The 72089-nt window shown below is 35.2% G+C and overlaps 1 non-coding gene and 1 pseudogene across 1 annotated transcript; both read right to left on the bottom strand.

Annotated features, from left to right (window-relative positions):
- Positions 1-1055: 1055 nt before the first annotated feature.
- LOC114089533 (U6 spliceosomal RNA) lies at positions 1056-1162 on the bottom strand. The gene has a single exon (XR_003582184.2). It is a non-coding gene; the product is annotated as a U6 spliceosomal RNA (small nuclear RNA).
- Positions 1163-16930: 15768 nt separating this feature from the next.
- Positions 16931-17405, bottom strand: LOC117794707 (AP-1 complex subunit sigma-2 pseudogene; annotated as a pseudogene).
- Positions 17406-72089: the final 54684 nt, after the last annotated feature.

Below are 72089 nucleotides of genomic sequence, written 5' to 3'. Positions count from 1 at the left end.
TTTCATTTAGTATGATGGTCTCCAGTTTCATGTATTTACCAGAAAATGTTATAATTTGATTCTTCCTTATGGCTAAAACCCCACGAGCATATATACCACATTCTATTTATCTGTTTGTCTGTTGAAGGGCATCTGGGCTGGTTTCATAACTGAACTATTGAACTGCCACAAAGATTGATGTGATTATATCACTATAGTATGCTAATGATAGTTTTTTTGGTTAAATACCAAGGAATGGGATAGCTGGGTCATTCCTAGCTATTGGAATGATGGTTCCATTCCTACTTTTTGAGGAATCCTGATACTGTTTTCCAAAGTGGCTGTACTGATTTGTAGTCCTGCCAAAAATGTCTTTGCCAGCCTATATCATTAATTGTGTTCTTGATAATTGCAATTCTGAGTAGAATGAGATGAAATCTTAGTGTAGTTTTGGTTAGCCTTTCTCAAAAAGTTGAATTTTTTTCTTCTATTTGTTGGCCATTTATATTTCTTTTTTAATTGATTTTTTAATACATGACAGTGGAATGCATTAGAATTCATATTAAACATATAGAGCATATTTTTTTCATATCTCTGGTTGTATATAAAGTATATTCACACCAATTAGTGTCTTCATACATGTACTTTGGATAATAATGTCCATCATATTCCACCATCATTTCTAACCCCCTGCCCCCTCCCTTCCCCTCCCACTCCTCTGCCCTATCTAGAGTTCATCTAATCCTCCCATGCTCCCCCTTTCTACTCTACTATGAATCAGCCTCCTTATATCAGAGAAAACATTCAGCATTTGTTTTTGGGGGATTGGCTAACTTCATTTAGCATTGTCTTCTCTAACTCCATCTATTTACCTGCAAATGCCATGATTTTATTCTCATTTATTGCTGAGTAATATTTCATTGTGTGTGTGTGTGTGTATATATATGCCACATTTTTTTACCCATTCATCTACTGAAGGGCATCTAGGTTGGTTCCACAGTTTAGCTATTGTGAATTGTGCTGCTATAAACATTGATGTGGCTGTGTCCCTGTAGTATACTATTTTTAAGTCCTTTAAAAATATGGAACACTTCATGAATTTGTGTGTCATCCTTGCACAGGGACCATGCTAATCTTCTCTGTATTATTCCAATTTTAGTGTATGTGCTGCTGAAGCAAGCACCGGCCATTTGTATTTTTTATTTTGAGAAGTGTCTGTTTAGTTCCTTTGCCTTTTTATGAATCAGGATTTTTTTTTCTTGGTTGGGGGTACATATTTCGGAGCTTTATATATACTTGATATTAATCCTGTGACTGGGGGTCAGGTGGGAAAGAACTTCCATTCTGGTTCTCTCTTTATGCTCTTAATTTTTTTCTTTGCTGTGGAGAAGTGCTGTAATTTGATGCTATCCCACTTATTGATTATTGGTTTTATTTCTTATGCTTTAGGAGTCTTGTTAAGGAAGTTGGCGCTTGTGCCAGTATATTGGAGTCTTGACCCTGGTTTTTTTTTTCCCAGGATTCACAAAGTTCCTAGTCTAATTCCTAAGTCTTTTATCAAACATGAGAGATGAGAAATAGGGATCTGGTTTCATTCTTCTACATATTGATATCCTGCTTTTTCAGCACCATATGTTAAAAAGGTTATTTTTCTCTAACATATGTTTTTGACACCTCTATTGAGTGTCAGATAGCTATATTTATATGGGTTTGTCTGTGTGTCTTCTGTTCTGTTCCATTGGTCTTCATGTCTCTTTTGCTGTCAATACCATACTGATTTTGTCACTATAGCTAAGTAGTATGATTTGAAGTCTGGTATTGTGATGCCTCCTGCATTGCTCTTCTTTTTCAAGATTGCTTTCTTCTTGTTCTGTAGTTCTCATTGTAGTGGTCTTTCATTTCCTTGGTTAGATTTATTCACAAGTATTTTTTTTTTTTTTTTAGTTTATTGTAAATGGGGGGATAGATTTCCTGATTTCTTTCTCAGCAGATTCATTATTGGAGTATAGGAAAGCAACTGATTTATGTATGCTGCTTTTGTGTCCTGCTACTTTTCTAAATACTTTTTTATAAGCTCTAGATGTATTCTGGTGGGGTTTTTTTTTTGGGGGGGAGGGGCGTCTTCTAAAGATAGAATCATGTCATCAGCAAACAGAAAAAATTTGACTTCTTTTCCTATTTGAACCTCTTTAATTTTCTCCTCTTATGTAGCTCTGGCTAGAGTTTAAAGGACTATGTTAAATAGCAGTGGTGAGAGTGGTCATCCTTGTTTATTTAGTGTTTAGAGGAAATGCTTTCAGTTTTCTCCATTCAATATTATGTTGGCCTTAGGTGTGTTATATATAGCCTTTACAATTTTGAGATTAGTTCCTTCTATCCCCAATTTCTCCAGCATTTTAAACATAAATAAATGGGTGCTGGCCTATGTCAAATGCTTTTTTTTTTTTTGCATCTATTGAGATAATCACATGATTTTTATTTTCAACTCTATGTGTGTGGTGAATTACATTTATTGATTTGTGTATGTTGAATCAAACTTGCATTCCTGGAATAAAACCACTTAATCATGGTGTATCTTCTTAATATGTTTTACAATGCAATTATCCAATATTTTGGAAGGATTTTTGCATCTATGTTCATCAGGAATATTGGGCTGTGGATTTCTTTCCTTAATGTGCCTCTGTCTGGTTTTGGTATCAGGGTGATACTGGCTTTATAGATTGAATTTGGGAGTGTTCCCTCCATTTCTATGTCATAGAATAATTTGAGGAAGAATGGAGTTACTAATGCTTTAAAGGTCTGGTATATTTCAACAGAGAATCCATATGGTCCTGATCTTTTCTTTTTTGGAAGACTTTAAAATGCTTCTTCAATCTCATTGCTTGATATTGGTCTGTTTATGTTTTCTATATCTTTTAGAAAATTGCCAATATTTCTTAGATTTTCTAGTTCATTAGAGTAAAAATTTTCAAAATAACTTATAATGATCCTCTGGATTTCAGAAATGTGTGTGGAGCCAGGTACAGTGACACATGCCTATAATCCCAGTGACTCAGGAGGCTGAGACAGAAAGACAGTACATTCAAAGCCAGGTTCAGTAACTTAGTGAGGTTCTAAGAAACTTAGCAAGATCCTGTCCCTTCCCCCAAAAAACACAAAAAATAAAAAGAATTGTGTGTGGATATATCTCCTTTTCATCTATAATTTTGTTAATTTCAGTCTTTGCTTTCTTTTTGTGGTTATTTTGACTAAGGGTTTATCAATCTCGTTTATCTTTTCAGAGAACCAATTCTTTGTTTCCCCAATCCTTTGCATTTCTTTTTTATTCTCAATTTCATTATTTTCTGTTCTGATCTTAGTTATTTTCTGTCTTCTACTGATTTTGAAATTAGTTCTTCTTTTTCTAGGAACATGAAGTATAATATTAGATTATTTACTTGGGATGTTTCTTTTTTTAAGCTGTAAACTCAGTGCTATAAACTTTTCTCTTAGAAGTAGTTTCTTACTGTTTCAGAGATTTTGATATGTTGTATTACTTGTCTCATTTGTTTTTATTTTTTTTATTTATCTCCCGATTTCCTCTATGATCTACTCCTCATTCAAAAGTGTATTATTTAACCTCCAAGTTTTAAAATATTTTCTATTTCTCCTCTTGTTGTTGATTTCTAATTTTATTTCATTATTATATGATAACATACAAATAATTAAATCTATTTTTTGTATATCCTAGGACTTGCTTTATGTGCTAAAATATTTTAGAGAACATTCCATGTGATGATGAGAAAAAAAGTGAATTCAGCTGACGGTGAAAAACATATTCTTATATATGTCAAATGTCTGTTAGTTTCACTCAACTGATTGTATTTTGTTTTTACTTTTGAAGATTCTTTACTTAGTTTATATCTGCTGAGCTATCTAATGGTGAGATTGTATTGAAATCACCCAGTGTGATTATATTGTGGTCTATTTAATTCTTTATATTGAGAAGGCTTATTTTATGTATATAGGTGCAGCAATGTTTGAGGTATAAATATTTACAATTATTATATTTTGTTCCTGTAACAAATCTGAAATTTCTCTCTTTGTCTCTTCTGATTAACTTTGTCTTGAAGTTTAATTTGTCTGATATGAGAATAGCTATCCCTGCTTGCTTTTAATTTCAATTTGCATGGTATGCTTTTTGCATCCTTTCATCTCCAGACTCACCTCTAAGGTGAGTCTCCTGTAAACAGCACATTATTGAGTCTTGTTTTTTAATCCAGTTTGCTAATCTGTATTATTTGATTAGAGAGTTTAGACCTTCTATATTCACTATTATTATAGAAAGATGATTTTTATTTCCTGTCATTTTTCTAATGCTTGATTCTTCTTTGACTATTATTCTACTGCAGTTTATTCTTATGCTGATTTTCATTTTTATTTTTTATTTCTTCTGCATGAAGTATTTCAGTGAGTATGATTTGTAGTTCAGGCTTAGTGGTTCTGAAATGTTTTATTTTCTACTTATTATGGAAGGTTTTTATTTCATCTAATGTCTGAAGGATAGTTTTGCTGGATATAGTAATCATGATTGGCACAAGTTTCCTTTCAGAGATTAGTATATGTTATTCCAAGCCTTACGATTTTAGTGTCTGGTTTGAGAAATTAGATGAAATATAGATTGGCTTACCTCTAAGTGTGACCTGCCATTTTTCTCATGCAGCTTTTAAATTTCTATATTTATTCTGTATGTTAGGCATTTTCATTACAACATGTTTTAGTAAGGATCTTTTATGATATTTCTTGTGTGAAGTTCTAATGGTCTCTATTTGAATTTCTATCTCATTCTTAAGGTTTTGAAAATTTGTTGACATTATTTTATTGAGTAGGTTGTGCATTCCTTTAGTTTTCATTTTGGAGCCTTTTGTTTATACCAATAATTCTTGTGTTTGGTCTCCTAACATTACCATATATTTCTTGAATATTCTGGTCATGGTTTCTTTTTTTAGTCAAGACTCTACTTTCTCTTCAAGTTCTGAGAATCTATCTTCATTGGTGATGCTTTCCAAACATTTTTAATTTGAGCTATGGAATCTTTCATTTTAAGGATTTCTCTTTTGTTCTTTTTCAGAATCTCTCTCTTTTTATTGAAATGATGTTTCACTTCCTATATTATTTAAATGAATTACTTTCATCTTGTTTTAGCTCACTGAACATTTTAACTATGAACTTTCTAAATTGTTCCCATAACATTTTTTTCCACTGAGGTTTTGATGGGACTAGTTGTTAAAGTGTTGTCAACTGTTTGGGGTGGTTTATTCCCTTGCTTTTTCATACTGCTTGTTTGTGCACCCATCTTCTGCAATAATTATCACTTCCATTTTCATGCAGGGGACTATTTAGTGAACTTATTTCTCTTAAGAGCCCCAGGCAGCATGAATATCCACCTATTGATATTTTCACTCAGTGTGTGTCCTTTGCTATTTCCAGGTTCAGCACCATTTTGAGAGAAGACATAAATCTTATTTAGTAAAATCACTGCAGAGCAAATCCATGTGCTAATTAACCTTAGGAAAAACAAAAACATGTTTAAAATATAGTTCCTTTAATCCAGGTAATGTTCTGCAATATGTTGAAAAATTAGTTATTAAAGATAGCAAAATTATGGCTACATTATCTAGGGACAGAAAATGGAAGGAAATAAAAATTGGGTAAAAGAAAAGATAGAAAATAATAATACAATTCAAGATAAAAAGAAGAAAAAGATGAATGGAGGAATCTGAAGCAGCAGCAGGAAATGTAAAAGGAAGAAGAGGGGGTTAGAATAGCAAGAGTAAATCTCAGCAGGGGGAAAAATGAATTATTCCAGTTAATACTTTAAAACTTAGAAGAAATGCAATTGAATGTGTTCAAGTCACATGAATTGTGAGTATCCGCTCCACTCCACCGTGATCTCTTTGGGGCAGCACTTCCAAGTTCCTTGTGCTCATCTGCAGCTATGAGTCCTGCAGACGCAGGCTCTCTGTGGGTCATCTGTGGCACAGAAGCTAATTTCCTGGCTGGAGTATTTCACAGGGTTTTATCTATCACCATGGTAGGAGTAGGTTGTCAGTTTTCCTGTCTTTGGCTGGGCTCCTGCAGAGTCTATGTTGAGTGCTGGGTCAGGCCAAGGTTTCTCCAGAAGTTATTAGCTCTTGGGTTTTCTCTACCCCACTCCTTTTTCCTAAAGTGAGGGGGAGGGTGTTTCAGTAACTTTCAATCAGCCAGTATCCCTCTATAAGTTTCTTCTAGATGGACAACCCATTTCAGAGTTATTGTCTTTGGTTTTATCTGTTGCAATTTGAAGGTGGGAAAACTGTGTTGATTTAATTTCTTCTAGGGCAATTGGCTAGCTGTGAATTTACAAATGGTTGCCATACTCTGTATTGCTTTCAATCCACAATTTGGATTAAGCTGACTGAGCTCCTCCATGGTCTTTGCTGTTCCTGTTGCATTTTGACTTAGTCTGCTATTCTTTCCAACTGTTGTTAAGGAAGAAAGTTTTTGTGGTTTTCCTCTCCCTCTTTCTCCCTCTGTTAACACTTTTCCTGATCCCACCCTGCTTAGTGTTAAGGGTCAAGGAATTCTGTCCTTATTTTCTGCTCTGGCAACCAAACTCCATGTCCCTTTAAGTCTCAAATTGTCCAATATTGAGTTTTAAGTGTTTCTTTTGTCACCCACATCTCTGGTTAGTTGCTTCCTTTTTGGTCTATGGAAGGATTGGGAGTTGCTGCCTAGATCTGCTTTACTATCTTCTTTTTGAGAATACGTCTCTTATAGTATATTTTAGACAAAGAAGTAGAGACTATTACATTGCCCATTTTTCTGTATTGAATAAACATAGTTTTGAAGAGCAATTTGAAGTCTTTCTCCAAGGTCACTTGGTAAATAGATAGCCCAGCTGGGATCCAATCCAAGACCCAATTTAAAAAATAAATAAATCTAGGCTCTTAACCCTCCCCACAAATAAATCATATTTCTCACACATTTTTTTTACTCTCATTTTTGAAATGCATAAATTTTATGATTAATTAAATGTCAGTGCGGTTAAAGAGATTAATAACTTGAAAGAAACTTTACTTTCACTCTATTTTTTCTTACAAAAGTAAAAATACCCTTCTGTGTAAGATGGCACCACAAATTATTTTATATTTAAAAGTGATCCTTTGTCTTAGTTTATTTTCTGCTTCTATAACTGACTGCCACAGACTGGGTAATTTATAAATAAAAGAGTTCAGCTCATGGTTTTGGAAGTCTTTAGAGTATGGTGTTGGCATCTGCTTCTCATCTGGTGAAAGCTTTCTGACTGGGTCATTACCTAGTGAGCATCCCGTAGTGAAAGAACAAATAAACCAGAGACAGCTTACTTTTATTAAAAAAGCCACTCCTGTGATAATCTATTAATCCAAAAATGCATCAATCCATGAACATATTCATCCACTCAAAGGCATAAACCTCATCTCCTAATGGTCTCATCTGATCTTATCTCTTTATACCTTTCAATAAGGATTTTGGTGGGGACATTCAACCCATAGCACCTTTATACTAAAAAGCTAAAAGTGCCTTTATACTAAAAAATATGTGCTGTGAACTACTCGACTCTCCTCTGAGCTTCTTGAGGGCAAGGGAAATGATTTTATTCAACCTTGAATTCCCACTTCCAGGGCTTATCTGTGTCTGTCAGTTAAAAGAAAGGCAGTAAATGTTAAGTGCTTAAGTGAATAGATCAATGAATTCCATTGCTAATAAAGTAGAACAGTGGCTCAATTAGCTACAATAAAATGGGAGTTAGTTATAATTTCAGGTATTTTTAGAATAAGTATCAGAATAGAGATTAAGAGATGCCTATGCAGTTGCTAGCCCGCTAGCGAATACAAAGGGATAGACTGGTGTGTATACTGAATATGATGCCAAGGACAGTAGAGGAGGAAGTCCCTTGACATCTGGCTCCTGTAGTGGAAAGACTGATTCAGTACCACTGAGTCCTTTTGTGGAAACCTCTGCATTCATTTCTGTAATGCAAATATGTGCAGACAGTCTAATTGTTATGTTTGGAAATGCAATGTGTGAAAGCTTGAGCTGACATGAATAATTGAATAACAAAGTATTAGTAATCCCCCCAAATGTGGGAGAGAGATACCAGAACCAAATAAAAAGACCAGAACAGTTAAAAAGGGAAAATGAATTTTCACATATTCTTCCCATTTTGTTCACTTAAAATTGATGCCAAGAGGACTCAGCTTGAGAGAAGAAAATGATTCAATCCATTTTTTTGAAATTTAACTGCCTGTTTGACACTGGTGTGTATTTTGTTTCCCTGAATCCCATTAAGTAGATAGTTATTTAAATTTCACACATGCAACCTGAAAAAGAAAGAAAAAACAGTAACTTCTATATTATATCTGGAGAAAGCACATTGAGTGTTGAGATCCCCAAAGAATTAATTAATTGTTTTCTACCTTGTAATTATATGAAGACTAATGAGGGGTTCGGGATATTTTGAAGATATGGCATTCTTATGTTTCTTTGTTTTTATTTTTCTCTTTGTAATTTTTCTAATGATTTTAATGAAACAGTCCTCTGTTTATGAGAAACTAGAGGAAACTTAATATCCCCAAATTAGGGAAAACAAACAAAATAGAGGAAAACATTTAGCATTTAGCAAAATTTGTTCCTTGAATTGTACTTTGCAATATGATTTGAGATTTCTTTTTTATTAAGGCTGATTTGGAATAGAAAAAGTGTACCCCAGGAGAGTGCTCTAAGCTTCTATAGCTCTTGTCTAAAGTGAATGGTGTTTCATTAATTTCATGTGAAATCTTCTAATGTGACAGTATAATTATAATATTATACAGTTTAGCAAGATGGCTTTAAATGATCTGCCAGTACAACCCCAGAAATGAAGGGTCATGCAGGGTACAAGAAGTCTTCAAGATTCCATTTCGAAAACTAAGTACTCTTGGCAAGGGAAAAAGTGCTAATGTGTTTCTATATTTGAGGTGACTCCCATTACTCACAAGGTACCTTACAACTTAGTGTGATGAGTCTAATTCTTTGAATCACCTCAGTTTACAATTCTTTTTACTTTGGAAAAAATGTACTGATCAAGAAGGTAGTCAGATCAGAAAGATAAAGCACTTCTTGCATTGGTATGATGTGGGAGAAATATAATTCTGGATATTACAAATTCACTCAGAATAAAGTAGGGGACTTTGGGGGGGATTGATGGGCAAAACTTTTGTTCTTTATAAAACAGCTTCCTATAGTTCATCACTGAGAGCACATTGACATTCAGAACATTCCATGAGAGTTTAATTGGCTATTTCAATATTGCTCATTCAAATTTGTCCACATCTATCAATTTTCTAGCATATTGGACCTCCTATTGCTTTTAATGGAGGTTGGAGGTAAAAGAGAACTATAGTATCAGATGTAATCTCAGCTTAGTGAGAAATTACATTTTCTTACTCTCTGGTGTGTTTAGGTCTCTACTCTGTAACACAGAGTTCAATTTTCACCACCTCAGTACAGCATGGGGAAAGGAAAATTCAATCAAGAAACTAGGAAAGGGAAATAAGAGCTGGACTTCACTATTTCCATCTTGGTACTTTTATCCCCTCTAGGGTGCTAAAACAACCAGAAAGTTGAGTTGAGGGAAAAAAATTCAAATCAATTATATAGCATAATGGAGAACTAATACATATAATGCTTTGTTTTATTTTTTCAGTTAATGATATTAGGGAAATAGTCACAGGGTCCCAATGGTACATTGTAGTGAAAATAACTAGGGATTTATGTGTTGTGGGGCTGTGAATAATTGCTTTGGAGTCTTTGGACATACATTTATTCATTTATAAAATGCAGCTAGACTCTATGGTTATATAAAGTAACTCTTAAGTCCTGAAATGTGTTGACTCCCAATTTTACATATCTACTACCTTGTAACTAGTGTCCTGTGCTAAGACCAATATATTGGGGTTCCATTTATAAATGTAAAAAAAAATAGCAGTTACATTTTGTATTCATTCTAAAGAAAGCGTAAAGTTTAAGAGCTATCAAAAAAGCTTAATCTTTTGCATTGACATATTAAAAATTAATGAACTGTTTAACCATCACATGTTACTATGAATTGCAAATATTTGATAGAAAAAATATCCTTACACAGTTTTTAATCCTGGAGGATCTAAATGTTTTAGAAATGCAATTTTGAAATAGTATTTATGCATTGAAACACAATCAGACACATTCTGGTACATTTTTACAGATTATCAATCTTAAATATGAAGTTCTTTCACAAACAATTTACCTTGTATTCTCTGGATTGGTAAGGGGCAAATTCTAGCATAGTGCCAACATTAGTGCTTTCCAAAGCTAATACATTTTATATGCACAAAACTCAAGCCTAAAAATCAGTACTGTTAAGTAATACAAATTTCACATTATTTCTTAACCTTTAGGAGAAAGTAATATATCTTTTGCATCATTTTTTTTCTAATTCATCATAGCTAAATAGGAGTAGCATTTAAAGAATTGTATGAGCATAGATAAAGAATACATTTGAATTTAAAGGAAATACACATTCACTGCACTCTAAGAACATTCTTAACCAAAAACTGCAATAAATAATTAAATAAGCAAGAAGGCAGACAAGCAGGCAAGAAAACTAGTCAATGATGAACAATAAATATTGTCTTCCTTTTTTTCCTCTTTTGTCATAAAAAAGGAATGAATTTTCTGTTAACAGTCATAATAGAAAGTGATTGGTGTGTATGCTTGTGAAAAAAGTATTAGTAAGAGAGAAAAATTTATTCAATTCTAAGAGTAGTATTCTGATGAATAAAAACATGACCTACTTGATGAATTATTCAGTTATTGAAATGATAATTCTGTACCTAAAATATGTATCTATCATATAGGTTGTATATAACTGACTGAATTCTATATAACTGACTGAAATTCTTAAATATTTTGAGTGTCATCCATAAGTGTAATATAAAAACAATACTTGGGATATAAGGTAATTTGAATAAAGCTTAGTACAAAATTTAACATAAAGTTTGATTCACTTGTTTTGAAAGTCTCATTCATATTTAAAAATGAGGTACTTAAAAATAGAGTAAACCCTTCTGACATTATTAATACAGGTATATGACCAGTTAATGGAAAATTGGTTAAAGTAGCAAATTACAAAATGGATGCATAAAGAGATTATTTTTTTTTACATTTAAAGCACACAAATGTATCTTCATTCACTAATCTTTGATGATAAGGCAAGAACTTTCTATAAATTTTCGTCTTAAAATTGAAGACTCAATTTTTTTTCTTATAGGCCATATATAAATAACTAATGCATTATCTATTATTTTCCTTCAGCCATTTACCTGTTAGTATGTTAGAAATAATTTGGTTAATTTTAGCCTTTTTTATGGTATTGGGGATCACACTCAGGGTTTTGTACCTGCTAGTCAAGCCCTTTACATCTGAGCATTACCTCCAGGCCCTGTTTTCCTTTTAAGAGGAGTAAGAACACTAACCAAGATAGCTGACTGAAGAATCCTTCTGTTTTTATCATTTTTTCCCCTAAATCATTTGAAGACATCTCACCATATTTAATCTAACAGCAGTTTTCAGTGACTTATTTATTCTTTCTCAATGACTCAGCTTGATTTTCATAGAAATAATCTTTTCTATTCATATTTTATGTTTTGATAACAGTTTATTACATTACTATGTAATTAAATTCCTTCCTTTATTGATTTACCTTATTATGTTTTATAAAGACAATCACAAGTATCATCAATGAGGACATGATTAAATAAGTTTTGAGTGTACCCTCAAACATCACTAAGTAAATAAAATAGTCAATTTATCCAAATTCTATTAATTGCTCTATTAACAGTCTAAAATTCTGAAAGTCAAGAAATTGTGCACTAGCTGGAAACCATTGAAAAATTACTTTAATCTTTTTTTTTTTGTATGCATCCAGGGAATCCCATTGCAATAGTTACAAAACAATTGAATGGTGTTTTACAAAGCATTAAGCAACTGTATCAGATTTGGCTTCTTGGAAGTCAGCACTTCTGAGCCATCAGGAACAGGAAGTTCTCTAAGATCTGATAACAAAGAGTCAGAGATTAAAGGGGCAATTAATGTTCTATGGTAGAATAAGCATTTTCTCACCCTCAGGATTTAAAATAATAACAAAAGCATTCTAGAAGCAGTGTTAACCAATGTAGATAATAAGCAGACATTCATGGTTTTTAGGATACTTAAGGCAGATCCCATTGCCAAAGTCTTAATGACTTTCTCTTCACATGGGAGTCAGAAAATGTTTTCTGCCATAAAGGAAAGTTTTTAATATGCTTGCATCAATTCCAACTCAACAATGTATGCATGTTCACCATCAGGACACAGGGATGGAATTGGAGAGGAAGAGATTATTGTCTCTGAAAAATAAAGCAGAAATGTCCCCAAACAAAACAAAGTAGAGCAACCCAAAACAAAACAACCAACAAACAAATTAACTAACAAACATTATCACAGTGAATTGAGCATCAAACCAAACCTCTTGACTTCACATTCTAATCCAAGCCTGATCTCATTTTTTTTAATGCTCTTTTTCAGTAAAGTATCTAGAAACTAGAGTTGTCAATACTTGCCACCCAATGCCTTTTCTCCTATTTCCTGTTGTCTAAACCAACTTTCTCTTCTAATAGTCTGCTAAACTGTTCTTGTCAATGTCAATATTGACCTCTATGTTGATAAATCCAATGATGAATTCAGTCTGCACCTTATATGACCTATTGCAGCATTTGACCCAGTTACCATACCCTGCTTTTATACATATGTTTTCACATGGTTCCTGAAGCCCTTACAACTCCTAGTTTAACTTCTATTTCATTAGCCACCCTAAGTCTACTTTCTTTTTTGAAAAAGATATTTATTTATTTATTCTAATTAAGTGTATATGACAGCAGAATGCATTTTGATTCATTGTATACAATTACGACACAACTTTACATTGCTATGGTTGTACACATGTAGCATACATGTACCTAGGTTAATGATCTCCCTCTCATTCTACCATCTTTCCTGCCCCCATGCCCCCTTCCCTTCCCTCCCTCCCCTTTGTCCAATCAAAGTTCCTCCATTTTTCCCATGCCCCCACTCCCTGCCCCCATTATGGATCAGTGTCCACTTATCAGAGAGAACATTCGGCTTTTATGTTTTGGAATTGGCTTATTTTGCTTAGCATGATATTTTCCAACTCCATCCATTTACCTGCAACTGCCAAAATTTTGTTCTTTTAGTGCTGATTAATATTCAGTTGTGTGTACATACCACAGTTTCTTTATCAATTCACCTATTGAAGGGCATCTACGTTCCTTCCACAGTTTAGCTATTGTGAATTGAGCTGCTATAAACATTGATGGGCATGCTGATTTTAAGTTCTTTGGGCATAGACTAAGGAGTATGATAGCTGGGTTAAATGGTGGTTCCATTCCAAATTTCCTAAGAAATCTCCATACTGCTTTCTAGATTGGTTGCACAAATTTGCAGTCCTGCCAACAATGTATGAGTGTGCCTTTCCCCCCACATCCTCGCCAACACTTATTGTTGTTTGTATTCTTGATAACTGTCATTCTGTCTGTAGTGAGATAAAATTTTAGAGTAGTTTTGATTTGCATTTCTCCAATTACTAGAGATGTTTAACATTTTTTCATATATTTGTTGATCCGTTGTCTATCTTCTTCTGAGAAGTATTTGTTCAGCTTCTTAGCCCATTTATTGATTGGGTTTTTTTTTTTTTTTCTGGTGTTAAGTGTTTTGAGTTCTTTATATATTCTGGTGATTAGTGCTATATCTGAAATGCATGTGGCAGAACTTTGCTCCCAAAATGTATGCTCTCTTTTCTCCTCATAGACTGTTTCTTTTGCTGAAAAGAAGCTTTTTAGTTTGAATCCATTCGATTTATTGATTCTTGATTTTATTTCTTGTGTTTTAGGAATCTTCGTAAGGAAGTTGAGGCCTAATCCAACATGATGAGGATTTGTACCTACTTTTTTCTCTATTAGGCACAGCGTCTCTGGTTTAATTCCAAGGTCCTTGATCCACTTTGAGTTGAGTTTGGTGCATGGTGAGAGATAGGGGTTTAGTTTCATTTTGCTGCATTTGGCTTTCCGTTTTTCCAAGCACTATTTGTTGAAGAGGCTATCTTTTCTCCAATGTATGTTTTTGGCACCTTTGTTATTATAGCTTTGTAGTATTGTTTAAGGTCTGATATTGTAATGCTTTTTGCTTCACTCTTCTTGCTAAGGATTGCTTTGGCTATTCTGGGTCTCTTGGTTTTCCAAATGAATTTCATGATTGCTTTTTCTGTTTCTATAAGGAATGATGTTGGTATTTTAATTGTAATCACATTGAATCTGTAGAACACTTTGGGTAGTATGGTCATTTTGGCAATATTAATTTTGCCTATTCAAGAGTATGGGAGACCTTGCCATCTTCTAAGGCCTTCTTCAATTTCTTTCTTTAGTGTTCTGTAGTTTTCATTGTAGAGGTCTTTCACCTCTTTTGTTAAGTTGTTTTTTTTTTTTTTTTTTTTGAGCCTATTGTGAATGGGGTAGTTTTCCTAGTTTATCTTTCAGGGGATTCATCAGTGATGTATAGAAATGCATTTGATTTATGGGTATTGATTTTATATCCTGGTAGTTTTCTGAATTCATTAATTAATTCTAGAAGTGTTCTGGTGGAGTTTTTTGGATCCTGTAAGTATAGAATCATGTCATCAGCAAATAATGATACTTTGAGTTCTTCTTTTCCTATTTTATCCCTTTAATTTCTTTTGTCTATCTAATTGCTCTGGCTAGAGTTTCAAGGACTATGTTGAATAGAAATGGTGAAAGAGGGCATCCCTGTCTTTTTCAGTTTTTAGAGGAAAAGCTTCCAATTTTTCTCCATTTACAATTATGTTGGCCTTGGGTTTAGAATAGATAGCTTTTATAATGTTGAGGTATATTCCTACTATCCCTAATTTTTTAGTGTGTTGAACATGAAAAGGTGCTATATTTTGTCAAATGCTTTCTCTGCATCAATTGATATAATCATATGATCCTCATCTTTAAGTCTATTGATATTGTGAATTATATTTATTGATTTCCATATGTTGAAAAAAACTTGCATCCCTGGAATGAATCCCACTTGGTCATGGAACATTCTTTTCTTTTTTTAATTTAATTAATTTATTTTTTGAGAGAGGAGAGAGAGAGAGAGAATTTTTTAATATTTATTTTTTAGTTTTCGGTGGACACAACATCTTTTATTTTTATGTGGTGTTGAGGATTGAACCCAGTGCCCTGTGCATGCCAGGCAAGCACGTTACCACTTGAGCCACATCTCCAGCCCTGGAACATTCTTTTCTTAATATGTTTTTGTAGGCAATTTGCCAAAATTTTATTGAGAAATTTTGCATCTATGTTCATCAGGGATATTGGTCTGAAATTTTCTTTCCTTGATGTGTCTCTGCCTGGTTTAGTATTAGGATATTACTATCTTCATAGAATGAATTTGGAAGGGTTCCCTTGTTTTATATTTCATGAAGTACTTTGAGGAGTAATTCTCCTTTATAGGTTTTGTAGAGCTTAGCTGTGAATCTGTCTGCTCCCAGGCTTTCCTTGGTCTGTAGACTTTTGCTGGCATCTTCTATTTCACTGCCTGAAATTGACTTGTTTAAATTGTGTATATCCTCTTGATTCAGTTTGGATTGATCATATGCCCCTAGAAATTTGTTAGTGTCTTTGAGGTTTTCTATTTTACTGGAGTGTAAATTTTCAAAATAGTTTCTAATTTCCTTCTGTATTTCAATAGTGTCTGTCATGATACTTCCTTTTTCATCCTGAATATTAGTAATTTAAGATTTCTCTCTCATTCTTTTTGGTAGGGTAGCTAAGGGTTTGTCACTTTTATTTACCTTTTCAAAGAACTAGCTTTTGGTTTTGTCAATATTTCGAATTATTTCTTTTGTTTCAATTTCGTTGATTTCCACCCTGATTTAATTATTTCCTGTCTTCTACTGCTTTTGGTATTGGTTTGTTCTTCTTTTTCTAAGGCTTTGAGATGTAATATCAGGTCATTTATTTGTTGACATTTTATTCTTTTAATGAAGGAGTTTGATGCAATGAGCTTTCTTCTTAGCACTGCCTTCATTGTGCCCCAGGGATTTTGATATGTTGTATCAGAGTTTTCATTTACCTCTAAGAATTCTTTTTTTTTTTTTTAATCTCCTCACTGATGTCTTCTTCTGTTATCCACGAGTCATTCAATAGCATATTGTTTAGTCTCCAGGTATTGAAGTAGCTTATTTTCATTTCATTTCCTCCTCATGAAATATTTTGCTGAGGATTTGGAGTAGTGCAGAGTTTCTCGCTGTCAATTCTTTTAACTTTTGTTTATCATGAAAGATTTTTATTTTGTCACGAAATCTGAAGCTCAATTTTGCTGGTTATAAGATTCTTGGTTGTCATTCATTTTCTTTTAGAGCTTGGTATATGTTGTTTGAGGATCTCCTGGCTTTGAGGGACTAGCTTGAAAAATGTGCTGAGATTTAAATTGGTCTCCCCCCTATATATGATCTGATTCCTCTCTCTTTTGGACTTTAGGATCATAACTTTAATCTGCATGCTAGGCATTTTAATTATAATGTGCCTTGGTATAGATCTGTGGTAATTTTGTACATTTGGTGTCATATGTAGAATAAAATAATATAGGAAAGAGGAATACAAACAGGAAAAACAATACAATTGTAATGGTACTGGTTCTGAAATGTCCTATTATTATTTTACAAGATAGTCACCAAGCTGAGGATATTTTCTTTCATGAGTATATAAGCTCTCTACTTCTTCTGTGAAATTCTGCATACTTGATGAATAGTCATTTAGTACACAGGTACATTAAAATATTCATGACGTGGCTTCTGTGTAGTAAAGCAGCCTGCTCAATCACTTTAAGGATGTTTTTTCTTGAACGTTCCCTGAACTTTACCTCCCAAAAGAAACTCATCCAAAATAAAATAAGCCTTCTCAAAATTAAAGATAATATCAAGTTCACACACACTGCCAAAATACTTGTCAAGTAATTCCACATAATGATGAATTATTTCTGGGTCAATTAGTTCATTGTCCTGATCCTCTATAGCACAGCAAATATACAGACTAGCATATGTTTTGTGAACAATCTTCAGATCTAGCCACTCAAGAAAGCTCCACATTTTAGGTTTCTGTGCTAAAATGGTTTGAACAAGTTCTCTTGTGATCTTTTTCTTCTCTTTGTCTGACAGTGGGATGTACCATTTCTTCAGTCAAAACTTTCTTCAGTGGAAACTGATGACTAAAATGCAACATAAACTTCATGGTGACCACTGGCTGTGAACATGTTAAAGCTCAACCAGAGTGGGTGGTGGTGGCTGAGGGGAGGTCCCTGCTGCCTTGCTGAGGAAAAGAAGCCCTACATCTACTTTCTTGATTCCCCTTCTCTTAGAACTTTGGGGTATCCAAGTGAACAATCCTTCTTGTATCAATAACTTCTTAGTAGGTCTTACCTCTTTTCAAGGTTTTTAATATCATATATTTGCTATTGATAGCTGTGCTAGTCAACTTTCATTGCTGGAAAAAAAAATACCTGAGAAAATCATATTAAAAGGAAAAAAGTTTTACTTTGGCTCACAGATTCAGAAGTTTTAGTCCATGATTATTTGTTTCCATTCTTTTTGGGTCTGTGGTGAGGCTGAACATCATGGTGGAGAGCATGTTGTGGAATGAAGCTGTTTGTATCATAGAAGCTAGAAAGCATACAGAGAGAAAGAGGCCAGAGTCCCCAAATCCTAACTTTCTTCAAACATCTCCACCAAAGGTTCTACCATCTTCCTATAGTGTCACAAGCTGTCGACCAAGCCTTTGGCATTTGGGAGACATTTAAGATCCAAATCACAACAGTAGCTTATGCTTTCCCTTAAAAGACAGACCAAAATACTATTTTCATATTAGATACTTTTATGTCTAACAGAAATATCAAAATAAAAATGCTACTAACTGAACTCTTTATCTTCCCTTCAAACATCTCATCATCCCTCATTGCCTGAGTTAATACATCTCCTTTCCTGGTGCTCAAATAAAATTTTGACTTACCATGACTATGGTGTATTCCACATCCTATCTGTTCACAAGTCCCATCTTCTCTGTCTTCAAAATATTTCCAGAATACAAATACTTGCTTTCAAGACTTCCCTTGTAGAACCATCTGACTTTGGCTCAATTTTTGCCAATGATCCCCTAACATGGTCTCTCTGTTCCTCTCTTTCCCTTTAACTGTCTGTTTCAACAGAAAGCAATAGTGGTACTTTTAAACATCATATTCAATCAAGTGGCTCTTCTGTATGAAACCTCTGGTGGCTCCCCAACTTCTGTGAAGGAGATCCAGCTTGGAGACAGGGCTCAGACTGCCAGTTGGCTCCAACCATGCTGTTCTTCTCACTCTCCTCTGACCAGAGTAAAAACATTTGGTTTTGAGTCTTCAGTGCTGCCTGTTCAACCTGGAATACTTTCCTTCATTTTAAGCTTTTTCACTTTTGTTCAGGTCTTGCTCAAATGAATGCTGACACCGAGGTCTTCACTGACTGCTTATTTAACTAGTAATCTCTCTATTCCCAACAGTATCTATTGCCTTCTCTGATTTATTTTCCTCCATAGCACTCTTTATCATCCAGAATGTGAGCAAATCCAATGGAGTACATGTACATTCCACTATATGAGGACAGCATATATAAAATATAGTGTAAAAGATAGTAACCCTTTTGCTATATCTATACTCAAAGGAAGCATGGTTTCTTCATTTTAAATGTTCGGTAAGCTGAGCATGGTGGCACATGCCTGTAATCTCAGCAACTTGAGAGTCGGAGGCAGGAGGATCACAAATGTGAGGCCAGCCTCAGCAATTAGCAAGGCCCTAAACAACTTAAAGAGACTCTGTCTCAAAATTAAAATAAAATTAAAAAGGAAAATAAATTAAATTAAAATGGAATAAAATAAAATGTTCAATTTTTTCAGGGAGAGTAGAATGGAAGACGTTTTTCCCCAGCAATCTACAGTATTCCTGCTAAATTTGAATGATCCAAAGATTCTCATCATTGCAATTTCATCTAGTCAACTAGTGACATACTTTTTCAATAGCCATTAGAATTCAGGAAAGGTAGTTCCAGGATCAATAACACATGTTAAAAAGTTTAAAACCAAGTTTCAGATACTTATTTGATGATATCTATTTTTAAAAATATTTTCAGAGACAATATTCAGTGATATTAACAACCACAATTATTGAGAACCCTATATGAACTGGAGAATTTTGTACATGCGTTTTAAATGTATTATCCCATTTAATCTTCTCACCAACTCTTAGTGTAGCTATTACTTTGATTTCCAAGGTGAGAAGACTGGAGCTCAGTGGGTTAAGGAACTTGCTCTACAAAAGCTGTAGGTGGCGGGTCCTCCTGACAGGCAGTCACATGTTCTTCCCACTCACCAGAATTTGTGATATGAAGGATCAGTAGGGATCAATGGATTTTAAACAGAGTAAAGAAGTTCATGTTTCCAGTCTCAGAGTGACGCATATTATTGTGGTACTATTCTTCTTTCCATGAGTATTTTTGCTGCCAGAAAAACTTACTGTTAACTTCTCTTTCTCGGGTTCTTCTGCCATGATGTCATCTGCCATGTTTGATGTGGTCAGGGGGACCCTTACCAGGACACTGGTGTGATGCTCCTGAACCTCCAGAACCATGAACTATATATATATATATATATATATATATATATATATATATATATATATTTTTTTTTTTTTTTTAATAATACAATACCAATCCTTGGGCATTTTATTATAGCAACAAAACCAGACTAATTCAGGAGGGAAGAAAACAAAACATCTATGGATGTCATTTTATGGATGTCTGTTCAAAGATACTGAGAAAGGAAGAGCAAATTTAATCCTGGAAGAGTGCGCTGAATGTATATTTGTACTGTGCATCTTCATCAATATATGGAAAAATATGAAAAATTGGATAAAGCAGGTTTACTTGCTTGAAAATAATATGAAGCTACATACATTCCATTCTATTAAATAAGCTCAGCACAAAGAGAATCTATAACAGGACAATTGAGTTTGGTAGCCAAGGATATAGACAATGAAAACAGATACTCTTTAATCTGACATTCACCAATGTTGAGAGGATTAAAAGATAAACAATATGAAAAACTGCTTAATACAGTGACTCATATTTATATAATAGAACTTAAATAAATTTAGAAATTATGTTCAATTGTTATATTTATGTTGGCTTCCCTTTCATTTCCCTTTTTTTTCTTCCCCTCTTTCAGTTATGAATGATCAATTATCTTTAGTTCCAGAGACTGAGACCTGGAAGAGCACAACTTGAGATATATATTTGGTCCTGTTAATGTGTGCTGGGGAGATGGTACAACTGGAGATTTCTTCGGGTAGCAGAGGCTATGGCTCCCCATGACCTTTACAGTATGGAGAGCTGAGATTACTGAGGAATGGTTGAAGAAGTTTAGTAGAACTAGGGGACCCCCTGAGAAGAAAGGATTCTGAGCTTTTTATTTAAAATAAGACATAATATGTATATGATAAAATCCACAATTTTAAATGTTTTCTGACCCATTCACGTTTACTGTTTAGGGCGTCTCAGGCATACTGGTACGGACTTGAATGAGACCTTCAAGAAGGAAAAGACACCACGACTACTAGAAGGGAAATTTCCCAGAAGGAGAGGAAGATGCTCATTTCCTCTTGAGGTCAATATCCATGGTAAGTATCCAGGTTTGGGATGTGTTAGGGGGAAGAATTACCCCTAGTTCTGTGTAAATGGTGAGGTTGAAAATTTTTGTTTTCAATGTTGAAGAAAAATATAAAAATACATGAATGCACATGAATCTGAGAGTCTTTCAACAATAAAAGATATAACTTTGTAAAGCTCTTTTCTGTATGGAAAGAGTAATTGAATGGAACCACAGGAAATGACTTCCTTTTCTTTACATTTATAGCGATGATAGCTGCAATTGCAATGGAGAATTGAGAATCCCAAGATATTGGAAAGATTCTTATTTTAGTTCTTCCTCCAAGAGGCATTTTTATCCATGACCAGTCCCTTGCATTGAGTGACTATGTGGGGAGTCATTACAGGCCTGCCTAGGTTAGGGAGGAATAAGAAACAGAAAAGGAGAAATTGTTTGTAGTATACTGGACAATTATATTTTTATTGGATTAAATATTATGAGATGGGTTCTTCTTTTGAATCCTAAGATGGTAGAATGGAATACATGTGCGTGCACACAACACACACACACACACACACACACACACACTCACTCACACACACATACATATAACATGCATATTCACATATAAAGCATTAATTTATTATTATTACTATTAATATTGTAATTTTAGGCACAAATCTGGATGATATTGAGTATGCAAAAAATGAACTAGATGTCTCCTAACTACAAGAAGTTTGTTGCCTAATAGTGAGACAGACATGTTTGTAGTTAACGCTTCATTATGTAGGTTAAAGTTATTCATTTGGATTGGATTGTGGAAAATACACCCCAGTCATACAAACAGAAACAGTTGAAGAGGCATTCTTACTGAACAGTGAGATTATCAAAGCATTATGGTTGGAGACTGAATGTCCCTCAAAGACCTGTATATTAAAGGTTTGGCATTACTGGAAGGTTGTGGAAACTTTAAGAAGCTGGGCCTATTGGGAGTGTCTGTGATCATTGAGGGAATGCCCCCAAAGGGATTGTAGGACCCTGGTTTCTTTCTTCTTTTTTTCTTCCTGGTCATGAGGTGAGATATACTGCTCTACCCTGTGTTCCCACCATGATGTGTTGCCTGGCCACAGACCCCAAGCAACTTGACCAGTTTATCATGACCCAAGCCTCCAAATTTATGAGCCAAAATAAAACATTTCTTTTTATAATTTGATTATCTTAGGTATTTTGTTAAGAGGACTGAAAAATGACTAACACATAGGTAGAAGGCAAAAATCAAAAATCAATTAGGAGAAGAGTGAAGAGTTGGGGGCATCTGTTGGGTGAGCAGGTTAATGAAGATTTAAGGATAGAAAGGGAATCAATAGCCAGATTTTAGAGGTCTTTAGAAACTTGGGTTTTTAAAGTTCTTAAAATTTTGTCATCTGGGAATGTATAATGTAAGCTGTGCCTTGGAATATTTATTCTGTCAGTCAATATATGAAAGCCCTGGGAAAGAGGACAAAGGGAAAAGTGAGCAACGGGAGTTTCTGTGGCCTCTAGTCTGCAATTTGCTCAGTTCTTCTGTAGCCATAGCATTTCCAAACACCAGAACTGAAAATGTATCTCTATCAGATACAAAAGTAGCACTACAGGCTGAACTGTATTTGTGGTAGAGTTTTAATGGTTCTGATGACCTTGTTTAAATGTTAATAGAGATGGAGAGGATGCTTCTATGGGGTGTGTGTGGCTTCCTATTTCTCAGATAACTTTCAGGGTTATAGATAAGACTATAGATAATTTGGTTTACAGGTCTCCCAACAAAGCAAATTACTATCCAGAAATTTAATGAATATCTAAAAGCAACCACATAATTATCACATTTGGCAGCATAGATATGGAGTATGCCTTCTTTAATTTAAAATATTAAATTCATTTAACATGCAGTCCATTGTGGATGGAGATATAAAATCAGAAGTCCTAGTAGAAGATTATGATTGCAAATACTATGTTAAGATCAGACATTTAACAACTCTGGTGTTTTCAGATGAAAATGGAGATTTTAAAACCATAATTAGTTTCTTGTGCATTTGTCTTTAAATATTGTCATGGACATGGATCACTTTTATATCCCTTTGAGTTTCCAGATCTATCACAGAGGCTAGAACTACACAGATGAGAAAGGTTAGTTTTCAGTCCTTTAGAGTAAAATCTAAATCACCTTCTTCAAATTTTCTGGAAAGATCTGAGGGAATAATTTGTCTGTATCATTCATCAATGGCACTGATTACTCAGGGCTTCCAGGACCTCTTGCTGGTCTGCACATATTATAATAGGGCAAATGAGGCAACCACAACGGATCCTGCTTGTGGTGGCTAAAGCCATAACCACCTATGATATCGGATCTTTTTTTTTTTAATGGTATAGAATATAGTCAGAAGCCCCATTCACTGGGCCCTGTGATATGCGGTTTGTGTGTGTGTGTGTGTGTGTGTGTGTGTGTGTGAGTGTGCACACATGAGACTGGGCATGTGTGGCTGTATAGTGTAAATCCTTCAAGTACTGGGCCAACAGCTTAAACATGTAAGCTTTCAAGTGATCGATAATATATTAGTCAGCTACTGATAAGTAATAAATCACCCCGATATGTAGAATTTAAAATAATAATTTATTACTGATCACAGCAATATGGTCAGCTGGTGGTTCTGCAGATCTCAGCTTAGCTTGTCAGGGCTCTGTCACGTGCCTGTGACCAACTGTCAGTTTGCAAGTCTGTGGCCAATTTTGTCAGTTTGCAAGGTGGCTTTACTACTCTTAGCTAGGCTCTCTCTCCCATGTATGGGGCTTCAAGTGAGACATCTGTGCCATTTTGGCTGTCCTGCACATCTCTCATATTCTAAGAGGCTCCACCAGTCGTGTTCTTGATGACCAAGCAGGAGGAGGAAGAAAGAATGTGGACGTCCACAAGCTCTCTTGAGGCTTAGGCTTAGAATAAGCGTATCATCAATTCTGTCACATTCTATTGGTCAAAGCAACTTAAAGAGCTAATTTACATTCAAGGAGTGAGAAAACAGCCTTCTTAAGGGAAGCAGTGAAAAAAAATCACATCAAAAAGGATATAAATAGAGGGCAGTGGGGAGACTTGGGCCATTTCTTCAATTTACTGCACCATAGTGAATCTCCACATCATGTAAAACCACAAGACTGGGATCCCAAATAGAATAAGATGTACTCCATGTTTGCATAAAATATGTCAAAATATATTCTACTGTCATGTATAACTAAAAAAGAGATAAAAAATTACAAAATCAAAATCAACAAGTGATTATTAAATATCTACAAATCTATCCTATGGCCATGTTATCATTTCCAGGATAACTATCAATAATGTTTTCTTTGCATTTGAAAATATCTCATGAATTAAGACATTTTCACAGAGCAAGAATTCCTAAGAATAGATGAGGCTTGTGAATCATAATGTAGGGTCCATGAGACACATCTTGTTGACTTTCAACAACAGGAACTGTAATTGACCAGAGCCTCAAACCCCTCTGCTCTGATGGTGTTTCTGCAGTTTCACTGAAGTTAGGCTTCCTATAGACTGCTCCCAACCAATGACTACACAAGTCACACATAACTAGGGCCTGTACTTGACAGATGTGGGTCTCCTTTCATGTCTGACTTTGTCTCAAGAACTCAACAGCTTTTGTAAAACTTCCTTAGACTGCACAGTAGTCCCAGAGGTCTCTACCAATTCTCCCTCCCTGTCTCCTTCAAAGAGTCACCTCACAATCTAGTGATAGCTCCTGCCTCTCCTGGTGCCTGCCTCACCTCATCATTTTCTCTCTCACAACCATTTTCTTCAATAAATTTCTTTTTCATTTAATCCAATTTTGGCATTATCCAAAATGGACTTCTCAGACAACCTACACTAAAACACGTAGATAACCACAAATTAGGAAAATTATAAGAAAGACTTTCAAGTTGCCTTCACAGATTTGCAGAGATAGATAGATAGGTAGGTAGATAGATAGATAGATAGAAGGAGGGGTAGAGGGAGAGACCGAGAGGGAGAGATGTAAACATATATCTGTGTGTCTATATCTCTTTATTTGTATATGGGATAGTAGGGTATGGGGTGTGTGTGTGTGTGTGTGTGTGTGTGTGTGTGTAATGTGTTTATATTCTTCTTGGTGTAATCTATATAAAGAAAAATTCTGAGCATCTTAAAGAGATTCTCCTGGGTTCTTCAGGAGGAGGGAGGTGTGGTTAATCACTTCCTGAGTTCCTACTGTGTTTTTGACACACTTCTGTATACAAAATACCCAGAAATCAATGTATGCTTCTCTTTCCCCTACAATGATTTTCCTCACTACTTTAGAAGAGTTAGGCTCTTATTTTTCCTGTGATTTGTATACTGGGTGTTTTTGTCACTGCTATTGTCTTTCTGCCGACTATCACTCATGAACTGATGTGACAGCTGTGTAATTCACCAAACTGTTGGCAGGCCTAAACAATCCAATAAAGCGATACTGACTAATTGGTCTTGCTCATAAAACCCTTAGGGAGACTGTTGGAAAACTGGATGTGATTGACTAGAATAAAAAAGAATGTTTAACCTGTTGAATAGAGGCTCAGGCTATTTGCCATAGTAATGTGTGTGTATATTACATGGGTGTTTGTTGAATTCAGTATATTTCAGCAACTTTTTATAAACACAGAGTCCTTTCATATATAACCATGGTCCTCTTCAGAACTTACTAATGTCATTGCATGAACAAAGTGGAGATCCTTTCTAGTTAAATTGTAGAAAAGGTAGTTCTGAGAATCCTTTAAATTAAAAACTTTTTTGTTAAAAATTTTCTTGAGATATAATTCACATATGGTAAAATTAACCCACCTAAAAGTGAAGAGTTTTAATATATTCACATGACTTTTAATATATTCACAGAATTGTACAACCATCACCATAATCAGTTATAGAATATTTTCACTAGCTAGCCCAAAGAAAAATTCCATACTCATTATCTGTCATCCCTCTCCTCCCCTTCTATTCCCAGATTCCTAGGCAACAGCTAATCTACTATGGATGTGCCTATTCTGAACATTTTACAAAGTGAAATCCAATATTTCTTCCTATATATAGCTTCTTTCACTTAGCATTATTTTCAAAGTTCATCTTGTTATAGCTCAGTGATATTTCACAGTATGTATATATCACATTTAGCCAAATTTTAGTTGATAAATCTTTGGGTTATTTCCATTTTTAGCTATTATAAATAATGCTTCCCTGAACACTTGTGTACAACTTATTTGTGCGATAACTTTTCATTTTTCTTAGGTACATGCAATGAGTGGAATTGCTAGATTGTGTGTTAATTCTATGTTTAATCTTGAAAGGAATTGTCAGGCTATTTTCCAAAGTGGCTGGATCATTTTATATTTCCATTTTAAGGGTAAGAATTCCAGTTTCTTTGCATTTTTACAAATGCTTTTATTTTACATTCCAGCCAGTCTGATTTGCATTCAAATCAAATAGATAATGTGTTCATCTGTTTGTGCTACTGTAACAAAATGCCATATATGAGTAATTTATAAATAATAGAAATGTATTTTTCATAGTTCTGCAGGTGGGGAATTCCAAGATCAGTGCACAGGCAGATTTGATTTCTGGTGAGAGCTCATTCTCTCTTCCCAAGATGGTGTCTTATTCCTGCATTTTCACATCACAGATGGCAGGAAAGGGCCAAAAAAGGCTCCCTCCAGACCTTTTTATAAGGACATTAATCCCATTCATGGGGGAACAGTATTCAGAACCTAATCACCTGCTCCAGGCCCTACCTCTTTTGGCTCAGGGGATTAAAATTTAACATAAATTTTGGAGGAAAAAAGCATACCAGAGAATGTTGAAAATCTTTTCATGGGCTTTTTAGCTTTTTAGATCCTTTGTTCACTTAAAAAAATGGATCATTTGACTTGTTAAGTAATAAGTTATAAAAGTTCTTTTTACATTATAGATATAAGTTCTTTTTCAGATGTAAGATTTGCAAACATTATCTCTCAGTCTCTCTGTGTGTTTACTTTCTTGATAGCATCCTTTGAATCACAAAGCTTTTAATTTTAATTTAGTCCAATTTATCTACTCTGTTGCTTGTATGTTTGTTGTGAAATGAGAACATTTTAGAAGGCCAATTCATATATTTTCCTACTGAGAATGACTTGTGATACTCACACTTCACAGTGCAATTACAATTGGTAGCTCTCTGGCATGCTCTGTTAAGGATTCTGGAGCCAATTCTACACTTACTGGGGAATAATGTTTGTTAAGGAAACAGGAGATGAGAGTACTATGTATCCTTTAATTCATGCTCTCATGATTGATGATTTGTAAAAATAATATCAGTAAATATAATAATTGTAAATATATTGCATATAATTTTGATATTTTCCTTAGTCTTTAAGAGGAAAAGTTATAGCATAGATCCATTTATTTATTTATTTATTAGTTCTAATCAGTTGTGGATGACACCAGAAAGCTCTTCAATTTGTTGTACACAAATGGAGCAGAATTTTTCACTTCTCTGCTGTGAAGTAGAGTCACACCATTTATTCAATCATACATGTACCTAGGGTAATGATCTCTATCTCATTCCACCGTCTTTCCTAACCCTTTACCCCCTCTCCCCTCCCCTTTGCCCCATCCAAAGTCCATCTGCTTATCCCATGAACCACCCCTTCAATATGGATTAGCATCCACTTATCAGAGAAAACATTTGTTTTATTTTTTCAATTTATTTGTTAGTTCTAATCAGTTATACATGACAGTGGAAAGTTCTTCAATGGCACAGAGTTTTTACAAGGAGTAAAACAATCAGGGTGGTCTTAGTTCCTCTTTTCTTTTTTCTTTGTTAGTTCTGCCTTTGACCTAATAGCTGTCATTTCTGTACTTGAGAAATACTGGGAATGTCCTACACACTGGGGGTGTAGTAATTATACATGAGACCTACACACAAAGAGCGTGCATGAATTGGTAATTGATTTCACTTACACTTTCAGCCCCTTGACTCCTCCTAAACAGCAGTTTCCATATGAAGATCTTCAAGTCCCATGGTCAGATCCCATCCTTCTATCCAGGTTGGCAAAGTATACCACCCTGGTCGGCAAAGTATACCACCCTGGTCAGTGTCTGACAAAGGTGAGGTGGAAGGGGAGTATGTTAGATAAACAAGTATAATAGAATTAGAGCATATGTGCCAAGAGTTGGTTACACACAATGATTTCAACCCACCACAAGTTCTATTTGTAAACTATAATTTCATCAGTTCTCAAAATTACCCCAACCTCGAAACAGAGCCAACTTGACTAATTGTGAGCAAATTTCGAATGAGTGCTCTCTAAAGCTCTTTCCAAAGGTATGCAATTTTAATGTCTGGTAACTTTTAAACTAGAATTTAAAATGGCCAAATTACTTTATAATAAATCCTGTTTTTCAAGATATTTCATTTTCCTAGCTCATGAGCAATAACTACTAGTATTTTCAAGAATTAAAATTACTTACCCTATATTTGGTTAATGCCATTGTGTTATAATTAAACACATCCATTTAGACCAAATCCATTTCTGAAAATGTCTTATAAGACTGAGAAGAAGGCATAGTCTTACATGAATACTAAAATTATAGTTATATATAATATATATTGTATTTATTATTATATATTATATTTAAACATTTCTGTACTTAGAATATTCTATACTTTAATTCATTACTCATCAATAAACCATTTTGTTTTAGCAACAGATTTTTAGGGGTATCTATATTTGACCAAACATCCCATGGAGTGAAAATTTGCTCAAATTCTTGGACTTCTACTTTTTTCTTATTTCAACAACCATTTCGACATGACGACAGGCAAAGATTGACCATAGATTTTTCTTTGAACGAAAACAGTTTGAGATTGTGATAATACTACTTTAGTGGTGCTCATAAAACTACACCCACATTTTTTTTTATTGTTTTTCCCTGTTTTCAATTGGAGGTAATAAAATGAAACATAGTTGAACATTACATTTTAAATTGGCTGGGTAGCCACAAACTAATAGACAAATACATGGATACTCAATTGTGTCTCTTAAATTTACACCTTTACCCATAGTCAGGAAGCGGTACTAGAAAACCAAAGAAGGAGAAGAGGCATTTATTTATCTACTTTTATCATCAGACTAATAGAGTAATTTTTCCCTTGTAAAGTACTTTTCAGTTATCTTATCTTTCCAGAATTCCATTTGGCATGTGGAATTGGAAATAAAGTAATGACAAGTCTAGTTCCTGTGAAGATTATTTCCTTTTTTTTTTTTCTATTTCATGAGCCATTGTGAATGTTTCTGATTAAGATTCAGAATTACATTTCATATGTTCATATGGGAATCTAAGCCTAACATTTCCTGAATACCCCAATTGGCAAATTTATATGCATGTAGAGGTATATGAGGCTCTGAGGAAATGAACTTGCTATATCAATTTTTTAAAAAAGGTGATAAAACACTATTAGCATTTGTCATCCTGGATTGGACTTTCCTTGTTATCGTTAAGGTGAAGTTCAGTCTTCATCACAGTTAAGTATAGGATTCTAAGTTTTTCTAACTTCTAATTGAAAATAAAATTATTTTTTCTTGTCATATATAGAAAATAAGTGGCATAAGAAGTTAGTCTAGGATTTCAGCATCAAAGGGAGTTTTCAAAGGTTTAGTCTCTTAATTCTAGGTAAACCATAACAATTAATTTGGTTTATTGAAAAATTCAGATTGATTTAGCTTGGCTATATGACTGGTATATAAACTCGCAATCAACTTTTATTTAATAAATGCTATTTGATATAACGAAAAACAGACTGTTTTACAATTCAGACACCAGGATCTTAGCCATTAATTAGTAAGCCAGGAGCATTCTATGGGCCTTTGACATCAAATCTATAAATGGCAGGGTGAGTGACAGATAGTTAAGATTAAATGATTTACCAATTCCCTCTACTCAGAAATACCTACATAGTACAGAATTTTGTAATGTTGCCTTGATCATTTTATCTCTTTTGTCTGTCATTAATTAGGAAATTTCTAAGCTTACTGAGATTATTTTGAATTTCTACTTTAATATGTATTTATAACATTTGTATGAAAGGAAGATTTTAAGAAGATTTTAAAATAACTACTATGGCTATTATGGTTCTAAATTCGTTATTATAGTTCTAAATTGGCCATTATGGTTCTACCTCTTTAAATTTCCTACCCTTAATATGTTTTGGGGCTCCTGTATCTTCCAGAGACAGTTGACTAAAGATTAAACATTTAAAATTGACAAATGCTGATGAGAGAATGGACAAGTGACCAGAGGCACTCAGGTGGATCAAACTGCTGCAAAAAAGGATCTGCTTGGCTCTTGTCTTGTGAATTGATGCCCCTTGGGCTTTTGTAAAACTGCATTCAGAGTCAGTTGTGATGCCATTGATATACTGCCAGTGCTATCCCCACCCCCATGCAGCAGTGGGGACAAGGCCACTGAGCCAAGGTGTATTTGGAAATGAAGAGAGAGGCTTGGATTATTTACTAAAATGACATTTTCAGCATCTAAAACCCTGACAGCTGGGTGATTTAACTTCCCCTTTGGAATCGTTACCTTTCCTCTCAATGGCTCCCTATCACACTCCTCCAGCTATCTCTCCCTAGCACAGATGGTAGTTCTGAAGATGTGCAAGTAAGGAAAAGAACCCCTGGCTTTGTAAAACTAAGCGAGACTGTTTCCCCTCTGGATTTCTCTCACTAATACAGCCATTGTTGCTGTCATGTCCTGTTTTTAAAAGGTGAAGAACAGTCAAGGGAATAGTGATCATAGAAGGAGTCAATGAATAAATAATATTGTGAATATAAAAGTTTTTATGTGCCAGAGATGAGGACTTTTCTTCTTACTTTTGCAAGTTTAACTTTGCAATTTTTAGTGATGATTTTCTTCTTGGTTTAAACATACACACCCACACACCCACATAGATACTCTCTCACACATTATTCAAGACGTCCTTAGGATTGAAAATCTTTTCTTTTAAAGTCCACTGATACATTATTTTTTTCAAAAAAAAAGTTAATGATACAATGCATTTTTTCTCATTTTGCTTATTTGTTTTTGACTACTTATCCCCATAACACATAATCAATTATCAGCTGATCATTAAGGAATATGAATCTATAGCCCAATTATTTTGCAAAAGGTGAAAATTATTGGTAGACTTTTATGTTCCCTCACAATGATTATAGATTTCAAAGATACTTTATAGAATACTTCAAAGATAGTGAGGTGAGTATTTAAAACAAGGCAAAACAAAACAAACGCTTGTGGGATCGATAGGGGTTATTTCTGTTTTTGCTACACTTTTATTTAGGAGAAGTATGGGCAGATTTGGCATTCATGAAGCAGTGAGATGGTTCTAGCAGTGAAGTTATGTTCATAGGCTCATTGCTGTGTCCAGAGTTTCATGGATCCTAAATAATAAGAAAGATTTGATAGTGAGTATAGAGCAAAGGCTAAAAGTAGTTAATTTGACAAAATTTTCTACTTTGGGATTTACTACTGTCAGAAAGAACTTTTTTTTTTTTAAATCCCCACTCTACTCTTTTATATTTGAGCAGATTTTTAAAAATCCATATATATATATATATATAAAAATATATATATATAAATATAAATATATATATATATATATATATATAAATATATATATATATATATATATATATATATATATTTTTTTTTTACCTCTTACATTGCTGGGAAATAGTGTTTAGTAGAAATAACATGTTTTTCTTGAATAATAAAAATGATTTTCTAGTTCTATCTTTAATTACAAGCTATCAGTGGGCATGCCATTTCACCTCTCTCTATCTTATTTTTGTTAATCTATAAAACTGGGTAATAATAATTATGCTACTTACTTCATAGAGATGATGTGCCAAAATGTATGTAAAATCTCTGGGTAGCTATAAAATTCAATGAACATGTATGATGTTATTAGTGCTGATTGGTTAGAACAACTTCATGTCTTCAGGTTATAATATTTTAAGTCTCTCAAAGGACATCAAGCAAGATTGCATTTAATCACAGCATCAATACAATTTATAATGACAATTTTTCCATAATGCATGTGTTGAGCATTGTATATGAAGCTATCAGTAACTTCACAGGGCCCTAGGGGATCTTGCGTTAGTAAGAGATCATTTGACTCAAGATTCTCTGCCTCATTAGACTTACATTAAATCAGAGGATTGTTAAAAAAAAAAAAAAAATCTACTCTTTGATCAGGAAAATCAAATTCCAGCAACTTGCTACCTCAAAAATATTCCCAAGATTTTGGAAATGTTTACCTAATCCTCTCAGGTCTTTATTTGCCATTCAAAAAAACATCCTATTAAGACAAGTAATAAATTTTCTAAGTGAATATACTAGTTTTAAAAATGTGTGCCTCCAAAAAAGAGAAATATTTTGAGATGCTATATTTCCCATTACACTATCTGAGTTATATTAACATCCAAGTCCTATAGAAAGCATTTTTGTACTTGGAGATTTTCTTTTTGAATTGAATGATTCACCACATTGGTTTTTTTGTTTTTTGTTTTTATCTACTGAAAATTGAACCCAGGGGCACTCAACCACTAAGCCACATCCTCAGAACTTTTTTATATTTTATTCTGAGACAGGGTCTCACTAAGTTGAGTAGGGCCTTGCTAAGTTGCTGAGGCTATCTTTGAACTTGTGATCCTCCTGCCTCAATCCTCCCAAGTTGCTAGGATTTCAGGCACAGGCCACTATGCCCAGCTCACCACATCTTTTTGAAAGCACACCCTTATTTGATAGTTAAGACTTTCAGGGAGCAAGCCTTGCTTCCTAATTTCAGGAAGAAGGAGAAAAGGAAGCAAATAAGGGAGTAATAGACAAACCAATTTTTATTGAAATATTTCTATGTGCCAGAGGTTTATATATGATGAGCAATTTAATCCTCTTGAAAACCATGTTAGGTAGTTTTCTGTTCACATTTTAAGATAAATAATGCTTAGAAAAATTAAACTGACAGATCCTATAGCTAGTAATCGTAGAGACAGTAATAAATTAAAAAAAGAAAAAATATTAAAGTATAATATTTTTGATGTGCCTATGGGATCAGTACCAATAATAGATGATATTTGGAGATTACCTAATATATTTAACTTGTACATAATCCTTTCTATGAGCAAGGCACCATTTTATGTGCCCTATGTATATTAACTCATTTGATTCTCTTAACAACCCCATGTTTAAGATACTATATCAATCAAGTTTACAGATTAGGAAATTTAGCAGATGCACTAGAATACTCAGAACACATTGATGCTGGAATTCAAATTCCAGTAGTCTGTCTCAAGGGTCTACATTCTAGTTACCATGCTTGTTCATTTATATATATATGAATATATATATAAGAATTTATTTATTTATTTATTTATTTATTTTTTGTACCGGGGATTGAACTCAGGGGTACTCGACCACTGAGCCCCATCCCCAGGCCTATTTTGTATTTTATTTAGAAACAGGGTCTCACTGAGTTGCTTAGCACCTAGTGGCTGCTAAAGCTGGCTTTGAACTCTGAACTCGAGATCCTCCTGCCTTATCCTTCTGAGCCGCTGGGATTATAGGTGTGTGCCACCATGCTCAGCTACATGTATAATTTTTAATCCCCAGACCAACTTTATAAAGTGAATCTTATTATCTTCAAAAAAAAAAAAAAAGACTCTGAAGGTCCAGTAGCTTTCAGAGCTAGGAGAGGGTTTAGTTTTACTGTCTCCCACCTGGATGTGTTCCAACACACCTTTCAGCTTCACTGAGTGGGAAATAAGGGATAGATTTCATGCAGTCTTTGTGAGTATTTTTCTAGCCCAATTTCAAAAGGAAAGAAAAGGTGAAATTTTTCATGCCTTATACCTACGAGACTTTTTATCAAATGGCAGAAAATTTAGGACAATGAAGAGATGTTACTATGCTAATTATGAATGTAAAATCCTGAAGTTTATGGAACTGAGTTCTCACTCTTGCTTTCCACCTGTTGGTTTTGTATCATTGGACAGACTTAACTTTCTAAGTCTTCATTTGTTCATCAATAAAGTAGAAAATCATGATAGTACTTATGTCATAGGGATTTGATTTGGTTTAAAGAAATCAATACATATAATGCACAGTAAATTCAAATATTGTAATCATTCAACAGTTTTAATTAAATACATTAAAATCTAAACAACCCCAAAGTAGTCATATCTGTAGGATAACATCAGTTTAGCCATTTACACAATCATTCACACACTAATTCAGTTGTTCAAAATTTATTATGCATCACAACATTACAAAACTTATTTCTTTGAAGGTGAAGAGAATACAGACTCGGAGCTTCAGTAATTACTTATTTCCCTCTGACCGCATTCTACAAGTATTTATTTCAGAATCCAAATCCTAGCAGATGTTCTGCAAGAAGAACACCTCCTGGTCAAATAATATTGGGAATTTTTCTATAGAGTATCTGCTTGTTGAATATTCATAGCATGCACTGATCATTAAAGAGTGAGGAGATTGGCATTAGCCTATTATCTGTGTTTAAGTCAATATTGCTCCAGCTTAATTATCGAGGGAAACCTTTTTTTTCTTGATATACCAAACAATATCTCATAAAATTAAGAGCAGACCAAACATAATTTGCTAAATATAATTTCGTTCCAAGTACTCTTTTCTATTTGTTTCTGTTCTTTTCATAATATGGACAGGTGTCGTGTTCCTGGCGACTTAAACACTCAGGGATCACTCCAGGGAAAGTGAAATAACTGGGCTGCATGAAATAACCACACAAGAGACAGAAATACCTTTTTATTTGGGGGTTCTGTGACAGCTCCCAGAAAGAGATAGAGCCCGCACTTTCTGACCCCTTTTATTGAGGAGAAACCATTCAAATGAGGCAAGGGGTCAGGTTTCAAGGCCACATCCAAGGGACAGTAAGAGAAGGGGACACACAAAAGGTGTTTCCATGGAACATTCTATCCCAAACAGGCCAAGGGGTAATATTACAAAGGAACAGGTGAGCATAGCTCCACCCATGGGGATGTAGGAAGGCATGCCCATGCACGAAGACACAGTTGCTCCACCCTAAAGATCTGCTACTGTCTGGGTTACCTAGGCAACCAGATCGCAGAGTGACCCACAATTCTACACCAATCAGAAGAGGAGACAAACGCGGTCACATGCTATGTCGGTCTCCCACAGACACAAATGATTTCTTCTGTTGATTGGAGAGGATATTGTTGTTATCCTGGGCATTTAGTGTAAATGCTAGGTGTTTGCTAAATAAAAATCAAACTACTTCCAACAACTGGCAGAAAATTTGACTCTTTTGCACCCCAAATATCTACCAAACTATAACTGTATTTCAAATAAATTATGGCTTTTTATTCATTAATAAAATGTGAGGAAAGAAAAATGGCAGGGAATATAAGAGCCTTGGGAGGGTAAAAATGGAATACCTTTCATGATATGGAACCAACTCTTAAATGATGATGATTATTTATTAAATCACTTGGTTGTAAATAAGAAAATTCAATCATACTTAAAGAAATATGGGAGATTTATTATAAGGATTTTGAATCATCACACAAAATTTAAGTAAGAATTTAACATTCAAAAACTTAGAAAGAACAGCAACAATCATAGCCTTCCAGGGACCTTAGTATCAAGAGGTTACTGACATTTCTGGGTAGTTGCTGTTAACAGGACTAATCTTCTGACTGTGTTTCTGTTTCTTTTCTAGTCTAAAACACAATATTCCCTTAGAAGAATCTGGCCATTCCAACTAGGTCAGAAATTTTCCTTTGGATCAATCATTTCTAGCCAAGGGGCAGGGTGCACAGCCACTGAGTACTGAGCTACTACTAAACTAACCAAGGGCATTGTCCTTGGAAGAGATCAAAACACTGGGTACTGATATTGTGAATTCATTTTTATCAATGTTTAACTGCAAAGATAATAAAATAGTTCAGTTTAAGTGCAAAGGACAGCAATGCACATTCACTACCTTGTCCAAGGACTATGTTTATTCTTCTATCTTTAGTCCAAAGGGACCTTTATCACCTTTGGGACAAGCCATCTGATATTGCTGAAGTGATGCCTGTGGGTAAGAGAAATCCAGAATAGTAGCCAATGATGAAGGGAGAGATAAATATCAGTTTAACTTCAAAAATTGTTGCATATTTTTGTACTGAGACTTCTTACGGATTGCAGATGACTACTTAAAGTCTCTGTGGTAGACTGGGCTTGAGCACATCTGATTGAAATAATGGTGAACTTTATCAACATATTGTATGCCCTGTTTCACATCTTCTCAGTCCATCATTTTAATCCAGGAAGTGCAATAACCTGTTGCATGAAGATGCAATTATGACACCTCACTTTATCTGTACCATAAATCTGTTCCTATCTGCCCCAGGACTTTTCTGCTACTATGGAGGGTAGTGATAGTCTCCCACCCAACAAATCTAAAAGCATGCATAAAGGGACTTAACACTCTTGGAATAACTATTAGTCAGGGAATGAGAATTAGTGGATAAATATTCCTCTCTTTCATGTCATGGGTACACAATTCTGAGGCATGGTTCTGAACTTTCCTTTAGAAGGACAGAACCTTCTGAATAGTAATATTGTTTAGAGTGATAAACAGGAAGCAGTATACCCTTGTATTGACTTTCCTTTCTTACCTGTTCCACTCTTATACTCTTAATATCTTGGAATAACATAATATACTATTGGCACACATGTCCTTGGTTTAGGTTCTGCCTTATGGAGTAACCTAAGATAAAATATAGGTTCACTTGATATAGGATAAACATGTAAATATAATACAATGAGGAAATAAATGGGGAGAATTAATCAAAAATGAGGGTCCATGTATTGAAAATAAATATCATTGATCCCTCAAACCATTTTACCTAGATTATATCACTAAATACAAGTTATTCAATAATAACTATTTTAGAAAATGAAGTAAGATAATAACTTTAAGTACTCTGAGTAGGGAATTTCTTTAACAGAACACAAAAAAGTATCAGTCATAAGTGTACATAGTGGATTTACATTTAATTTCTCAGTTTATTTAAAAAAACTAAGAGAACAAAAGACAGAATGAGAGAATATATCTATAATACATATATCTGACAAGGAACCCATAATCATAATACATAAGAAAATCCTACAAACCTATAAGAAAGCTCATTGTTCTTTAATGGGTATAGGAATATCATCATTGGATTGGGCTTTGTATCCTTTTAAAATGTAATTATAATCAAAACTATTAAAGCTTTTTATAAATAATGTATCTCTTGCCTATAATTCCAGAGATTCCAGTGGCTGAGGCAGAAGGATCACAAGTTCAAGTCCAGCCTCAGCAACGTAGCAGTGTCCTCAGAAATTTAGTGAGACCCTGTCTCAAGCAAAGAAAGAAAGAAACAAAACACCTGAGGATTCTTAAAGAGGATAAAAATGTTCTTAAAGAGGAGAAAATGTTCTTAAAGAGGGGAAAATGTTTAATTATGCTGACTTAAGAGAGTTGGTTGGAGATGAACAGACAGAGAGGATTTTTTAAATAGAGTATGAGTCCATTGTATATTGCTAGAATCTTAATGATTTTCCTAGATTATTTAGTCTAATTACTTTATTTCATAATTATTTAATGAGTGCATAATGTAACCAGGCATTTTTCTAGGTGCTAGGGATAAAACAGTAAGTAGACACATGTAGTTGTATACTTATGAAGTTTGAAGGTAGATGGGACCCTCAGATAAGTAAAGACAATTGCAATATAATTTGATGAATCCTGTTATGGGAGAAATGTAGAAGGATCTGGGTCCTTGGGCTCCTAATTGGATCTTCATCCTTTGTCGCACCTTTGGTATAAATTATTATAGTCTTCATATTGTCTGTGTTGTTGTTGCTCCCAACTCTCCTTACCTGAGAGGCTATCTGCTTTACTTCGCTGGACATAAGACTGGCTCTAATAAAGCAAATAAAACTAGTATATAAAATTACATTGTAAGAATATACTTCTAGTGGCTTATGATTTGTCACATTCTGGGCCATATAACCATTCAAGTAGAAAGATTAACTGTTTTTCTCTTTTTTTATGAGAGAGAAGCTGGAAGACTATTTTGTATAACTTATGAGAAAGAAGTAGAAAATTAGAAATTATGACTTCAGAAAAAGTTTCAGAGAAGAAACCAGTATATTTTTATTGTAAACATATGCTAATATGTACACTCAGTTAAGATCAACATAGTTGTATCCTCTTAGAAAAGAACAAATCAAGGATATGAATCAGTGATCAGAATAAAAAATGAAATAGGCTCCTCATATAGCATATAATTCATTCTGGTTAAATTCAGGAAAAAATATGTTCCCACAAGTGAGATCACTGGATCATGAAGTACCTTTCAGAGAGAGAGAGATTGGTCTTGACACACCTTTAAAGATTTAATAGTTGGATGCATTTTAAATAGGTCGATTCATTCATGATGCCTGTGTCTTTTCCCATAGCTGTGGAGAAGATGATCTCAGGGAAATGAAGGCAATGGTGTCAACTGCAGCCCTGTGCTAGAAAAACAGAGAAAACACAGTCCTGCCTCCCAAATCTTCCTATCCCCACTCACAGCCCAGAACATTAAAGATGATAAAGTGTTATGGCCAGGTCAAGGACCATCAAAGACACTGCCAAATATTCCACAGTTAAACTTTAGGCAAGCAGGAAATGTTTGTAACCAAAGTCTTTGGTGCATAGATCAAAGTCCCTATGAAGGAGATTTTATGAAGTTAGGAAGTATGGTCAGGAAGGTTTAAGTAAAACCCTCTTCTCAAGCTGAAGCCCACCTTAATGAAGGAGTCTGCTGAAAAAGCAATTGCACAAACAATGGAGATCTAGTTCTCCTTTATTCCATCTTTAAATGATTAAACTTTAGGTTTTGCAACAGGTTCAGATTTGAGTGGAATGTATAGATAGTTCCATATACAAATTACCCACCCCTGCCATTTAACCTACTATTGACATCTAAAAGTGTGGTACAAGTGAATGTTACCAGTATCGTTACATAATTATAAACTGAAGATTCACTTTCTGTGTTCTACAGTTCTGAATTTTGCAAAACATATATTACTGTGTATCCATCATTACATCATGCAGTAATATTGTGCAACCCCGGAATTTCCCCCTGTACTTCACCTATTCTGTTCTCCTGCCTCTTTCCCTATTCTCCAACCTTTTAACTCCTAGAAACCACTTACTGACTTTTTGCTATCTCCATGTTTGTTTTTTTTTTTTCCTTTAATAGGCTGCAGTATAGTTGGTGTATGATAGTATACAGCTCTTGAAGGCTGGCTTCTTTCACTTAGCAATATATTTTTAAACATTTTCTGTGTCTTTTTGTAGCTAATTTATTTTTATCTCTGAAGACTATCCCACTGTATGGGTATATTCTGATTGTTTATGCATTTACCTAAAGGACATTTTGATTGCTGCCAGTGTTGGACTGTTGCCAGCTGGCCAGGCTGGGGAGATGAGCTGGGTTCAAAGGAGCTGGATGCAGCAATAACTGAGAAAATGGCAAAGAAACCACACAAAACATGAACATGAGTTCCTTAGGTCAAGGATGGGACTACTCAGTAACCCCAAGGGTCAGCTCCATGCTGGGCAGTGCTGGAAAGAGAGCATGCACCTAGATTATTTTTATTTTGTCAGGGGGGGACACACACAAGGGATGTTCCATGGAATGTTCTTCACCAAATAATAGTTTCAAAGGAGTAGTCTTACTTTGTGATGTCTTGTGGTCAGCAGATTGATTGACATCTTGGCAAGTCACCCCCTGCTGGGTTTCTGCTAGCGACTAAATGGCTCAGGGGTCACTCCAGGTAAACTGGGCTAACTGGGCTGCGCAAAATAACCACATAAGAGACACAAATTCCTTTTTCTTTGGGGTTGCTGTGAGGGCTCCTCTGACCTAAAGGTCCACAGGAAGAGAGAGAGGGAGCACGCGCTGACCCCTTTTATTGAGGAGAAGCTATTCAAATGAGGCAAGGGGTCAGGTTTCAGGGGGCTGAGTCTATCTTCATGATGTCCACTGTCAGCAGGTTGATTGACATCTAGGTATGCCACACCCAAGGGCACAGTAAGAGAAGGGGACACACACAAGGCACTTCCATGTAACGTTTTATCCTAAACAGGGCAAGGGGTTATATTACAAAGGAACAGGTGAGCATAGCTCCACCCATGGGACTGTAGGAAGACACACCCAGGCACGAAGACATAGTCACTTGAACCCTATATGAGCAGGGCAGTCTAGCAGCATAGGTGCCTGATGCTACATCGCCCAGTAGGGGAGTTAACTCAGTCACATGCGAGGTTGGTCTCCCACAACCCCCATCTCAGGTGCTATGTGGGATCATAGGCAGAGTGAGAGGAAAGGCATATTTATGTCTCACAGCCATTCAGTGTGCAATGCCAGACCAGTCCCCTTTGATGCTCAAATGCTCATAGCTTACACACACAGCCCATGGATGACTCGCTACATTGGACTATCATGAATAAAATTTATAAACATCCACGCACAGTTTTTTCTGTGTACACAAGTTTTCAACTTCTTAGGTACATACCTATAAGTGTGGTTGACAGATAATATAATAAGACTATGCTTAGTATTTTTTAAATTAACTCATTTATTTTAATTAGTTATATATGGCAGCAGAATGCATTTTGATTCATTGTACGCAATTGCAGTACAACTTTTAATTTCTCAAATTGTATATGATATAGTGTTGCACCATGTGTGCAGTCATACACATATCTAGAGTAATAAGGTCCATCTCATTCCACTATCTTTCCTGCCACCATACCCTCTCCTGTCGGCTCCCCAACTTTGCCCAAAATTTTTCCTTTTTTCCCATGCCCCTCTCCCCCCATTATGGATCAGCATCCACTTAGCAGAGAGAATATTTAGCTTTTTTTTGTTTTGTTTTGTTTTTTGGGGGGATTGGCTTACTTTGATTAGCATGATATTCTCCAACTCCATCCATTTACCTGCAAATGCCATGATTTTATTCTCTTTTAATGATGAGTAATATTCCATTGTGTATATATCACAGTTTCTTTATCCATTCATCTATTGAAGGGCACATAGGTTGCTTTCACAGTTTAGCTATTGTGAATTGAGCTGCTATAAACATTGATATGGCTGCATTACTAAAGTATGCTTATTTTTAGTTCTTTGGGTAGGATGGCTCCGTCAAATGGTGGCTCCATTCCAAGTTTTCTAAGGAATCTCCATACTGCTTTCCAGATTGATTGCACCAATCTGCAGTCCCACCAGCAATGTATGGTGTACCTTATCCCCCATATCCTCACCAACACTTATTGTTGTTTGTATTCTTGATAACTGCCATTCTAACTGGAGTGAGAGTAGTTTTGATTTGCATTTCTCTAATTACTAAAGATTTTGAACATTTTTTTCCATATATTTGTTGATCGATTATCTTCTTCTAGAAGTGTCTGTTCAGCTCCTTAGTCCATTTATTGGTAGGTTTTTTTTTTGTTTGTTTGTTTGTTTTGGTGTTAAGCTTTTTGAATTCTTTAGATATCCTGGAGGTTAGTGATCTATCTGGCATGCATGTGGCAAATATTTGCTCCCAAATGTAGGCTCTCTCTTCACCTCATTGATTGCTTCTTTTGCTGAGAAGAAGGTTTTTAGTTTGAAGCCATCCCTTTATTTGCAGATAACATGATTCTATACTTAGAGGATCCAGAAAACTTCTAGAATTAATTAATGAATTTAGCAGACTAGAAGGATATAAAATCAATACCCATAAATAAAATGCATTTCTATATATCACTGATGAATCCTATGGAAGAGAAATTAGGAAAACTACCCTATTCACAATAGGCTCAAAAAGAAAAAATAAAATACTTGGGAATCAACTTAATAAAAGAGGTTAAAAATCTCTACAATGAAAACTTCAGAACACTAAAGAAAGAAATTGAAGAAGACCTTAAAAGATAGAAAGATCACCTATGCTCTTGGAAAGGCAAAATTAATATTGTCAAAATGGCCATACTACCCAAAGACTGTACAGATTCAATGTGATTCCAATTAAAATACCTACATCATTCCTTATAGAAATAGAAAAAGTAATAATGAAATTCATTTGGAAAACCAAGAGACCCAGAACAGCCAAAGCAATTCTTAGCAAGAAGAGTGAAGCAGGAGGCATCATAATACCAGACATTAAACTATACTACAAAATATAGGAACAAAAACGCCATGGTATTGGCACCAAAATAGACTTGTACAATGGTACAGAATTGAAGACACAGAGACAAACCCACATGAACACAGTTATCTCATATTAGACAAAGGAGCCACAAACATACATTGGAGAAAGAAAGCCTCTTCAACAAATGGTGCTGGGAAAATTGGAAATCCATATGCAGCAAAATGAAACTAAATCCCTATTATTTCTCACCATGCAACAAACTCAACTCAAAGTGGATCAAGGACCTAGGAATTAGACCAGAGACCTTGAGCCTAATAGAGGAAAAAGTAGGCCCAAATCTTCATCACTTCAGATTAGGCTCCGATTTCCTTACAAGACTCCTAAGGTGCAAGAAATAAAATCAAGACTATCAGTAATTTTGAAATAAATTTTCAAACTGTCTTTCGATATGATTGTACTATTTTGAATTTGTACCAGCAATGAAGCAGGATCTGGTTGCTCCACATCCTCACCAGTAAATTTTGCATTGTTTTTGAATTTTCGACATTCTAACAGATGCGTATTAACATCTCATTTTTTAACATTTGAAATTCCTATTGACTTATGATGTCAGCCACTTTACATATGCTTTTTTTAATGTGTTGATATCTATGTGTGTGTTCAAATATCTTGCCCATTTTTAAATTATGTTGCTTACTATTATTGAGTTTCAAGTGTCCTTTGTATATTTTGGATATAAGTTCTATTTTGGATGTGCTTTGTAAATATCTCATTTCAGTCTGTTTTTTGTCTTTTCATTCTGTTAGTGGTCTTTCAGAGATAAGAAGTTTTAATTTTAATAAAATGCATTTAATCATATTTTCTTTTAGAGGTCACACATCTAGAGCTACAATTAAAATCTTAACATCATACATGAGGTCATTTATGTATTTTCCTTTTCTAGAAATGTTATAGTTTTATACCTTACACGTAGTTATATTATGCATTTTTAGTTTGATTTTGTAAAAGATATAAAATCTGTCTGTATTTATTTTCGTCCAAATATTTTCAGCTCCATAGATGGAATATAGTGTTCTTTCTCCCCATTACATTTTTCAGTCCTTTGATAGAAATAAGTTGACTATATTTATGTTACTATGTTCCTGAGTTCTCATTCTATTGAATTAATCTACTTATCTTGTCCTTCACCAATACCACACTGTCTTGATTACCCCAGAGTTATAGTGAGACCTGAAGTATTGGTCTTACAAACTTTTTTCCCTTCTTTATACTTTGTCCTCCCTTTTCTTCAGTTATATATCTATTCTGGATCTTTTACCTCTTCATACAAAGTTTAGAAAAGTATTGTCTACTTGCACAAACATAAAGTGTTAGGATTTTGATTTTAGCTTCTATTGAGTCTATAGATCAGTTTGGAAAGAACTTGACATCTTGACAAAATTGAGTTTTCCTATTCATGAACATTGACTATCTCGTGACATCATTAACTTATGGTTTTTATTTTTTTCTTCAGTTTTGAAGTTTTCTTCATATGATGCTGTAACTATTTTGTTAGATTTATGTCTAATTATTTCATTTTGTTTGGTGCTAATGCAAATGATGTGTTATTTTATTTTTTAATTGATTTTATTATTTTTTAAATACACAATAACAGTGGAATGCATTACAATTCTTAATACACATATATATCACAATTTTTCATATCTCTGTATATAAGGTATGTTGACACCAAATTCAAGTCTTCATACATGTACTTTGTATAATGATGACCATCACATTCCACCATCCTTGCTAATCCCCTTCCCTCCCACCCCTCTTCCCTATATAGAATTAATCTAATCCTCTCATGCTCTCCTTCTCTACCCCACTATGAGTCAATCCCCTTAAATCAGAGAAAACATTCAGCATTTGTTTTTTTGGGATTGGCTGACTTTACTTAGCATTATCTTCTCCAACGCCATCCATTTACCTGCTAATGCCATGTTTTTGTTGTTTTTAATGCTGAGTAATATTCCATTGTGTATAAATACCACATATTTTTATCCATTCATCCACTGAAGGACATCTAGGTTGGCTCCACAGCTTAGCTATTGTAAATTGTGCTGCTATAAACATTGATGTGGCTGTGTCCATGGAATATGCTGATTTTAAGTCCTTTGGGTATAGTCTGAGACGAGAACTAGCTGGGTCAAATGGTGGTTCCATTTCCAGATTTCCAAGGAATCTCCATACTGTTTTTCAAATTGGCTGCACCAATTTGCAGTCCTACCAGCAATGTAGGAGTGTACCTTTTCCCCCACATCCTTGACAACACTTGTTGTTTGTCTTCATAAGAGCTGCCATTCTGACTGGAGTGAAATGATATCTTAGAGTAGTTTTGATTTGCATTTCTCTGATTGCTAGAGATAATGAGCATTTTTTCATATATTTGTTGATTGATTGTATATCCTCTTCTGAGAAGTGTCTGTTAAGGTCCTTGGCCCATTTATTGATTGGGTTATTTGGTTTTTTGGTGCTTAGCTTCTTTAGTTCTTTACATACCCTAGAGGTTAGTGCTCTATCTGATGTGTAAGGGATAAAAATTTGCTCCCAGGATGTAGGCTCTCTGTTCACCTCACAGATTGTTTCTTTTGCTGAGAAAAAAAAAAAACTTTTTAGTTTGAATCCATCCCATTTATTGATTCTTGGTTTAATTCTTGTGCTATAGGAATCTTATTAAGGAAGTTGGGGCCTAATCCCACATGATGAAGATTTGGGCCTACTTTTTCTTCTATTAGACGCAGAGTCTCTGGTTTCATTCCTAGATCCTTGATCCATTTTGAGTTAAGTTTTGTGCATGGTGAGAGATAAGATTCAATTTCATTTTGTTGCATATGGATTTCCAGTTTTCCCAGCACCATTTGTTGAAGATGCTTTCTTTTCTCCAGTACAAGTTTTTGTCACCTTCGTCTAATATAAGATAATTGTAATTTTGTGGGTTAGTCTCTGTGTCCTCTATTCTGTACCATTGGTCTACTGGCCTGTTTTGGTGCCAGTACCATGCTGTTTTTGTTACTATTGCTCTGTAGTATAGGTTAAGTTCTGGTATAATGATGCCACCTGCTTCACTCTTCCTGCTTAGAATTGCTTTAGCTATTCTGAGTCTTTTATTTTTCCAGATTAATTTCATGATTGCTTTTTCTATTTTTGTAAGGAATGCCATTGGGATTTTCATCGGAATTGCATTAAACCTGTATACTGCTTTTGGTAGTATGGTCATTTTGATAACATTAATTCTGCCTATCCAAGAGCAAGGTAGATCTTTCCATCTTCTAAGGTCTTCCTTGATTTCTCTCTTTAGGGTTCTATAGTTTTCATTGTATAGATCTTTAACCTCTTTGGTAAGTTGATTCCCAAGTATTATTTTTCTTTCTTTCTTTCTTTCTCTCTCTCTCTCTTTTTTTTGAGGATATTGTGAATGGAGTAGTTTTCCTTATTTTCTTCTCAGAGGATTTGTCACTGATATACAGAAATGCCTTTGATTTATGGGTGTTGATTTTATATCCTGCTACTTTGCTGAATTCATTTACTAGTTCTAGAAGTTTTCTGGTGGAGTTTTTGGGGTCTTCTAGGTATAGAATCATATCATCACCAAATAGCTCTAGTTTAAGTTCTTCTTTTCCTATACTTATTCCTTTAATTTCTTTCATCTGTCTAATTGCTCTGGCTAGTGTTTCAAGAACTATGTTGAATAGAAGTGGTGAGAGAAGGCATCCCTGTCTTGTTCCAGATTTTAGAGGGAATGCCTTCAATTTTTCTCTGTTTAGAATGATGTTGGCCTGAGGCTTAGCATAGATAGCCTTTACAATGTTAAGATATGTTCCTGTTATCTCTAGTTTTTCTAGTGTTTTGAACATAAAGGGGTGCTGTATTTTGTCAAATGCTTTTTCTAGGTCCATTGAGATGATCATATGATTCTTATCTTTAAGTCTATTGATGTGATAAATTACATTAATTGATTTCTGTATGTTGAACCAACCTTGCATCCCTGGGATGAATCCCACTTGATCAAGGTGCACAATCTTTTTGATATGTTTTTGTATTGATTTGCCAGAATTTTATTGAGGATTTTTACATCTATGTTCATTAGAGATATTGGTCTGAGGTTTTCCTTCTTTGAAGTGTCTTTGTCTAGTTTTGGAATCAGGGTGATATTGGCCTCATAGAATGAGTTTGGAAGTGCTCCCTCTTTTTCTATGTCCTAAAATAAATTGAAGAGTATTGGTGTAGTTCTTCTTTAAAGGTCTTGTAGAATTCAGCTGTGTATCCATCTTCTCCTGGTATTTTTCTCATTGGTAATATTTTGATGGCTTCAGCTATTTCCTCCCTTGATATTGGACTATTTAAGTCTGGGCAGATCATATGAACTTAAGGAATTTATCAATGCCTTCACTGTCTTCTATTTTATTAGATTATAAGTTTTCAAAATAATTTCTAATTATCTTCTGTATTTCTGTAGTGTCTGTTGTGATATTGCCTTTTTCATCATGTATACTGATAATTTTAGTTCTTTCTCTCCTTCTCTTCATTAGTATGGCTAAGGGTCTGTCAATTTTATTTATTTTTTTCAAAGAACCAACTTTTAGTTTTGTCATTTTTTTCAATTGTTTCTTTTGTTTCGATTTCATTGATTTCAGCTCTGATTTTAATTATTTCTTGCCTTCTACTGCTTTTGCTGCTGATTTGTTTTTCTTTTTCTAGGGCTTTGAGATGTAGTGTGAGGTCATTTATTTGTTGACTTTTTCTTCTTTTAAGGAATGAACTCTATGCAATGAATTTTCTCAGAGGAGGACATACAATCAATCAATAAGTACATGAAAATGCTCACCATCTTTTTATTAACTTTGGCTTTAAGTCTACTTTATTTGATGTGAGTATGGACACCCTTGCTTGCTTCTGCAGTCCATGTGAGTGGTATGATTTTTCCCAACCTTTCACCTTCAGTCTGTGTATATATTTTCTTATCAAATGAGTCTCCTGCAAGCAGCATATTGTTGGACATTTTTTAATCCAATCTTCTAGCCTATGTCTTTTGATTGGTGAGTTTAAGCCATTAACATTTAGGGTTACTATTGAGACATGAGTTATATTTCCAGCCATATTTATTTATTTTTGTTATTTAACTTGACTTGGTTTTCCTCTTTGATTAGTTTTTCTTTTAGTGTACTACCTCCCTCTTATGGTTTTCATTGTTATTTTTCATTTTCTCTTTATGAAATATTTTGCCAAGCATGTTTTGTAGTGCGGTTTTGAAGCTGTAAATTCTTTTAACTTTTGTTTATCGTGGAAGATTTTTATTTCATCTTCAAATCTGAAGCTTAGTTTTGCTGGATACAAGATTCTTGGTTGGAACCCATTATCTTTTTTTTTTTTTAATTTTTTATTGTGGGTTGTTCAAAACATTACAAATTTCTTGACATATCATATTCCACACTTTGATTCAAGTGGGTTATGAACTCCCACCTTCACCCCATGCACAGATTGCAGAATCACATCAGTTACACATCCATTGATTTACAAATTGCCATACTAGTGTCTGTTGTGCTCCACTGCCTTTCCCATCCTCCACCCTCCCCCCTCCCCACCTCTCCCCTCCCCTCCCCTCCTCTCTCTCTACCTCCTCCACTGTATAACCCTGAGGGTCTCCTTCCATTACCATGCAATTTTCCTTCTCTCTCCCTTTCCCTCCCACCTCTCATCCCTGTTAAATGTTAATCTTCTTCTCCTGTTCTTCGTCCCTACACTGTTCTTAGTTACTCTCCTTATATCAAAGAAGACATTTGGCATTTGTGTTTTAGGGATTGGCTAGCTTCACTTAGAATAATCTGCTCTAATGCCATCCATTTCCCTGTAAATTCTATGATTTTGTCATTTTTTAATGCAGAGTAATACTCCATTGTGTATAAATGCCACATTTTTTTTTATCCATTCGTCTATTGAAGGGCATCTAGGTTGGTTCCACAGTCTTGCTATTGTGAATTGTGCTGCTATGAACATCGATGTAGCAGTGTCCCTGTAGCATGCTCTTTTTAGGTCTTTAGGGAATAGACCGAGAAGGGGAATAGCTGGGTCAAATGGTGGTTCCATTCCCAGCTTTCCAAGAAATCTCCATACTGCTTTCCAAATTGGCTGCACCAATCTGCAGTCCCACCAGCAATGTACAAGTGTACCCTTTTCCCCACATCCTCGCCAGCACTTGTTGTTGTTTGACTTCCTAATGGCTGCCAATCTTACTGGAGTGAGATGGTATCTTAGGGTGGTTTTGATTTGCATTTCTCTGACAGCTAGAGATGTTGAGCATTTTTTCATGTACTTGTTGATTGACTGTATGTCCTCCTCTGAGAAGTGTCTGTTCAGGTCCTTGGCCCATTTGTTGATTGGGTTGTTTGTTTTCTTATTGTCTAATTTTTTGAGTTCTTTGTATACTCTGGATATTAGGGCTCTATCTGAAGTGTGAGGAGTAAAGATTTGTTCCCAGGGTGTAGGCTCCCTATTTACCTCTCTTATTGTTTCTTTTGCTGAGAAAAAACTTTTTAGTTTGAGTAAGTCCCATTTGTTGATTCTAGTTATTAACTTTTGTGCTATGGGTGTCCTATTGAGGAATTTGGAGCCCGACCCCACCGACTGTAGATCGTAGCCAACTTTTTCTTCTATCAGACGGCGCGTCTCTGATTTGATATCAAGCTCCTTGATCCATTTTGAATTCACTTTTGTGCATGGCAAGAGAAAGGGATTCAGTTTCATTTTGTTGCATATGGATTTCCAGTTTTCCCAGCACCATTTGTTGAAGATGCTATCCTTCCTCCATTGCATGCTTTTAGCCCCTTTATCAAATATAAGATAGTTGTAGTTTTGTGGATTGGTTTCTGTGTCCTCTATTCTGTACCATTGGTCCACCCGCCTGTTTTGGTACCAGTACCATGCTGTTTTTGTTACTATTGCTCTGTAGTATAGTTTGAAGTCTGGTATCGCTATACCGCCTGATTCACACTTCCTGCTTAGCATTGTTTTTGCTATTCTGGGTCTTTTATTTTTCCATATGAATTTCATGATTGCTTTCTCTATTTCTACAAGAAATGCCGTTGGGATTTTGATTGGCGTTGCATTAAACCTATAGAGAACTTTTGGTAATATTGCCATTTTGATGATGTTAGTTCTGCCTATCCATGAACAGGGTATATTTTTCCATCTTCTAAGATCTTCTTCTATTTCTCTCTTTAGGGTTCTGTAGTTTTCATTGTATAAGTCTTTCACCTCTTTTGTTAGGTTGATTCCCAAGTATTTTATTTTTTTTGAAGATATTTTGAATGGAGTGGTTGTCCTCATTTCCATTTCAGAGGATTTGCATGCACAAGGCACTGGGTTCAATCCCTAGCACATTAAAAAAAAAAAAAAAAAAAAAACCTAAATAAACAAAATAAAGGTATTGCATCCATTTAAAAAAATAGTAAAAATTAGGAGGTTGAAAGAGGAATAAAAGGAGGAAGAAAAATAAAAAGGAAAGAAAGAAAGAGAAAAAAGAGAGAGAGAAAAAGAAAAAGGGTGGGGGGCTCATGCAATTCCTCTATATTATATTATTCTGGTGACTCAGTTCTTAAAGTTCTAAAGTTCTATTTCATGCAAAGTTCTTAGTTACGCATATGTTGGGGTTGTGAGGACCAAAGGAGGAAGGGTAGAGGAGAAAGAAAGGATAAAATGAAAGAGGAGTAAGAAAGAAAGAAAGAGAAAGAAAGAAAGAGAGGAAGAAAGAAAGGAAGGAAGGAAGAAAGGAAGAACAACAACAACAAAATACTCTTAGAATTCTGTTTTCTTCTCTTCTCTTCCAGTAGGTGGAGTTGTCTATTCCAAGCTTGAGTCTCTGCCCTCAGGGTGGTGTAGGTATCAAGTTTGAGAAAACTTGAGCTCTCCCTCTCCTGCCTGGAGCTCTCCTAATCTTGGTCTCTCTGAGTTGCTCCTGGTTTTTAGCCCCCTCCCCTCTCTTGCTTATCAGACCTCAACTGCGGGACCTCTTGCTCTCCTCCCTAGGTTTGCGCCAGGTGGACAGCGCCCTGGTCACACTGTGCTCCTATTCAACTGAGAGCTGTTTTTGTGTTGGATAGTCACTGTACTGAATTATCACAGCTGGGGGGAGGGACAGTTGGAAACAAGGTAGTAGCAGATCCAGATCCATGCTGGTAGTCACACCCACCAAAAGATGGTGAGAAAGGTTTTCCAAGATGGAGTTCATCTGTTTCCCACATCAGGGTGTCTGGTGAGATGGGGGGAGCTGGGATGTCCTCGTGCTGTGGCTAGAATGTGGGCCAGTGACCTGCGTGTGAGCAGTGTAGTCTGGAGTCCTGCAGCTCTGCAGAGGTGCTGATTTGGTGCTTCTGCTCCGCTGCTTGACAGCCGCATGTGTGCTCAAACTGTGGGCTTTGGGACTGGAGTCTGGAGTCTCACTGGAACACAGATGCTCTGAGTTCTGCTCAGTGTTCGCAGCTCTGTTGGATTCTGTGAAAATCCACTGTATGGGGTCCTGTCAAACTCTCTGAGATGTTGTGTTTTGTCAAGGCGAGATCCCGTGGAGAAACCACCTGATAGCTTTCCAGGATTCATGCACAGAGCAGCCAGAAAGGGTATCTCCTCTACTCTTCCATCTTGGATCCTCTCTGGTGTTTTAAATTCTCATTTATGTATTTATTTTTTTTTACTTTTTCTTTTCTTTTCTCTTTTAATCAGGGGTGCTTAACCACTGAGCCTTATCCCCAAGACTTTTTCCCCCCCATATTTTATTTAGAGGCAGTGTCTCATTGAGTTGCTTAGGGCCTCACTAATTTGTTGAGGCTGGCTTTGAACTTGAGATCCTCCTGCTTCAAGCTCCCAAGCCACTGTGATTACAGGCATGCTCCACCGTGTCTGGCTCGAATTCTAAGTTTTCATTGCTGGCATAATAAATTAATTTACTTTTGTATATTAATTGATTTTTGGATGTAGAACCAGCCTTGCATACCTGGAATAAATGCCATTTGTTTGTGGCACATAATTCCTTTTATACAATGTTGAATTTAAGTTGCTAATGATTTTCTGAGGATTTTTTTGTAATGTTTTTTAATCAATTGAAAAACTACACAGGTCTATTCAGATTATTTATTCTCCTTGTATGAGTATTGGTAATTTTCTCTTTTCAAGGAATTAATCCATTTCATGTGAATTCTGAAAAATCTCTGTGCATAAAGTTGTTCAGAATATTGTTTTATTATCAGTTTAATATCCACGGGATTAATAGTGATGGCTTCCATTTAATTTCTGGTATTATTAGTTTTTGTTTTCTCTATGTTTATCCCCTGGGTAACCTGTCTAGTCATTTATCAATTTCCTTTCTTGTCATAGAACCAATTTTTGATCGATTTCTCCATTGATATTTTGTTTTTAATTTTCTTGATGTCATTGCATTTTTATGATTTATTTACCTTCATTTTTACTTAAAATTCTTTTGTTTATGTAGTTTCCTAAAATAGAGTCTTAGATTATTGATTGTAAATCTTTTTCCATTCTAATGTATGCATTCCATGCTAAATTTTCCTTCTTAGCACTGATTTTACAGCATCCCACACATTTTTATATTTTCATTTTGAAAATTCAGAAACTTCTGTTTTTATGTTATTGATTTCTAGTTTAATTCCATTGTGGTCTCTGATTATACTTTTTGGTTTATATATTTTAAATTTTGCTAAACTGTATTTTATGTCGTCAACCCTCACCTATCTTGGTGAATGATCCATGTAAGCTTGAGAATTTTGGTTCTATTGCTATTGGACTGGAGTATTGTAGAGTATTATATAAATTTCAATTAGACCAAAGTGATATCATTCAGATCAATTTTATCTGTATAGATTTTTCTCCTTGTTAGTTCTATCAATTACCAAAAGAGGTGTGTTAAAGTTTCCATGTATAATAATGTATATATTTTTTCTTCTTATGTCTCATATATATTGGTGCCTTCTTTTTAGATGTATACATGTTAAAGATAGCTTTCTAGAATTGAACCCCTTATAAATATGTTACCACTTTTTATCCCTGATAATCTTCTTTTCTCAAGTTTTCTTTGTCTGAAATTAATGTAGCTACTTGTATTTCTTTTGATTAATATTAGCATGGAATATTTTATTCTATCTCTTTACTTTTAATTGTCTCATAGTTCTGCATTTCTGTTCTGTTTTTCTAAAGTACTTTTTTGATAGTGCATTTCATTTGTAAAGTTTCCTATTTATCTGTCTTCAAGGTCACTGATTCTTTCCTTAGCTGTATGCAGTCTACTGATGTTTCTGTAACAATGTTTTATTTTAATAGTTTCTTTTTAATTTTTTCTTAATGCTTTCATCTTTCTTCTTGCTTGACTGATCTATTCTAACATGTTGCCTAGTTTTTAATTAATCTTTGGCATATTATAGCTAATGTTCCATCTGATAATTCCAAATGTCTTTTCAGAAACTATTTTCTTTTATCATCATTTTCAGCAAGGCTTGTAATTGTTTTCATTGAAAGATAAACATAGTCTATTGAATAAGAAGAACTATGTAATTAGTCTTTGTGTGAGCTTTTGTGTTAATTTAGTATTATGGACTGAATATTGTCCCTATGAAAATTCATATGTTGAAGACCTAATTCCCAATATCATGGTATTTGGATATAAGCCTTTGCAAGATAATTAGGTTTAGATGAGGTCATAAGGGAGAGGACTTCATGAGATTCATGTTTTTATAAAAAGAAGAGATATAAATCTTTCACTTTCAGTGTGCATTCACCAAAGACAGACCATGTAAGGACATAATGACAAGATGGTCATATGCAAACCAGGAGGAAGGCCCTTCCCAAATGCTAAATCCACTGGCAGCTTGGTCTTGGATTTGCTAGTCTCCAGAATTTTGAGAAATATATGTTGTTTAATCCATTAGGTTTTTGTTATTTTTCCCAAACTGAAGAAGACATCTGGTAAAGACAACCATCTTTTAATGTTTATTTTTCTGTGGTGCCAGAGATTTCAGTTTCCTCAAATATTACTTCCCCCACCCTTCCCTGTTGCTTTTTAGTTTCCCTAAGAACTCCTTCTTAAATGGAATGTTCTGAAGTTCTCTGGGTTTTAATACACTGTTATTATTTTGGTGCCTTACTGAAATTGGTGGTAAGGTGTTGGGAAAGGTAGTATATGATTAAATATAGTGTTTTTACTTGACTGGCATTCTTAGGTTATGACCACAGAAATTTTCATTGGTTTCCCTTTCTCCCTTTATATGAGACAAGAAAGGGCCTGAGTTGATTAATTATCCTTCTCCTAGGCTAGATACTGCTTTGATAATGTACTTCTCCTTAGGTTGCAGGCCATAGATTTGGAGAAAACTAGAGGTATATTTTAAAATGGTTACCTTTCTTCTCTTTCTCTATTTTAAAGAGAAGGGATTTTTTCCCCCAGATATAACTTATGAAAATTTGGTGGGGTTTAGGGCCACCAAGAGTTCTTTACTGTCAAACTCAACCACCCACAGAATCTACTAATTAATCAAAACTGCAGTTTAAATGCTCCTTACCAATTACTTGCTTCACCAGCTTTGCTTTACTTGATTTTCTGTATTCTTAGTATTCCTTTGTCTCTAAGGATTTCATAGTGATCATTTGCCCTGTGATCTCAAGTCTCTAATGAATTTTTATAAATGTTTGATTTTAAACTTGTTTTATTTCTTTTTGTTACGAGAAAGGGGATGTTGACTTTGGAACTCTTTGAAATGTTCATCTGAAGTGGTATGTCCTCTCTGACTTTTTATATAGAAGTTGTCCTTGTCCTGGGGTTTGAATGTGTACCCATCTTGATTCACCAATTTTGATTACAATAATTTGTATAAACTTGCTGTTTTGGTGTTTGTTGTGGTATTCTATTTGGATTTAGATTGAAGTTGGAACCATAGTGATCTCTTAAGTAATTAATATTATAATAAGCAATTGTATTGTCATATCTATAATTTAAATATGTGGATTTTTTTATATTATATTATTATATACTTGACAGTATTTTCATATGCTGGTCATGCTTTCAAATTGTGATTTTAAATATGTTCAAAGTTATGTAATTTTAAAATTATGAATTCACCATAGCATACACACTGAGCACATTGTAATAAATAAGTATTAGACCTGTAAAGTTTCTGTAGTGGCCAAAAACCAGAACCACAGGAAGAAGAAGATTGAATTCCAAGGAATATTAAAGGACATTACAATGATTGTAGGTGTTTGCAAAAGCTAGATTTTATGGGAATACTGACTGAGTTGATTTACACAGACTTGTTTACCACATAAATGCTTCCAACCTTGTTAATTATATGTACACCCTAAATCTCTCAGAGAGAAGGAGACTAGTTCCCTAAAATTACTATTAAGCATGTTTTAATGAAAACTGATTGGCAAATTCTGCACCAGATTCTTCTTTTCAGATAAAAAATGATAAGATTCACTAATTGCTTTTATTTGGCAGAAAGTCTTAGTTGGTGACTCACTCCCTGCACTGATTGACAGCCACATCACTATAGCAACATAGAAAATAAAGTGCTTCCAACCAGGGAAGCTAGTTTTCATGCAGAAGACTTTGTCATCAGGTTTTTCAAACTGAGTTTTTCAGAAGTATAAAATGCACTTAGAAAATGTAGTTGAAAACCATCTTAATTTTATTGAACAACAGAACATTAGTTTGAAAGCTATGCATTACTGGAAAAATAGATTACAAAAAAATGTGCCTGTTCTTAGTTACCATAATTTTATATTACAAGACAGGGTTTAGGTATTGTGATGGTTAATCTCGATTGTCAACTTGATTGGAAGGAGACATGCCTAAGAAATTAGTAAAGCACATTTCTGGTTGTGTCTTTGAGAGTATTTCTGCAGATAATGGCAAGTGGGACAACAAACTGAGGAGGGAGATCTGCCTTAAATGTGGGCAGCACTGTCCATTAGGCTGGGGTTCAGATAGAAACAAAGCAGAAGCAGGAGGAAGCCTGCCGTCCAGCGCAAGTTTGATTGTTCTTGAGTGGGTGCATCAAGGGCTGCTGCCATCACCTGTGGACATTAAACTCCAGCTTCTTCAGTCTTTCATCATGGACTCATACCAGTGACTGTACAGGGAGCTTCTAGGCTGTCAGCCCCCGACTAGGACTACTTGACAGTTCCTCCTGTTCTTAGGCTTCCAGCTTCTTGGACAGAGCAACTACCGATTCGCTGGCTCTCTGGCCTGCAGACAGGCATCGTGGGATTATCCTGTCTCAGATAAGCCAATCTAATAAATCCCTCTTATAATTATACAGACACATACATATGCTATAAATATACATATAATTTTCCTTACTGTTTTTATTCCTCTAGAGAATCCTAAGACAGGTTTTTGTACCAGAAATGGTTTCAGAGAAACAGAAGTATAAGGATGAATTTCCTTAATTAGTTTTATTGGTTTTGTGGGTTCTGATGTTGGCTCTCTAAATTGATCAGACCTAAAGTTGCTAAAGACTCTTCTGATAGTATAGAAAGCACTGTTAATCCATGGTAAGAACTGTTTAAGGAGATATACAAAGTAAATGCATTTTTACAATTCCTAATTCACCACTGATGAGTGGAAATAAATTTAGTGACTCTATACATGACACTTTTATACATTTTTGGAAAACTAAGAATAATGATGTTGCCTGATTGTTCCTGGCATTGCTACACAAAGTAACAAAGGGAAAGAAAGAGCTCAGACATTCAATTTCCTAGATAAATTGCACATGAACAACGTAAAGTCTTCTAAGCATGAGATTTTCTTCTGGCTGCTCACCTCAGAGTTGTCAGGAAGCAAAGAGAGAGAGAGAGAGAGACAGACAGACAGACAGACAGAGACAGAGATAGAAGGAGTCGGAAGATGGGGCCAGGGACAAGATATATCCTTCTAGGACAAATCCTCAGTGAACTACTTCCTCCAATTGGGCCCTTCTTCTTACAGTTTCCACAACCTCCCAATATTCCATTCAATTATGAACCCATCAAGGAGTTATCCATTGATCATATTAGAGACCTCAAGATCCAATCACTTCCCCAAAGCCCAATCTCTGAACATATTGCTTTGTGCCCAAGACCTAACCATATGAGACTCTGAAGGACATTCTAGATCCAAACTATAGCAGGTGTACTATTTGCAAATAATTTAGAAAAGTATTTTTGTGGCATAACTATAAAATGTCTTTAATGTGTGAAAATAATGACATTAATTTCTTAATAATAATGTAAGAAAAAATTCAAGTGATCAAAATAGGATATTTCAGTGGTATACAGATATTTAGTGTCTCCAAACATCACTAACTAGGAGGGCATAAATTAGTAAAGAATTATGATGATAATACAGTAAGGAATTAAGATAAATGTTAATTATCTATGTCTTGTTCTGGACCAAGCTTTGAATAAAAGAAACATAGGAACATAAAGAAGTTGAAAAGTGATGCTTAATGTTCCCCCCTATTTGTTGAGTTAAAATTTTCTGAAATAGTTTTGCATGTAGACAAATAGCTCCCTGTTCTTTGGCATGACCTTGCCTCTCCACCCTCCAAAACACAAATACAAAAGATTGGGTTATTTTTGTGTGGTATACAAAATATCTCTCAATGATTTAAGAGCAACATATACCTCACTATTATGTCAACCTCTATTGTGTAATTAATTACTATTTCCAATGCTATATTTATGTACAGAAGGAAGAGAGAAATACAAAGATGATGAAAGCAGATTTCTGTTTCATGAGTCTGAAATCTAGAAGAAAAATATTAAAAGAAGAGGAAATGATGAGGACATTTCTAATATTTTTTGTGCATCATGGAATATCTCATAATAAAATACAGACTGTGAGTGCCATTAAAATTATTTGGGGGCTGGGGTTGTGGCTCAGTGGCAGAGCACTCGCCTCACATATGTAAGGCACTGGGTTCAATCCTCAGCACCACATAAAAATAAATAAACAAAATATATTTTGTCCATCTGTACCTAAAAAACTAAAAATACTAAAAAAGTTATTTTGCATGTGTATAATTTGAATTTCACAAGGAGAACGTCAATGAAATATAAGTGATTTCTTAGTCTTAAATGACATCCAAAAAGGAATGCAGGAAAAGAATGACACATTTCATGTATATTGGAAATTGGCAAGACATTAAAAGAGAAGAAAGCATGCAAAGTTCTCTTTCAATAATCAGTTATTGATTTAATATTTATTGGGTTTCAAAAACTGTGTGGGAAGATAAGTAAGATACAGTCCCTGCCTTCTGTAAGTTAATGGTCTGGCTGGGGAGACTCCTAAGCAAAAGATTATTGTATGAAAATTGTGTACAGAATGTCAAGAATTCTTAAAGAATAAAAGGGTATCTCGGGATAGTTGGAGCATTTCTCCTCCTTAAGCCTTTAAGTGTAGAAGCCTAAATGAACAATGTCTCAGTCTCCCTTTGAGAGTGCTATGAGGCAAAAGATATAATGAGAGAAAGCAAGATACACTTGATGTTCTGTTTTTCACCACCTTACTTTTAGTATTGGATGGAAATCACATGATCCTTTGTATAGGTCTTTGCCTATGTAGGGTATGACAATATGTTTCTTTCCCTTCCAAAAAAGAGAAGCAAACAAATATCACTCTAAGTTAAGGCTTTATTTGAAATATATATTTGTGTCTATGCTGGATGACAGTTAATATTGGTGTTAGTACAGTGTGGGCAGAAAAAAGTTTTGAATTTTTCTGGATGGTGGAATACACACTGAGAAATGTATTATTAGGTGATTTTTTTTGCAAATATTTACAATGTTCTAATACAAATTAATTGGTAGAGCCTCCTATATACTTAGATTACATGGTATAGGTTATGATACTAATCTATAAAAATATACAAGATGTTCTTGTACTGTATATTGTAATCAATTTTAATATGATGGTGATTGTGTAATTTGAATTTATCTAAACATATAAAATACAGTAAAATATTATGTTACTGGAACTTTTGCACTTCCAGTATAATTTTATGAGACTATTGTAGCATATGTAGTCAATTATTGAACAAAAGTCAATATGTGGAATACAATAGATTGTAGTACCAAAATAATCTTTCTAAGACAGAAAAAGAATTGGACCAATAACATGTAATCCATCTCTCTTGGCACTGAGACTTCAGAGAAACTGAGCTGATGAGAGATTAAGTACTACAGAGCCCATCTAACATTGGTGTTCAACATGACCCCACTGGAGTTCCACCACAAAAACATACTTACCAACGAAAAATGAATTCCATCCATTTACTGACTCATTTCAACTATATCTACTATAATGGTGATTAGCTGTTGAATATTCTAGAGAGGGCCTTTCTTCTGAACTTATAAGCAAATTTCCCAAAAGTCATTGTGATTGCCTTACTTTGACCCAACCATACTAACATTTGTAATGGGTTGCACTAATTGGCTTGTACTGGATCGGGGATCGATCATGTGTCCACCTTTTTAGACAGAGGGTAGACTCATTCTAGAAATCCCAAGAATCCAACAGTCAAAGCTGACTGAAATTGGAAAATGGTCTACTAGTATTCTGTATCTGGAAGCTTAAACAGACCTCATAATTCAGTTGGATATTTTCTGGATGCAATATTTTTTTTCTGGTTTTGTGAGCAAGAGGGGATTATAACATATATTTATACTCTTTATTTTTTTAACAGTGGATTTGTACATGATTTGAACTAGCTAACAGAAGTTATGAAAATTTTTTCTTTAGTTATAAAAATTTTTCTTTTGATATAAGCCTTGTTTTATGAAATACCTCTTGTACCGTTTCATATATAACTAGATATTTGGAGGCAAAATGTCACATTTTGCCAAAGAAATTAGATTTGGCAATAAACAGAGTCTTTTATTGGCTGCTTTCTTTAATCATGGCAGGAGATAAATGAAAGAGGAAGGGGAGACCCAGGAAGGCAAAGCAGTGGGATAAAATACTCTCAAAACAAATCCCTGGAAAACCAAAGAGATACATTTTGTGCTAATCCTTATTTAGATTTTGTGAGTTCTACAATCGAGTGTTGATTTTCTTCCAGAGGAATTTGGCAGAAACAAAGAAGGGTTTTTCCAAAATTCTGCCAGCTTAAGCAAAATATTATTTTTATGTAACAAACGTTGCTTATCCACTCCATTAGGTGTTTGGTCAAATATTGGTAAGGATTTTTATTGAACAAGGGATCATGTAAATTTAAAAGCATAGGTTAATTTTATTTCTTATTTTCAGTGAGCAAATCTAGTTATGGGTGTCAAAGAACCATTAAACCATTTGCATGTTATTTAAGAAGGAGTGATTACAGTTTATGTGAAAGCATGGCACCATAAAATTCTGATGTCAACTTTGGAGTTTTCAAATTAAAGAGGCAATATTAGCATATTTATTAAAGATAGAGTAATTATGTTTAGAAAAATATTTACCTCATGAATTCCCAAACAGAATATGATGAGGCAAAATATCTATAATATGTTGATAATGCTATTTAGTTAGGTTTCCAATAGACTTGCCAACCCAATATAGTTTAATTTGGGAAGAATTTATCAAGGGTATGTATTTTGGGTGTGTTTAGTCCAGTAATACAAGATTTTAATTCAATAAACTGCACAAAGAAAGCCAGAAGAGAACACATTCCTTATTATCAAATGTCTTGCTTAATTCCTCCCTGGTTTCGTGCCTTGGAATTCCATCACTATCTGGTTGGTATTGAGAAAAGGCACCTGATTTTCTTCCTTACATTCTAGAGCCACAGAGAAGATTCTGAAAGAGTTATAAGATAGCTGTGGCAATGTAATAAGCTAACAAGAATAGATATTACTTAATCATTTAAGATTTATAAGAATGCAATGCAAAAAATATTTGACCTTAAATGAATCTGAAAACTTAAAAAGAAAGAAATTTGAAAGATTCTATACTATATCATCAATAATATTTTATTTAGGTGATAAGAGTATAAGTAATTTGAATTTTATCTCCTAAGTTTTAATCTATATTTTCTTATATTCCTAGATTGAATTATGTTCTTTATAGAAGAACTAAAATTGAATCAAAGTAAAATAGAATCTGGAGGTCTGCTTGTCATAAAAATAGGGTTCTTAGAATTTTCTTAAATGACTTGTTTTATAATTCATTTGGATATTCTTTCTCAAAGTGGGATAGGGAGAAGGTTAGTGAAAAGCATTGGTTGGTCCACATGGAGTGAAATTTTCCGATGCACTGTCATTTTTATTTATTTATTTATTTATTTGCAATGTCATTTTAAATGCACTCGAGAATAGTAGCATAGACTCATCCTCTCAGTTAGGATACAGCAATGCCTTTACCATTCTCCTACTATACTAGGTTGTATTTTGGGGATGGCACCATCTCTGGTAAGAGCTAATGTAGTATCTCTTAAAGACATGAAACAACTTAAGATTGGTGTTTAAAATATAACAGGAGGAAGACTCATTAGTGTATTTATTGTCCCAAACATTCATGGTAATATAGTAACAGCAAATTTTCTAAACTTCTTGAACTCAATGGTTTTTACAATTTCTACTCATATATTTCCAATCTGACACTCAGATTTCAGGTTGGGTAAGCATCCGTACTGGGTGATTAACAATAGTTATCAGTTATGCTCCTTTTAGAGTTTTATAGTACAACCCAATATTGGAAAGGAATCTATTACAGGTCTGAATTAAAATCATTCCCAAAACAGTCTCCACAAGGAGGATACATACCCAGAAGTGGGGTTTCTGGGTCACACCAAAGTACTATTTTCATATCCATATTATTTTCCATGTGGCTATACTAATTTACATCTTTAACAACTGTGTGCAAGAGTACTCTTTTCTACACATCCTTACCAGCACTTTTTTTTGTCTTTGAAAATAACAATTCTTACCATAGTAAGGTGACATGATATTTTTGATTTATATGTTTTTGGTAACTAGTGGTAATATTGAGTATTTTTCATATACATGGTAGGCATTTATATCTTCTTTTCAAAAATGTCTGTTCAGTTCTTTTGCTAGTTCTTTTTTTTTTTTTTAATTTTTTATTGTTGGCTGTTCAAAACATTACATAGTTCTTGATATATCATATTTCACAATTTGATTCAAGTGGGTTATGAGCTCCCATTTTTACCCCATATACAGATTGCAGAATCACATCAGTTACACATCCATTGATTTACATATTGCCATACTAGTGTCTGTTGTATTCTGCTTCCTTTCCTATCCTCTACTATCCCCCCTCCCCTCCCCTCCCCTCCCCTCCCCTCCCCTCTTCTCTCTCTGCCCCCTCTACTGACATTCGTTTGTCCCCCTTGTATTATTTTTCCCCTTCCCCTCACTTCCTCTTGTATGTACTTTTGTATAACTCTGAGGGTCTCCTTCCATTTCCATGCATTTTCCCTTCTCTCTCCCTTTCCCTCCCACCTCTCATCCCTGTTTAATGTTAATCTTCTTCTCATGCTCTTCGACCCTACTCTGTTCTTAGTTACTCTCCTTATAGCAAAGAAGACATTTGGCATTTGTTTTTTAGGGATTGGCTAGCTTCACTTAGCATAATCTGCTCTAATGCCATCCATTTCCCTGTAAATTCTATGATTTTGTCATTTTTTAATGCAGAGTAATACTCCATTGTGTATAAATGCCACATTTTTTTTATCCATTCATCCATTGAAGGGCATCTAGGTTGGTTCCACAGTCTAGCTATTGTGAATTGTGCTGCTATGAACATCGATGTAGCAGTGTCCCTGTAGCATGCTCTTTTTAGATCTTTAGGGAATAGACCGAGAAGGGGAATAGCTGGGTCAAATGGTGGCTCCATTCCCAGCTTTCCAAGAAATCTCCATACTGCTTTCCAAATTGGCTGCACCAATTTGCAGTCCCACCAGCAATGTACAAGTGTACCCTTTTCCCCACATCCTCGCCAGCACTTGTTGTTGTTTGACTTCATAATGGCTGCCAATCTAACTGGAGTGAGATGGTATCTTAGGGTGGTTTTGATTTGCATTTCTCTGACTGCTAGAGATGGTGAGCATTTTTTCACGTACTTGTTGATTGATTGTATGTCCTCCTCTGAGAAGTGTCTGTTCAGGTCCTTGGCCCATTTGTTGATTGGGTTGTTTGTTCTCTTATTGTCTAATTTTTTGAGTTCTTTGTATACTCTGGATATTAGGGCTCTATCTGAAGTGTGAGGAGTAAAGATTTGTTCCCAGGATGTAGGCTCTCTATTTACCTCTCTTATTGTATCTTTTGCTGAGAAAAAACTTTTTAGTTTGAGTAAGTCCCATTTGTTGATTCTAGTTATTAACTTTTGTGCTATGGGTGTCCTATTGAGGAATTTGGAGCCCGACCCCACCGAATGTAGATCGTAGCCAACTTTTTCTTCTATCAGACGGCGCGTCTCTGATTTGATATCAAGCTCCTTGATCCATTTTGAATTCACTTTTGTGCATGGCGAGAGAAAGGGATTCAGTTTCATTTTGTTGCATATGGATTTCCAGTTTTCCCAGCACCATTTGTTGAAGATGCTATCCTTCCTCCATTGCATGCTTTTAGCCCCTTTATCAAATATAAGATAGTTGTAGTTTTGTGGATTGGTTTCTGTGTCCTCTATTCTGTACCATTGGTCCACCCGCCTGTTTTGGTACCAGTACCATGCTGTTTTTGTTACTATTGCTCTGTAGTATAGTTTGAAGTCTGGTATCGCTATACCGCCTGATTCACACTTCCTGCTTAGCATTGTTTTTGCTATTCTGGGTCTTTTATTTTTCCATATGAATTTCATGATTGCTTTCTCTATTTCTACAAGAAATGCCGTTGGGATTTTGATTGGCATTGCATTAAACCTATAGAGAACTTTTGGTAATATCGCCATTTTGATGATGTTAGTTCTGCCTATCCATGAACAGGGTATATTTTTCCATCTTCTAAGATCTTCTTCTATTTCTCTCTTTAGGGTTCTGTAGTTTTCATTGTATAAGTCTTTCACCTCTTTTGTTAGGTTGATTCCCAAGTATTTTATTTTTTTTGAAGATATTGTGAATGGAGTGGTTGTCCTCATTTCCATTTCAGAGGATTTGTCGCTGATATACAGGAATGCCTTTGATTTATGCGTGTTGATTTTATATCCTGCCACTTTGCTGAATTCATTTATTAGCTCTAATAGTTTCTTTGTAGAGCCTTTTGGGTCTGCTAGGTATAGAATCATGTCATCTGCAAATAGTGATAATTTAAGTTCTTCTTTTCCTATTTTGATGCCTTTAATTTCTTTCGTCTGTCTAATTGCTCTGGCCAGTGTTTCGAGAACTATGTTGAACAGAAGTGGTGAGAGAGGGCATCCCTGTCTTGTTCCAGATTTTAGAGGGAATGCCTTCAATTTTTCTCCATTCAGAATGATGCTAGCCTGAGGCTTAGCATAGATTGCTTTTTACAATATTGAGGTATGTTCCTGTTATCCCTAGTTTTTCTAGAGTTTTGAACATAAAGGGATGCTGTACTTTGTTGAATGCTTTTTCCGCATCTATCGAGATGATCATATGGTTCTTATTTTTAAGTCTATTGATGTGGTGAATAACATTTATTGATTTCCGTATATTGAACCAGCCTAGCATCCCAGGGATGAATCCTACTTGATCATGGTGCACAATTTTTTTGATATGTTTTTGTATCCGAGTGGCCAGAATTTTATTGAGGATTTTTGCATCTAGGTTCATTAGAGATATTGGTCTGTAGTTTTCTTTCTTTGAAGTGTCTTTGTCTGGTTTAGGTATCAGGGTGATGTTGGCCTCGTAGAATGAATTTGGAAGTTCTCCCTCTTTTTCTATTTCCCGAAGTAGCTTGAAAAGTATTGGTATTAGTTCCTCTTTAAAGGTTGTGTAAAACTCTGCTGTATACCCATCTGGTCCTGGGCTTTTCTTAGTTGGTAGTCTTTTGATGGTTTCTTCTATTTCCTCAATTGATATTGGTCTGTTTAGGTTGTCTATATCCTCCTGACTCAATCTGGGCAGATCATATGACTTAAGAAATTTATCTATGCCTTCACTATCTTCTAATTTATTGGAGTATAAGGATTCAAAATAATTTTTGATTATCTTCTGTATTTCTGAAGTGTCTGTTGTGATATTGCCTCTTTCATCCCGTATGTTAGTGATTTGAGTTCTCTCTCTTCTTCTCTTCGCTAGCATGGCTAAGGGTCTGTCGATTTTGTTTATTTTTTCAAAGAACCAACTTTTAGTTTTGTCAATTTTTTCAATTGTTTCTTTTGTTTCGATTTCATTAATTTCAGCTCTGATTTTAATTATTTCTTGCCTTCTTCTTCTTTTGCTGTTGTTTTGCTCTTCTTTTTCAAGGATTTTGAGATGAAGTATGAGATCATTTATTTGTTGGTTTTTTCTTTTTTTTAAGGCATGAACTCCAAGCAATGAATTTGCCTCTTAGAACTGCTTTCAATGTGTCCCATAGATTCCAATATGTTGTGTCTGTGTTTTCATTAATCTCTAAGAATTTTTTAATTTCCTCCTTGATGTCTTCTATAACCCATTGATCATTCAGTAACCTATTGTTCATTCTCCAAGTGATGTATTCTTTTTCCTTCCTTCTTTTATCTTTGATTTTCAGTTCCATTCCATTATGATCAGATAGGATGCATGGTATTATCTCTACTCCTTTATATTGTCTAAGAGTTTCCCTGTGACATAATATATGATCTATTTTTGAGAAGGATCCATGTGCTGCTGAGAAAAAAGTGTAACTGCTTGATGTTGGGTGGTATATTCTATATATGTCAATTAAGTCTAGGTTATTAATTGTGTTATTGAGTTCTATAGTTTCCTTATTCAACTTTTGTTTGGAAGATCTGTCCATTGGTGAGAGAGGTGTGTTGAAGTCTCCCATGATTATTGTATGGTGGTCTATTAGACTCTTGAACTTGAGAAGAGTTTGTTTGATGAACATAGCTGCACCATTGTTTGGGGCATATATATTTATGATTGTTATGTCTTGTTGGTGTATGGTTCCCTTGAGCAGTATGTAGTGTCCCTCTTTATCCCTTTTGATTAACTTTGGCTTGAAATCTATTTTATTTGATATGAGTATGGATACTCCTGCTTGTTTCCGAAGTCCATATGAGTGATATGATTTTTCCCAACCTTTCACCTTCAGCCTATATATGTCTTTTCCTATCAAATGCGTCTCCTGTAGGCAGAATATTGTTGGGTCTTGTTTTGTGATCCATTCTACTAGCCTGTGTCTCTTGATTGGTGAGTTTAAGCCATTAACATTTAGGGTTATTATTGAGATATGGGTTGTTCTTCCAGCCATATTTGTTTATTTATGTTACTAAACATGGTTTGTTTTCCACTTTGATTATTTTCCCCCCTTTAGTGTCCTACCTCCCACTGTTGGTTTTCATTGTTATTTTCCATTTCCTATTCCTGTAATATTTTGCCAAGGATGTTTTGAAGAGATGGTTTTCTAGCTGCAAATTCTTTTAACTTTTGTTTATCGTGGAAGGTTTTAATTTCATCTTCCATCCTGAAGCTTAATTTCGCTGGAAACACAATTCTTGGTTGGAACCCATTTTCTTTCAGTGTTTGAAATATGTTATTCCAGGATCTTCTAGCTTTCAGAGTCTGTGTTGAAAGATCAGCTGTTATCCTGATTGGCTTACCCCTAAATGTGATCTGCTTCCTTTCTCTTGTAGCTTTTAAAATTCTCTCCTTATTCTGTATGTTGGGCATCTTCATTATAATGTGTCTAGGTGTTGGTCTCTTATGATTTTGCACATTCGGCGTCCTGTAGGCTTCTAGGATTTGGGATTCTGTCTCATTCTTCAAGTCTGGGAAGTTTTCTCGTATTATTTCATTGAATAGATTGCTCATTCCTTTGGTTTGAAACTCTGTCCCTTCCTGTATCCCAATGACTCTTAAATTTGGTCTCTTGATGTTATCCCATATTTCTTGGATGTTCTGCTCATGGTTTCTTAATACTCTTGCTGAGCTGTCTATGTTCTTTTCAAGTTGAAATACTTTATCTTCATTGTCTGATGTTCTGTCTTCTAAGTGTTCTACTCTGCTGGTAGTATTCTCAATTGAGTTTTTAAGTTGGCTTATTGCTTCCTGCATTTCTAGGATTTCTGTTTGTTTGTTTTTTATAACCTCTATTTCCCTGTATAGTTGATCTTTTGCTTCTTGGATTTGTTTATGTAATTCATTGTTGAAGTGATCTTTCATTGTCTGATTTTGCTGTCTGATGTCTTCCTTGAGACTCCAGATCATCTGAAGCATGTATATCCTGAATTCTTTATCTGACATTCCATCTGCTGCAGCTATTACCTCTTCTAACGTTGAGTTGACCTGCAATGCTTGTGGTCCTTTCTTTCCTTGTCTCTTCATACTGTTCGCGTTCCTTTCTACTTGGTGAAACTGTTGTGCTATTAAATTTTCCCCCTATATATTTATATTGGTCTTGTATAGTTGCAAAGTCTCCCTTGCAGGCGCGGGCGGCAGCTCTGCCCCTCCTCCAATTGGGGCAATGTGCCTACCACGCCGGCAGGCCGCTGGGCCTGCTCTGCCGGTCGGTAGCAGGTCCGCCGACCTTGCAGGCACGGGCGGCGGCTCTGTCCCTCTGCGGGCCACTAGGCTTGTTCTGTCGGTGGTCGCAGTTCTGCCTACTTTGCAGGCGCAGGCAGTGGCACTGCCCCTCTGCAGGCCTCTGAGGCTGTACTGCCAGTGGGTCTCAGTCCGCCTACCTTGCAGGCGTGGGGGGGTGGTCTACCCTTCCTCAGGCCACTGGGCCTGTTCTGTCTCTCGGTTGCAGGTCTGACCTGTTCTGATGGTGGTCACAGTTCCGTCTACATTGCAGGCGCGGGGGGGAGGGGGCGGCTCTGCCTCTCAGCAGGCCACTGCTCCTCTTCTGCCGGTGGGTCGCAGGCCTGCCTACGTTGCAGGAGTGATTGGAAGCTCTGTCCCGCCGCGGGCCACTGGGCCTTTTCTGTCGGTGGTCACCGTTCCACCTACCTGGCAGGCGCGGGGTGTGGGGGGCGGCTCTGCCCCTCAGCAGGTCGCTGGGCCTGCTCTGTGCGTGGTCACATTTCCCTCTACCTTGCCGGTGCAGGGGGAGGGGGCGGCTCTGCCTCTCAGCAGGCCGCTGCTCCTCTTCTGCCGGTGGGTCTCAGGCCCGCCTACCTTGCAGGAGTGATTGGAAGCTCTGTCCCGCCGAGGGCCACTGGGCCTTTTCTGTCAGTGGTCACAGTTCCCCTACCTGGCAGGCGCGGGGGGTGGGGGGCAGCTCTGCCCCTCAGCAGGCCGCTGGGCCTGCTCTGTGCGTGGTCACAGTTCCCTGTACTTTGCCGGCGCAGGGGGAGGGGGCGGCTCAGCCTCTCAGCAGGCCGCTGCTCCTCTTCTGCCGGTGGGTCGCAGGCCCGCCTACCTTGCAGGAGTGATTGGAAGCTCTGTCCCGCCGCGGGCCACTGAGCCTTTTCTGTCGGTGGTCACAGTTCCCTCTACCTTGCCGGCGCAGGGGGAGGGGGCGGCTCCTCTTTTGCTAGTTCTTAAGGAGGGTTATATGTTTTCTTGCCATTGAGATGTTTAAGTTCCTTATAAATTTTTGAAATTAACCCATTATCAGATGTATAACTTGCAAACATTTTCTCTAGTTTGTGTCTTCACTCTGTTGATTATTTCCTTTGCTGTGCAGGGATCTTGCAGTTTGGTGTAATCCTATGTGTCTATTTTTTGCTGTTGTTGAAAGGAGATAGATGAACCCAGAGATCATTTATTAAATAAAATGAATGAGATACAGAAAGATACGTACCATATGATTTCACTCATGTGGAATATTAAAAAAAAAAAGTTGAATTAAGTTGAGAGTAGAATGGCAATTACCAGAGGCTGGGGAAAGTGGAGGGGAGGAAGATGGAGAAAGGTTCCTAGGGCACTAAGTTACAGTTAGATAGGAGTAGGAAGTTGTGTTGTGATGCACAATAAGGTGACTGCAAATAACAAAAGCGCAACATGTATCTCAAAAAGCTGAAAGAGAGAATTTTGAATGTTTTCAACATGAAGGATTGATGCATGATTGAGGAGAAATATTTAACCTGATTTAAACTTACACCCTGTATGCATGTATTAAAGCACCACACAATACTCTGTAATTAGGTACAAATTTGTGTTCTTATGTATCAGTTAAAATTATTTTTCACAAGCTGTTGTTTTTGCCAGTTCACACAGTCAGCCAAACTTTGCATTAACCAAGAACAAATTAGACTGCTGATTTTTACTGGCAATATACCAATATCTGAAATTTGGGTGAGCTAGATTTGATGATGATTTAGGGTTGATTGAAGTGTTCCTATGAATGGCTTTTCTTGGCAAGTATGTACAGTTTTGAAGCATGAGATCTGTTTACGTAACCCCATTTCCCAAGATGCATTATTTGAAGGAGAACTGAGGGCTGTGTGCATTTTGGAGTTGCTTTTAGATCTGTTCCTTCTCCATCCATACACTTGTTAGCATTATTGGATTCAAAGCTGGTGCTTAGCATTCTATATAGGGCAGTGAGATTATGATGAAGTGATCTCAGGAACAGTGTAGTCTGCTGAAAATTCTGGTGTCATGAAAACCCTGCTTTGGTAGTGGCTGATATTCACCAGTCCCCCAGGCTCGGCATGCAGGGAATAAGACTTACTTATGTCTTTGCTCCCTGGTGTTTTTTTATTTTATCCTGTCAGGATTAAGAATCAAAGTTCCTTTGAATGAAGGACTTAGACTGTGAAATTTGTAATGTTTTGGATCTTAGGCTTGTTCTGGAGCTACAATGGATTCCTAGTAATGAAACATCAATCAGCCAGCTCTTTAAGGAGGTGGTGCAGGGTGCATTACAAGAAGTATAGAATTTACAATAACATGGAAGGCTCTCCTTTTTTTTCTATCATTTGCATTTATTAATTTTTTTAAACTAAAACTTTAAAAACCTTCTGCTTCAGGACAAAAAACATGCAAACTAATAAATTTGAAAAAGTAGCTCTTCAGTTTCATTCAAAAGCAAATATTAGACATTGAAAAAATTGGTTGCACCAATTTGCAGCAATGTAAGAGTGTGCCCTTTCCCCCACATCCTCACCAACACTTATTGTTGTTTGCATTCTTAATAGCTGCCATTCTGACTGAAGTGAGATTAAATCTTAGTTTTGATTTGCATTTCTCTAATTGCTAGAGATATTGAACAGTTTTTCATATATTTGTTTATTGATTGAATATCTTCTTCTGAGAAGTGTCTGTTCAGCTCCTTGGTCCATTTATTGATTGGGTTATTTGTTGTTTTTTTTTTTTGGTGTTAAGATTTTTGAGTTCTTTATATATCCTAGAAATTAGTGCTCTATCTGATGTGCATGTGGTAAAAATTTGCTCCCATTCTGTAGGCTCTATTCACCTCACTGATTATTTCTTTTACTGAGAAGCAGCTTTTCAGTTTGAAACCATCCATTTATTGATTCTTGATTTTATTTTATTGCATGCACTATAGGAGTCTCATTAAGGAAGTTGGGGCCTAATCTGACATGATGAAGATTTGGAACTACTTTTTATTCTATTATTACGGGGTCTCTGGTTTAATACCTAGGTCCTTGATCCACTTAGAGTTGAGTTTTGTGCACTGTGAGAGATAGGGGCTTAATTTCATTCTGCTGCATATAGATTTCCAGTTTTCCTAGCACCATTTGTTGAAGAGGCTATTATTTCTCCAATATATCTTTTTTGGTGCCTTTGTCTAGTATGAGATAACTGTATTTGTGTGGGTTTGTCTCTGTGTCCTCTGTTCTGTACCATTGATCTACAAGTCTATTTTGGTGCCAATACCATGCTGTTTTTGTTACTATTGCTCTGTAGTATAGAAGTTCTTGTATAGTGATGCCACCTGCTTCACTCTTCTTGCTAAATATTGCTTTGGCTATTCTGGGTCTCTTATCTTCCCAGATGAATTTCATTATTGCTTTTTCTATTTCTATGTGGAATGTCATTGGGATTTTGATTGGAATCGCATTAAATCTGTATAGTACTTTTGGTAGTATGGTCTTGACAATAGTAATTCTGTCTATCAAGGGAGATCTTTCCATCTTCTAAGGTCTTCTTTAATTTCTTTCCTTAGTGTTTTGTAGTTTTTATTGTAGAGGTCTTTCACCTCTTTTGTTAAGTTGATTCCCAATTATTTTATTTGACCCAGGTATCCCACTCCTCCATTTATACCCAAAGGACTCAAAAACAGCCTACTATAGTATACATATGCAGCCATATCAATGTTTATAGCAGCACAATTCACAATAGCTAAATTCTTAAACCAACCTAGATGCAATTCAATAGATGAATGGATAAAGAAACTGTGGTATATACACACAATGAAATATTACTCAGCATTAAAAGAACAAAATTTTGGCATTTGCCAGTAAATGGATGGAGTTGAAGAATATAATTCTAAGCAATGTAAGCCAATCCCAAAAAACTAAAGGCCGAATGTTCTCTCTGATAAGTGGATGCTGATCTATGTGTGTGTGTGGGGGGGGGGGGGGGCATAGGAAAAATGAAGGAACTTTGATTGAGGAAAGGGGAGGGAGGAAAGTGGAGGGAGCATGGGGCTAGGAAAGTTGGTGGAATGAGATGGACACCATTACCCTTGGTACATGTATAAAGACATGAATGATGTAACTCTACTTTGTGTACAACCAGAGACATGAAAAATTGTGCTCTATTTCAATTCATAGAACATATGTGTTCTACGAATTGAAATGCATTCTGCTGTCATGTATAACAAATTAGAATAAATAGATAAATTTAAAAAAATTAAGAAGAAAGTGGCCATGTTATTTATTTTCTAAATCAGACCCCACTATAAGAGGGATTTAAATTAGAAAATAAGAGAGTTTTATTTTTAAAAAGAAATAACTGAGAAAAATTGTAGAAACTAAGTTTTACAAAGTATTTAAGTTTAGATTGTATGTTGATTTTAAAGGTATACTTAACTCTAGCAATGTATGAACCTTCAAGGACTTTGTTGAATGAGTTGTCATTTTTTGAAAAATTTTCAATAAATGTACTCAAGTTAGTGTCTAGATAAACATCTGCTTTTTAGCTTGTTAGATAACTTTTGCTCTTTCTTTGGTTTTCATACATATTAAAAGGGTCTATATATTTGTTGGGATTTCATTTTCCTTTCTTCATTGATTATTTTTTAGAATTTGCTTTTATAACAAAAAGAATGACAGAAACTTAGTAAAATGTTAATTATCTAAAAACATAAGTGATAATAAATTATAATATTCCAACATGCCAATATCTAAAGCTCATTGATTTCTATGAACAAAATATTTCCAGTATGTGGTAAAGGAAATTCAAATGTCCTGGAAAATCAGAGAAAGATTTAATATGTTTATAATGTGATTGTCTACAATCTTTGGGTGATAAATTGATGAAAATAATTATATTCAATATAATCAAAGCCATATTATGTGGTTTCTTTGGTTTATTTTAACTGATTATTTTACCATGATACTTTTACTTAATTGTATTTTGTCTGATCATTATACAAGTTTCCAGGATGCTGAAAAATTTGGGAATATTAATATAAAAAAGAATACAGAGATTAAAGAAACAACATTTTAATTTGAATGATTTATTTTGAACAAAGAAGCAAATCCTTTTGGTTTGTCAGAAATTCTGATGGATTTTAATTTTCTAAAATTTATTTTAAGCTGAAAGAAATATCCTGTGAATTCCTATAACACATGTAGGTCAATTTTGGCTGGTCTATTAAATTAAATAGGC

This window comes from Marmota flaviventris, chromosome 4, assembly GCF_047511675.1.
Source record: "Marmota flaviventris isolate mMarFla1 chromosome 4, mMarFla1.hap1, whole genome shotgun sequence".
NCBI classification, from domain to species: Eukaryota; Metazoa; Chordata; class Mammalia; order Rodentia; family Sciuridae; genus Marmota; species Marmota flaviventris.
The sequence above is the reverse complement of the archived record's forward strand: the minus strand, read 5'-3'. Positions and strand labels throughout refer to the sequence as shown.